General features: G+C 45.1%; 1 long non-coding RNA gene across 1 annotated transcript; it reads left to right on the top strand.

The window, feature by feature from the left end:
• Positions 1-4,499: 4,499 nt before the first annotated feature.
• On the top strand, positions 4,500-13,114 carry LOC109144757. The gene is made up of 3 exons (XR_002045784.2): positions 4,500-4,770; positions 6,451-6,539; positions 12,794-13,114. It is a non-coding gene; the product is annotated as an uncharacterized LOC109144757 (long non-coding RNA).
• Positions 13,115-58,139: the final 45,025 nt, after the last annotated feature.

Below are 58,139 nucleotides of genomic sequence, written 5' to 3'. Positions count from 1 at the left end.
TGGTGAAAGTTTAATTGTAAAGATTGGTGTCATCTGTAAATGAAAAGTACAACTGATTGTTCTCATAAAATATGAGTCTACTATTGTTACAGTGTTTATGACAGAGTGTTAAATTAATTCCCATGAAAAATTCAGATGGGACATAATGTTAAAGGGTATTTTGTCAATGGAAGTAAAATGTGATGCAGATCAAAGTTTGGGATAAATTTTCAGCTTGGCTGAAGATCTCATGCTTTATCAATATACTTAGGTCTACACATTAAGCCCATCACAGACCTGCTCTGAAACCCAGAGATTTCAGGGAGCTCTGTGTCAGGTCACTTAACAACTTAAGAACAGAAACAGAAAGGGACATGTATCAAACATAAATCAAAAGTGGCATCAATGCTGCCACAAACTCCTGGTTTGCAAGTACTGACACCTTGTTTTCCACCCCACTGATTAAAATAAAGTCATGCAGACATGGATAAGAAGCACTGAAACTGAAATATTAAACTTTCCTTTCCTATTAGCTGGCAAGAGGGGATGGAGGAGAATTTGCCTCTGAGATGTCTGCAACTCAAACCCTGTTGAATACGAGGGCTCAGCAGATACCTAAGCAGGGACTTTAGGCTTTAGTTCTATATGAACTTGAACTCAGGCCCACAGCACACATATTCTACATTTTTAACCTTAAATGGCTAAAAACCAGTGAAGTCTAAAGGCAAATCATAAGCATTATGTACAATAAAATGACTGGTTTATACCATTATGTTTTGATTTCCTCAGGAAAACTAGGACAATTAAAGGCAGGAAGGAAGATTATAAATTTGAAAGGAGACATGGAGATCACCACTCACCTGAATAGGAAGCTTTAAATAGTCTATCATTGACTCATCACAATTTGGAAACAGGACAGCTTACACTTTTACTTACAGAACACAGAATAGATATGACACTTACGAATTAAAATATACTTATGGTAATCTGTACCCAAACAGTTAAAATACCTGTATTAGTTTTAATTATTTGTGTTAGCCTTTCATGGCGTAGACATACAGTGAATAATAGCTAGTTCTGGGAACCATAGTGTGAAAATGAAGAGTTAGACTTCAGCCTTTCAACCACAATAAACTCTCCATCACAAGACTTGGTTGCTTACTAAACCACTAAGCCTCTAACACATTGCCCACACCTAGACAGATAAGTATGGCTCTTTAAACCAGAGAGACAGATACATGTAATATCTAGTTAGCTGTGCTCCATAACATCTGTTTTCTGTAATAGTCTTCCTTTGTATGAAAGAATATGTTGGGACTGCTGAAATTAATATAAACATCAACAATGTGTAAGTCCTTAAGATGAAGTACTCCACTGTGCAAGAGGTTGTGCATCTTTATATTAAATCTTCTCTCTGTCTCTCCCCATTATTTAATAGATAAAATAGATGAAGTGTGGAGAAAAGTAATATTATCCTCATCTCCTGACAGGAAACTGTTGTACATAGGAGGGTTGAGTAACTTGGGTTCTGGAAAGCTGGGCTAGGACCAGGAACTGACCCTGGGCTACTTGTCCCATCATCTCAACCAGGAGCCTGCCCTTCCTCTCATTTAATAACACCAAAGTGGAGTGCAATTTGAAGATGAGACAATGAAACATTTCCTTTGAAAAAATTCCTTTGAAAATTTTAATTTCCTTTAAAATTAATTTTGGGTCCTTGATTACTAGTCTCAAATCACATATCTGCATATTCCCATTGTGATTGTTTCTCTGAAACAATACTTAGGCAAGCCCCACATTGCCCAGTCAGAGTAGGAGCATTGGAGACTTGGGATGCCCCTTAAAAACTATTTTCAACAGCTCGTTGCACACGTATGACCTTTGCCTGGCAACCAGGCTCAAAAAGCATGTAATTCAGCCAGCATTTGAGCAAGATGGTGCCTTACTGTGGCTTCTGTGCAGCCAACACATGCTTCTAAAACCGGCGCGGTAACCACAGATGAGCAGATCCCAAATATTTTGATAGACAGAGCACCATAAAACATCAAGTTAGAAACTCGGCAGCCCACAGACGGCCAAGACTTCAGTGGCTGCCTCAACCTGTATCTAAGCAGCAACCCACACGAGTCAGGTGGTGGGAGGGAGATTCTCGTCCCCTTCCTCCAGAGCTTCCGTTGGTGCTGCTCCAGTTGCTGTCATGGGCACTCAAGTGGTGCTGTGTGATTCTAATGCGCTGTCACCCTCCCAAACACGTGGGCGAATTTCACATCGCTTACATGTGGCAAAAGCCTCTTCACTGAGAAGAATTGCCAGGAATTCCTTGGCCTGCTGTGAGCAGCACTGCCAGAGCCTCGAGGTGAAGAGCTGCCAGGTGTGGTGAAGATCAGATGAGAATGAGGAGTGTCTCTGCTGGGTGCAAATTCAAGGATGGAGGGCCTGCTGCAGACACATCCTGGCGTGGGCTCCCAAAAGCCCCTCGTTAATAAGGGCTTGAAGATGATGTGTGTGAAAACAAAGAACTTGCTAGCTGGCCATGCGCATTTTGAGATTTCTGGATCATAATTTGCACTGTGAATCCCTGCTAGAAGTCGGTGGGCAGACAACACAGAGAAATGGGAACATTGGTAGAACAAGTGGTCCAGCAGTTTTTTAAGGAAACCAGTGAAATTCCCGATAAGACCTCTCATATATTGCAGATTGATTGGTGTGGATTCAAGTGTAACATTAATCTCTGGTCTGTGGTAAAAGTCTAGTTGAGGTTGTGAGCTAACAGGAGTTAAGTCCTTGAGGTATGGCAGTGTAGCACATCATTCTCACAGTTCCCACACTGGAGATCCATGATACTACCACATGGATTTCAAAAAGAAGGTGAGATTAATCTCCCCTCTGGCCCACATCAATTAGTCTCCAAAAAAAGGGGAATAAATAGCACCACTGCAAAGGACATCTGCAATCCTTGTGCTGGGACTGGGCTTCTCCATGTGATAATTTATGTCCTTTTCTTTACCTGCCTGATGTTTGCCTTGCCAGTCCCTGTCTGTACACATCAGGAGTATTTAACCCTGTGCCACTGGGATTTTCCACCTCTTCTGCAATGACATTCCTTCCACTATACTTTTCCCACCCTGTATCCAAGCTCTGATGATTTTGCTTTCATTTTCACATCTACTGGCTCAGGGAAAATTGCCAAAAATGTGAGTGTAAACATGCTGTGATCCCAGAGGCATCAAGATGGTGACTCCATGGAGGTGGAGAGCCGAACACAGGACCTGAGTGTATGGTGGTTTTAAACCCTATTCTTCCCTACAATGGAGATCTTTCCAAGCCAGTCCTGCTGGAGATCCAAGTCATCAGACCATTATGCCTTTCCCATTCTGAAAGTGGCCATGTGTGTAGCCCCACCACTGCTCACTGATGAGCCCTGGTTCTCCCTCCCACTCAGCAGCATTCTTTCATGGTAAGGTTTGTTTCTGTATCAGACTATAACCTGCTGCCTTCCTTTTTTCTTTGTTTTTTCCAGACTATGTCTGTGTTTATTTCCTTTGATGTTCCTAGTAAATAGGTCATTCCTTCCACCCTCTTGTCTATACCAGTTAATCTATACCATTACCTGTTTGCCTGCACTTTTCTCAGAAGGCCCTGCCCCAAGTGGTATTCCTATTAGCACTTCAAAAGAGGATTGATCTGGGTGTTCTTAATGAATTATCAGCCGTAGCTTTCCATCAACATTAGCATCCAAGGAGCTCTTCTGGATTACTCTTCTCCACAGCCGCTGGGGTTACTACGTTGACCTCTCCTTAGTGAGCAATGTTACCCTGTGGATGTTTCTGCACTTATATTTGTTCAATTTCTTGCTATTCCCACTATGTCCCACTCTTCATTTATTGAAATCCCTTTAGGATGGTGCTTCTAATAAATGATTCGCAATTCACACTCTGGCTGAGTGTTATCTTTGAATTTGATTGATGTATTTTTCTTCTCCTTCCTCAATGCTACTGCAGATGAATACAATGCCCAACTCAGCAGGAGTCCCTGAGGAGCCCAATATGGCAGTATTTATAAGCATACTCCACTTTCTGTTGTAGGGGCTGATTTTAATCTCTTTCATTGTTATTCTCTGTATCCACCCTACCTCTTTCTTGTAATGCTTTGGGCCCAGTCCAGCCACTGTTAAAGTCAACTGTGTCTGCATGGAATCCTTTAGGGACGGATCAGGTTCTGCAGGAATATTATGTCTGAAGCACTGAAATCAAGGATCTTTCTGTAGAAGAGTTCTGTGTACAACCAGTTGTCTTGTCTTCCAGTGAAACCCTTGAGGGTAAATTTACTGAGTGACTCAAGGGACCACATCCCTTCTTCCTCCCACCAGCATGTCCTACTACGCTGTATACTCATCCCACATGATGGATAAGCAGCTGCTTATCCTTCACTCTCCCCACCCAACACTTCCCACTCCATGTGGTTTTCCTCCTCCCATCAACACTGTGAGTATAATCTGTCTGTAGAGTCTATCACTTGGGTGCAACTGCTCCTCTTGATGTGACCTATGTGTGTGACACACTTCTGTTTTTTTCCTCCTGCAGAACAGCTAATAGTGCTTTCTGATTATTAGAGACCAAGTTTCACCTGGAAAGGATGTCAAGTTAATTGATCTGTAATTCCCCTTTTGGAAAAGAAGCGTGATGTTTTCCCTCTGCCAGTCACCAGGGCTTCCTCAGTTCTCCAGGAGCACTTGAATATAATGGATAATGGGCCTAAGAGTTTTTCAGCTAATTCCTTTAATACCCTTGGGTATGTACCATCTGGCCCTCTGTGCCGATTCGAATGCATTATGTTCTTTGTATTTCTTTGCTGTTTCTTTTTTTTTCCTTTTTCTTCTGCTAACTCCCGGCTCTCAGTTTCTTGGCTGTCCTTTGATTGCTCATTGCACAAGGTGTTTTTAAAGGAATTTTAGAAAACTGGAGTAGGTGACCTTTTCTTCAGCTCACTGTATCCATGGCAGAAATTAACTCGCTTTTTAAATTAACCTTTCATCAAGAAGCATTGTGTCTTAAAAGTTTGAGCTGAGATTATTTTCTTTTAGCCTATCCAGGCAAGACTGCATCTACAGGACATTTCCTGCTATTTGAAAGAGAAAGGCATTGAAGAGAAATTTCTGTAAGACCCTATATCCAGGTCCTGTCTTCTCAATACTGGTAGGGTATTTTTCCTCCTTTCTATTATGTCCTATTTTCTCTCTCTTCAAGTGCATTAATGTGACTCTGGTTACATCCCTCAGTTACTTGTAGACTTAAGTCTGCTATTTTCTTATCTCTTTGCCATCTTATAGCTAAGTATCTCTTCATGAATCAAACCCACACCAAATGATCTGATCATGTCTTTACTCTCCTTTGAGGCCTCTGATTTTACAGGGTTGAGATTCCAAGAAATTAACAGCAACATTCCAGCTGTATCTAAACCAGGCAGATTAGGGTGATGCCCACTGAGGATGGCAGGGAATTTCGCAATGCCAGCTGGCTGCCAGAAGTTACACATAGATTCTGCTCCTACATCACTTCCCAGCTTTCCTTGGCATTATGGATGCTTCCGAGTGTCCTTCGGGAATATTTTTCCCGGAGTGATGGTAGCCCATATTATTCCACTTTCATGATTTCATTTTCTGGCCACATTGCTAATCTCTGTCAGTGCCACAGGCTAAATTCTCTGTTCAACAACACTCAAATCTCCTCCCATCTTAGCATCAACACCATCTTGCTGTACTGTGTATTTTCCCTGCTTACTTGCATGTGACTTGCTTTCATTTTTCTCCAAACTTCTCTTTCTTTTATCCAATATTCTCCCCACAATATTTTCCATTTTAAATGGCTTCTATAGAATTTCCTTTTCCTTTTTTAAAAACAAATGAAAAAGCTTTTTTCTCCTTTCTACAGAGACGTATTAGGCACGACAGGTTTATACCTGTCTACCTCTAATACATAGTGTCCTTGAAATAGGTACAGACAACGATGGGTCTACCCACATGCTGAAAGATGGAGTAAAATTCATTAGTAAGCAAAATTCATTAGATGAAGCAGCACAAGTAGGCAGCACAACAAGCAGGACATGGTCACAGGATGCTTTTGATTTGAATGTGAATCATTCCCTGTACAATCCACTGAGGTTGGAAGGGACAGTCTCCTCCTGTCTTGCATTTAGGTGGCGTCAGATGAAGGTAGTTGTGGTTTCCTTCCCTCCACCCTGACTTTGGAAAGTTGTCATGACATGGACCCCAGCACTCCATTCGTTTGGCACATCCAGCGAGGTGGTGACTGGATATGGACTAGTCCATGCCTGTCAAAATGCTGGATGGGAAGCAGAGCAGGATAGGACACTTGATAACTTCCCCAAGCCTGCAGGCTTCAGAGAAAAATGACCCCCTTTTTCTTTGCGGAGACAATAAACAAAAGGCTGCATTAAAACCTTTGTTTGCAGGAGATCATGAAGATTTCAGTGATACCATACTCCCCTGCAGGAGGAGGGATTAAGTGGGTTACAGAACAGATTTACAAGCCCTGGAGAGAGTAAGTATCCAACGGAAATCTTTGGCAATCTCCTTCCCTTCCTCTTCTGTGTCTCACCCTGGCTTCTGGTAACACTTAGAACAAAACCACCAGCTCTTGCTTATTTTAATGTGTTCTCTATTTTACACTGAACCCAAATGAAACATCAAAGGTCTGGCTCAAGCACTTGCAAGTAAAAATAGCTCTAAGGCCAATATATTTAAGGCCCTTGAATGATATCTCTGAAATAAGTCATCCTAAGCCCATGAGAGGGGAATGGTGTTGTTTGTTGAAGGAATGTGTGTGGTGCTGATAGTGGGCAGTACTGACACTTAAAGAGCAATGAGTGATACTGCAAAACAAAAGGAAGGTGAGAAAACCAACATGAAGACTGCATTGCACTGTATTGTGGAAGAAGAGCAAAATATATTTAAGATAAAAGCCAGTTTCAAGCTGCCTTTATTTTCTTTCCAATCTGATCCATCTCCTCCCTTCTGAGAAATTTAGATTTGAACATGTCTTTCTTGGTACATGAGAGAATGGTAAATCATGGTACATCCTTGGTACATGAGGGTATGACCCTCTCTCTCCCACAAAATACTGCAATTTGTTTATAACCATCCAGGACCCATTTTTTCCCTGTGACGTGCCCGTTTTTGAAGTGATATACATCAAGGCTATGAAGGCATAAGGCATATCCCATGCAGTCCTTTTGAATCAGCCTTTTGTCTGCATTGCTCTGTGTTTGAATAAAACATTATACTTTTATTCTCTGTCACTACCAACCTCTGTCTTAAATTCCTTTGCTTCACAGGTAAACAATATTTTCTTTTTCCATCTTCTAGTAATGAGGTGAATGCACCTTTGCAGTTATTAATCCATACTGCCTTCACTCTCTCACTGAAACTTGGGCAAGGACAGCTTGAGCCACTGTGATATCAATACCAAGTGAGATTTTCTGGAATAGATCAGTGTAAGTCGTGTCTTCCTTTGACCTGATGTTTTTCACCACCATTTTCCAGCCAATGGCTCCCAAACGCAACATTTGTAATTGGTCTTTCTCAGATATGATGGAGGTATATCATCTCAGGATGTAAACACATGGTATTCCACAGATTCCTGCCTGGCCTGGCCAGTCCTGGCCTGTCTTGGCAGACAATTTATGAAATCTCTTGAGTCATGAAGGAGGCTTTATATACTAGGAAGGTACTCGAAAGAAGTTGGAAAGTATACTCGATTTTAAGCACACACATCTTTCAAAGGCTGATGTATAGACAAACCCACTGAAGTGAATCCTTATGGCTCACCAGTGAGGGACATGAATGTGGTCATATGGAGCAGATGCAGGTTTCAAACCACTGTGAGCAGTGCAGTTGAGTGTCCCATTAGCTGAACCAGAGAAAAGGACATTAATGGGTCAAAACTGGCCAGATACACAAGGGACAAGTGCTGGAGGGTGTGAAAAAACCCCAGTCTTATGGCCCTCAAGGCTGCTCTGTTATTTAAGGGCTTGCTGCAGTTATTTAAGCAGGGTGAACAAGATAAAAAGGGCTTGTTGGTGTTGGATGCTGAGGCAGTGTTTAAGACATCCCTGACTCACAGCTCACAAGCTGGGACTCGTTTTGCAAGTTCAGTCCCTGTTCAGATAGGATCAGGGAATGTCTCTGGGCTGGATTGCGAAGGAAGCAGTCTTGCCAAATATGCTCTGCCCACAGCACCGTCCAGACCCGTCAGATGATATTTCTTCTAATTTTACTAATGTATGCTTGGCCCCAATTCCACGCTACCTGAGGCTACAGCCGTAATAAAAACACAGCACACATGCTGTGGGTGGGTGCATGCAGCTGGTGGGAGTTGAGGCACGTGAAAATGAAAAACACAACTCTTTCTTAATTGCAGCAGAGGAATCAAGAAATAATATTCCACGGAGTCCTTTCCTTGTGCCTCTCTCTCTGTGGCACAGCCTCACCCACAGCCCTGTGTGTCGCTGGAGAAGATGACAGCAGGTTTCCTCTGTACAGAGATTGTTCCATACCTGAGCAATGCTGAGATTTTCAGGCAGAAGTGGGCTTGTATTGCCACACACAGCTTGTGTTCAGGTGTGGCTCCTACACCAGGATCATCCCATGTACCCACCTTGTGGGTTATGCTGGTGGATGGGGTGTTGGTGATCTAATCCCTACCTGAGGATGAAACCATCAGGCTGCCCTCTTGCCGTGGTCATGCAGGTCATACACTCCTGGAAAGGAGTGAAAGAACCCTGGGCACACATTTTCTCCCACCCATGAACTGCTTCCATGAACCCTTCTGGTGGAGATGGGTTGGGCTGCAGCTCTGGGCTGGGTGAAAGTCTCACTAAACTTATAAACCACATGAGCTTAGAAAAGTTTGACTTCTTTGAGCCACAAGCCCTCACAAATGTGGGAACTTGTAACAACATCACTGCTGTGTCTATAGAGAAGAAATTGAAACAGACACCTCTGTGAAGGCAAGGGACTGTTGGGGAAAAGAAGGGAAGGGGCAGAGAGGAACTCCTTGGTGCAGCCCTTGTTTCTGCTCTCAGGATGTAAACACAGGCACCAGAGGGATACTCCCTCAGAGGAGCAGAACATGTTGAGATCCTGATACCATCCTCACCTCTGAATCCAGCCAGCCATTGCAGCTCTTGACCTCCCTGCCACATCATCCCACTAACATGTATCCCTGATATCACTTGTTAGGGGCCACCTTGTTCTCTGACAGCTATTCCTACTGGAATCTTTTGAAGAAAGAACCAGCATGGGTTAGAGAAACCCGTGGGTAGTACTGAGAAGGCAGTTTATGTGCTGGGAAATTTGGGATTTTTATGGACTTGCAGAAGTTTCATGGTTCTGACATTAGTCTGAATCCTTTTTTTCTCAGCTTATAGTGAGCATTGCACATATCAGGAGTACTTTCAGTCTGAAAATTTGTATTCACTGCACATAGCACAGTCGATTTGTGTTGATTTTCAACAACAGCATTTTATTTACTGGCAGCATTTTTTGTTGGTTGATATTTAGCAGCTCCACTTGCTGATGCCCAACCCTGCAGGCTGATATGTAAGTAAAGATGATGCAAGAAATAGAAAATGGTCGCTTCCTTCTTCCAGGTCTTCTGATTCATTTCACATACTTGGTATATTAGTGATTGCTTTTTTCACTGGTCTGTGCTGTCTCAAATGCCTTAAAAACACTTGCCCAAGCAATGTACTGTCACATCAGAAGGAGTTTCTTTTCCCCACTCTCTCCAGGGGAACCTCCACCCCTCTCTAGGCAAAACACATGAGATGCTAAGGCTTAAAATTTATGGAGCCTGATTTAAAAGCCAGGATGTCTCCTGGTCTCAAGGGAAGGGAAATGACCATTGGCTTATTTTGCAGTCACTCCTTTTCAGAGAAGGAAGTGCTAATAAGTGCTCACTTGAAGCACAACAGCTTAGTGCAACTGAAGGCCAAAAAGCAGACACATAATTGCTGTGACTGGGAATAGAGGAGCCAAGAAGAACATGTGAGAAGTTATTCCTTGTGAGTGGTGCTCTGTGAGCGATGCACAACATCAGTCATGGTACTGTCTGAGATGTGCTACCCAACATCCAGGACTACCCCAGGGACCCTGCTTCCCCTGCCAAAGCAGCTCACTTGGAGCTGGGGATGGGTCTGTGGCTGCAGCATGGGAGAGGAGATAGAAAGGAGAGACAGCACTGGGAAAAGGAAATGCCTGGAAAACATCATAGGCAGTGGTAGGAATTCCACATGGAGACAGTCCATCGCACACTCTGTAGATACATGAGCTCTTGAGCAGTTTGAGAACAGCTCTGAAAACCCATCATGCTCACCCAGGGGAAATCTCAGATGAGATTTCAAAGCACAGCACTCTCAGGCTCTCAGGAGCCCTCCTGGAAGAATATCACCACGCACAAAAACAACAACAAACACAACACATGATGCAGCTGGAAACCAGAAGGGGCCATTAGTTTGTCTTACCTGCTTAGCAATCACAGACCATCAGATTTCACATGAGTACTGTATCCGGAGACTTGGTCACACAAAATATCCTGATCCTCTCAAGACTATAATGTCTCAGGCAGAATCTAGGAATGGAATGGATTGATCCTCAGCAGTGGCAGAAAAGGGCTTGGGTGAGCTGTGCCCTGGTGGCACTGCCAGGCAACCTGCAACTCACTACTGTAGAGGAAGGCAAAATGAATCAAGATTCTTGTTCTCTGCTCTGAGGAAAAAAACAGTTTTGAACCTCACATTGAGTATTCACATTGATCCTCAGCAAGTTAGAGTCAAGAGTCAAAAGGGGATGTGGAAACACTGCCATGTACAGCTGTTGCACCACTTTTCTTGTTGCACTTCCACTTATTGCTCAAGAACGGTCCACAACCGTTTTGGCCAGGACTTGCCAATGTTTGTGACTAAAAGTTCAGCATGATAGTGGCTAACACCCTTATTAGTAACTTTTAATAGGTCCCAGACTACGTGTAAAATGTACATAAGTAATTTCTTAAAGACTTGATGCACAAAGGCTTCTGCATGCCATTTGAATACTATGAAGAGTTTATAAGAAAATCAGTTATGAGGCAGTAAATCTAGGAGTCCCAGGCAATAAATTCTTTTGTGTTCCTCGTTTCTATGGCCCTTTCTTGCTGTTACAAGGTGTCAGAAGGGCATTTGCTGTCATGGATGTATGCACACACACATTCCCACCAGATCTTTCAGAGATGATGCTCCTGTCTAATGGCCTCATCTTGGAACAGGGAGGGAATGGCAGCACCTCAGCCTCTCCCCAAAAAGAAATTCACTAATCAAGAGAGGGGATTATCCTGCTGCATTTAGCGTTGGTGCAGCCTCACTTTGAGAACCATGTGCTGTTCTGGGCTCCAAAATTTAAGAAAGTTGTTAAGGTACTGGAATGCATCCAGAGGAAGGCAACGAAGCTGGTCAAAGGATTTTGGGCTTTTCTAGTTTGGAGAAAAGGAGGCTGAGGAGTGAACTCATTGCTCTCTGCAGCTCCTTGAGGAGGGGAAGTGGAGAGAGAGGTGCTGATCCCTTCTCCCTGGGATCCAGTGATAGGGTGCATGGTGGTTCAAAGCTGCTCCAGAAGAATTTCACTCTTGACATTATAAAACATTTCTTTACTGGGAGGGTGGTCAAACACTGGAATTCCTTGAGAGGTGGTTGATGCCCCCAGGCTGTCAGTGTTTAAAGAGACATTTGGACAATGCCCTTAACGACATGCTGTAACTTCTGGTCAGCCCTGCGGTGGTCAGGCACTTGGACTGCATGATCATCATAGGTCCATTCCAACTGAAACAGTTCTATTCTATTCTATGCTATTCTATTCCATTTGGCTTAGCATGTAGCTGCTGGCAAAGGCCCCTGCTGGTCTTCCACACAGGCCACAAAGTTTGGCTTTGCTGGGTTGTTTAAACTGAGCCCAAAAGAAAGAACTGCTTGGTGAGTGCGCTTTGGTGACTCCAGCCTGCCAGCTCAGCTGCCTACGCTCGTGCTCTGTCTGGGGAAAATGACACCTGGGTATTTCCAGTAAGCCCAGCATCCTTTCACTGGCTGCTGCTGGGAACTCCCCACTGAATCACCCAACCCTCTGCAGACATACACGCATTTTCTTCTGTTTCCTTCCGGAGAAACCAATCTGTGTGCACCCCCTGAGACCACGTGAGGTCTGACAGCAAGGCCAATCACCCAGGTATCAGACAGGCAGAAGTGTGTTTTCAGGAACACTTCAGTTTTCAGATCTGTTACTTTTTACTGTCATATTGAGAACTGGAAGTATCTGGAACCTTCAGAGGGAAGTGGTAAATGAGCAAAAATACACCCCTAGAATGCACCTACTCCTGCAGGAGCTGTGAGCTTGTATTACTGTCATATTACGAAGACTGAGCCATGTGTGTGATAACCACCTTGAGGAAAATTGCAGCTGGCCTTCCTCTCCATAATGTCCAGGAAGAGGGAGAGCAGGAGCTGGATTCAGAGGGCAGAGTATTCCCCACACCATGCAAGTTTGCCCTGTTGTATATGCTTACTTCACTGAAGAGTATTGCCAGTAGCTGGATTGAAGCACATCATGCAGAAAAACATCCTTCCTACAGCAAAGTGGGAAGGTGAGGTGTCAGTGGACTCCTTACGGCAAGGTTTGGTTTGCTGGGCTTCATGTTGTTTGCTCATGTTGCACCCTCATTGGCAAGACTCAAAAGTGCCTCCAGTTGCCCTCATTCAGTTCTCTTTCCAGGTGGAATCACCCAGCTGCTGTGATTGTCACTTCTCAGCCTGGTGTCTGACAAGCAAAGAGCATCCTGGCCCCCAAAGCTCATTTTCCAGCTGCAGCCTGACTTCACTGATCCTCCTTTACACCCTCTGGTGTCTTCATGTCCTCTTGCTGCCCTAGCACAAGCCACTCAGGTAACAGATGCGAGATTGCTTTCCTGATTGCATATCATTCCACCTTCCACCCCTCTGTGAAAGAGCCAGACATTCCTTGTCACTCCTCTGCACAGAAAGCATCTCTAGACATTGTTGGCACCACTTCCCCAAGCAGTCTTCCATCCTGTGGGCAGACCCGGAGTTTGTTTGAGATGGAGAGCTTGCAGCCATGCCAGGCTTCCCAGGTAGCATGTGCCAGAGCATATGTAGCTTAAGCAAACAGAAATGTAAAGAAGAGCCTGACTCTCCCTCCCCCTCACCAGCCAAGTTCTGCGCCTGTTCCCCAATAAAATTCCCAAATGAGGTCAAGGCGTTTAACTCATTACCATCATAGAGTTCCCCCACCAGACTGAAGGGTTTCCAGGCAGATGACAAACACTCCACCTAAGCAACGTGGATCACCAAAATCCACCACTGCAGCACAGCTGCTTTGGACTGGAGCACAGCATGTCTCTCAAGCCAGGAGTGTTACACAACCATTGCCTATAAAGGAGGAAATCAACAAAATTTCTCTAGTTGAATCGTAGCAGAAAATTAAGTAAATTTAAAGTGGGCTTTGCAAATGACATTCAGGCTCCAACAGCTGGGAATGGAAGGTCCTGGTGGTTCTAGTGGCCACAAGCCACCAGGAAATTAAAAGTAGCTTTCTATTTGGAAGATTGGAGGCCAGCAACACCATGGCCCCTACCAGCACTGAATTAGTCCTAGGCTGACCCCACCTGACAGCACTTCCTGCAACATCTGGATATTCTTTGGATGTCTCTGCCAAGTTGCAGCTTGTTCCAAGCCTGCTGAGTTCATGAGACTTGAAAACACACATCTGCCAGGGAGCTGGCAGTATCAAAGGAAAGAGCTGTACGGAGAGCTTGGTTATCCCTTTGCCAGCAATCAGGTGGGCACAGATCTGCCACAGGCTGCTGGGGATGGTCTGGACTTGGCTGGCAACAGCAGCTCCACTGCTGGCCATGGCAGGGTGGCTCGGAGGTGGCCAGGTCCTGTCCCCATCTCTGACAGCTCTGCCCAGGGGGTTACATACACAGTGCAGCCTGCATCCAATCAAGCTCCAACAGGATCCACTCTCAGGGAGGGATTTGCCCTCCCTTACACAAGCTGACTCTGCAGGATGGTGAGTCATGCGCCTGGGGGGCAGCAGAGTGAGCAGGGCTCCCCGGGACAGATGTGCCTCTGTCTGTCCAACACTTTCCCTACAGTGCCTTGGGCCAAGCCTGCCCACAGGCACTAACTCCAGAATCTTCCCTGTCTCTTGTGCAAGCTCCCACCCAAGCAGAGTGCTTACCTATGGAGTCAGTTAAAATTTTGGTGCTCTCTGCAAACCACAGGGCATCTGCATCATAACAAAACATCAGTTTGGTTTGAAAAAGTATCATCCTGTGTCAGAGAGGCCCTACAGGACACAGGGAGGATAAGGACACGTAATGCAATGGGTCACGATGGCTGGCAGAGCCGATGGGCTGTCCATGTTGGCAGTGGCACAGTGGGTGACAGGCATTGCAGGTTTCCTCAGCAGCACAGCTGCCTGAGCTGAGCTGAATTTTTGAATAAGAAAGCAAAGCCCCGGTTTAGTGTTTTTGTGCATGAGGAGGGTGTGCCGTGGAGCCAGAGTGTCTGGGACAGCCGTGGCCAGAGGAAGCCGCTGCGGCCGCTTGCGGAGGAGGAAGTCGGCGAGTGCTGGGTTTTGCTGGAGAGCAGGGGAGGTGGCGGGGGGAGTTGGAGAAGGGAGTCCAGCCTAAGAAAAGAGCAAGGAAGGAAGAGGCTTGGAAAGTGCACTGCTGGTGCGGACACGGAGGAGAGGGCCGGGAAAGGAGCTTGTCCCTGCAGACAGCTTCGTGCGATGTGGGAGAAAGGGCTGAGGTTTCAAGATGGATGGACTGGAAGGAGCAGGAAGACACAGCTGGGTGAGGTGGAGAACTGCTTCCAAGTGGAAAGTAGTCCAGGAAATGGTGGCTGGAACTGGAGGGTAAACCCAAGCATACTAAGAGATACAGAAAATGTCATTAGTGACCAGAAGTCATCATTCAGAACTGCTGAAATTGTGTGTAAAAAGAGAGACATCCTGGAGCAACCAAGATGAATAAAACCCAAAACTTTGCCCTCAAGTATCTGTAGCAAATATGCACTCAGTCTTACCTTGTAGACTCACGGCTTCATTTCACCATCATTTTTGTTTTGCTTGGTTTAAACCCTTAAGCTTTACCTGACACCATTTAAATCTGATGCAAAGGAGCAGAAAAGCAGGGAATGGGCATATGTGTTTTGCTGGAAAATCCCCAAGTGCCTGGACACAAGCAGAGAGCAGACCAAAGTCATGCAGTCAGGGGCAGGCTGGAAATATCCAGCAGTATGTGAGGCACATCACCAGCATGTGCTGTAGGCATCTCTTCCACTGCATGGAGAAGCCAAGCCAGCAAATATTGGTGTACATAGCCCTAAGGGCAATGGCAACTAGCCATGGGGCAGTGCCAGGGCAGGATTTCGAGGGAGCTAGGGCAGGAGAAAAGATCTGCTATGTCATAGCCACAAGACAGCCCCCCTAAAGGAGTCAAGTAATGGTTCTCTCTGGTATGAGTTTTACCAGCCAGTTCTGCTAAACCAGATCCAAGTGTGAATGTCCAGAGCAGGGCGACAAAGCTGGGGAAGGGTCTGGAGTGCAAGGCCTATGAGGAATAGCTGTGGAAGCTGGGGGAGTTTAGCCTGGAGAAAAGGAGGCTCAGGGGGCACCTTATCGCTCTCTAAAACTCCCTGAGGAGAGTTTGTAGCAAGGTGAGGGTCACCTCTTTTCCAGGGTAAAAAGTGATGGACGAGACGAAACAGCTTTGAGTTGTGCATGGATTGAATGTTAGGAAAAATTTCTGTACTGAAAGGTTGGTAAGGCACAGGAAGACGCTGTCCAGGGAAATCGCTGAGTTACTTTCCCTAGAGGTATTTAAAAGATGTGTGGATGTGGCACTCAGTGACATGGTTTACTGGAGGACTTGGCAGTGTTGGGTGATAATCTTAGAGGTCTTTTGCAATCTTAACGATCCCATGATTCTAAGTGCTTCCTGCCCAGCCCAGCCCAGCCCAGGATTAAAAACTGTGTTTGTTGTTGTGTCCTAACACCTATATCCCTCTGAATGTGCCCTGGAGATGTCCTCCTGATTGAGTAAACTCTTTACCCAAGGGCAGTGCAGGATTTAGCAACAGCCTACGGTGCAGCTGGCAGCACCCAGCAGTGCTCTCCAGTTCATGGCAGTCCTTTGGTTCATGCTGCTTGATCCCTGGCACTCACAGCCATCAAAGGGTTTGCAGAAATGCAGGTGGGAGATGGCTAATGGCAAAGCTCAGCAGTGTCAGGGTGATCTGCAGAAATGCTGTGTTGGGCTTGGACTGGCTGGAGTTCAGAAGAGATGTGTGAGTGAAAGAGGCATGTCTTGCTGATGTGGCTCATAACTCCTGGGCTGTGGGCTGAGTTTCTCCTGTTGGCGTTTGATGTGTACCTAGTGAGGCTTAAAAACAAGTAACTCCAAGAACAAAGAAAGAGGCAGAGCTGAGCTGCCCAGGGTTGCCTGTCTTGTGACTGGAGACTCCAGAGTCCAATAAAACACAAGATGCAGCTGTGGCAGGACCGTTACAACATCTGTAGACACCCTTTGTTTGTGCTGTGGTTGAGGTCCTTTTGCTGCTTTTCCCTGCAAGCTAATGAGGTTTCTCTCTCCTTAAAGCAGAGACAAGAATTCACAGAAAAAATGGGAGTGCAGCATATCTGGGTGTCCTCCCCGTTTGCCAAGTGTTTGTTGCAAGCAGCCAAAATGATCAAAAGTTGACCTGGAGGGGAAAAGAATGATACAGACACATTTGCAGATCCTGACTAAAGAAACTGCATGAAATGAAGATACAAAATTGTACTGACTTTTTAGTTAAGTAGAGTTTTAGTAAGGAGTGGCATGTATTGTGGCTAGCACATACAGAATTTGGATGTATTAAATACTTCTAAAATTACATGGCACTCTGTTGTGTGTTATTATAGGTCTATTTGGGGTTTTTACCTGCAACAGGCCTAAAAATTATGTCTGTATAATTCCTGCTAAACCATCCTGCAAGATCAGAATTGTGGTCTGTGCTTCAGCAAAGAGAAGAGCTGAGGTTCATGAAGAACAACTTGCCAGGCTGGAAAACATGTAGCACCTGCATTCTCCCATCACACATGGGAAAATAGACACTGGTTTTCCCCACTAGCATTTTTCCTGGTCTGCAATGTCTGTACTGAGTACTGTCAGCCTGTGGAAGGAGGTAACAATGTCACAGGCACTGAAGTAATTTCTAATAGCAATGGAAAGTGTCCAAAAATGGCTTCCTGCAAACACAATCTAAGTTCACCATTTCTGCTCCTGATGAGCAACACCTTAGACAGTTCCAGATGTCTTCTTGATTTTCAAATGTGACTTGGAGCATGTTAATGTTAATTACAAATACCAAGAGCTTTGCACGTTCCGCTGATTTGGATGGAAAGGCAAAGTATATCCTGTCTTGTTTCGTGATTCAGCCCTGTAATTGGTAGTTTCAGTTCTGATGGCAAAAATCACCATGGTAGTAGAGATGCAGAAATAGTAAGCTGTTGTTCAGATTCCCAGCCTGATCTTTGCTGTCCAAGTTGTAAATCCGAAACTTGTACAAAATGAAAGCTGTATCATCTTTATTAGCAGACAGGGAATTTATAGAGCACAATATACAATTACCCTACAGCATATATTCCTTTCTTTAGTAAGTCTGTCACTACAACTTTCCATTAAATATGGAAAATTTAGTGTAAACATATTAAACATTTGTCATAGAAAAATATTGACAACTATATATGCATACATGTATATGTACACATACGTGTGTGTGTGTGTATATATATATATATGCCCACATATATACATACCTACCTAAAAGCATATATACATTTTTTCATAGGTTGGTCATTTCTCACTGCAAGAGCCTTCTGGTAGTGCTGGACACAGGTGTGCTAAAAATATATATATGCATGATGTTCAGGTAATGGTTCTTATCAGCCCTGCCTGCCTGTGGCTGCATTCCCCCAAGTATTGCTGAACTTTTACAACCTGCCTGAATAGCTCAAAATAAAGATCTTAATTAAGAAAAGTCAACCTGGCCTGCTTGGCCTGCTTGGTCTTACGCACCTTTCCTCCTGCTTGCAACCTGAAATCAGCTTTCTACAAGGCAAGGAGGAAAACCCAGTGAAAAACTGGCAAAGGATGAGGAATGCACTCAATACAGAGACCCAAAGAGAAATAAAGGTGGGGCTTGTGTTGCATCTTTAGGCATGAAGTAAGAGCATGACCATGAAATACCGCAAATAGAGACATTATCAAAATCTGAACTTTGTTTTCTCTTACAACATCCTTTGTTCCAGGAACCTGACAGAAAGGTCTAGGAATGAAACTGTTGCTGAGTATATCCAAAAAGGGCTTTTTCTATCTATAGACTCAATGCACACGACAGACAGTGAGCACCTACATGCATTGGACAGCTGTAGATATAAAAATGTGGTGAGATTTTGCATGGGTGCAATAGAGAACCACAGGAAGTTGCCCAAAAAGCCCCTTTGGTTTCACTCAAAGGAGACTATGTGGACAATTGGTAAGTAAGCACATTTCCAGGGAAATGGCATATTCCTGCAGTGGTTTGGAGCCAGAAGGGGCTGAGGCACAGGGTGATGTAACCCCACAGCTCAGATCAGGAAACTGCACTGGTTCAGTGCATCCAATTTCTATGTCTGACCCCATTGCAGCACGCTTGGTTTGATCTGCACCCATGCTTACCAGTTGTGTGTTACCAGTGAGAGTGTTTATTCACTGGGACAAACTGGGCAGGGAGCTGCTGGTATCTGCCTCTGGTCTGGCTGGAAGCTTTGCTGCAGCCTCAACATAAAGTTACAGGGCTCAGGTCAGGGCTTACTGGAAGGAACACCATGACCTGCAGCATTCAGGAGGTTGGCCTAGGTGACCTAAGCGTCCCCTTTGGCCTTAAGCTCTATGAATACTCCTGCAAGACCAACTGCCTTAATCCCTTACCAGAGAGGTGGGGGGATACTGATCTTCTCTCGTAAGACTTTCCATCTCTATTATGGCACACAGTCTTAAGCAGCTCACGTTCACCCATATGGCCAAGCACATACTTTGCATTTGTCTTCTGCTCTGGTGTTAATGATCCTACCAGATGCATTCCCAAATTCACCCAGCATGTGCAGTCCTTTTGGAATTGTGCATCGGGTAAGAGATACCAGCTTCCAGGAGCTGAGCGTGGGGAGCTCATATTGACTCATTCCAGCAATTTGTGGAGAACAAAAGAAATAGGTGAATTCCCGTCTTCCTCACAAAGTTTCCTGCCACTGACACAAGTGTTTCTTCAAACAAAGGATTTTCCCCCTCCTCAGATGTCCTCAGACACTGAATTTGTAGTATCTGATAACACACATTTCCATAGCAACAAATAGTGATGACCCAAACACAGGATTATGTGACTTCACTCAGAGTTGAGCAGAATATTAACAAGGATACTGATAGCTAATACTTTCCATTCTGTGGCACCTCCCTGCAGAGGATTTCAGGGAGCTTTATGCACATCGTCCCCAATTTGCAGATGGAGAAATTAAGAGGAGAAGTAAGTGATCTATTCTAAGACCAAGAAAAGAGGCTGGGCTCCAAGTGCCCAGGAGGGAGGGGGGGAGGGAGGACAAGAGTCACAGATACCAGGTCTTCTGGACTCCAAGGAGCAATGGAGCTGCCAAGATCCTTCTCTGCTCCATTCCTGACAGCTGTTTTCTTTGGGATAACACATCCACCTGGCTGCTTCCCATCCCCTCTGTCTGTTCCCTCTGAGGGTTCCCTGCGGTAAAGTGGCATCAGTAGGTCCAGCTGCCTTCTCTTACCACTCAGTGGGCTGGTGTTGCCCCTCCCTAACAATCCCCAAAAGCTTGGAGGTTTCCTTCACTCAAAGCAATTTACTTCAGGTGATGGGAAGGCAGAGGCAGTTTACAAACACAGGGTGCTTCAGACCTGAAATACATGAAATGCAGCTCCAGGAGTTTAAACTTCAGCAAAGGGATATTAAGGAAGCAACTGGATGAGCAAGCACGATGAAATGCTCTACTGGAGTCAAGGGAGCTATCCCACTGTCTGAACTTGCACAACATGTCCTGGAAAACAACCTGTATCTCACTGATGGTGAGTTGAAAAGACTGTTACATCTTCAGAAACTCAGGGAGTCTTTTAATTTCAAAAGAAATTTAATGAAAATGATAAAAGGAAGCACATCCCTATCTCTCCTCCCTCAGATAATTGGGTGTAAATACCAGCTTCTTTTCATGCATCAAACCTTTTATCTGTAATTAGAATTGGCTTCATTCAGATCCACCAGTATCCCATGCTAAGAGAGCTCTGGTGGTGGAATAAAATGCCATGTGATTATTTATTTACTGTTACAATGCGTGTCAGAACAACTTTGAGAGATTTGTCTGGGTTTGGAAATAGAGCTCTGAAAGACTGCTCCAGCTGAAGCCCAAGAAGAGATCCCTTGGCACTTCTCTGTGATATTGTGCTGCCATGGTTGTCTCTCTGTGTTCGGAGAACAGGGGGATTTCATTCAACGAAGCTCTTGGGCATGAGTTTACCTCCAAGTATTGTAGAAAGTACCTTTAGAAACCAGGGAAAGTTAACTACATGCTTGAACCAGGCTAGAAAAAATCAGAGGTTTTCTTTTGGTCTGCTGTGAGTTTCAGAAAACCAATAAAACTATAAAAAATCAGATCAAATAAAACATTCTTTTTAGTCCTAGTTATCTGTTTCACCTGGGACTACTTGAAGACTTATTTTACTGGAAAATACAAGGATAATTAGGAGGGAAAGGGACAGAGTTGAAGAGGATTTTGGATGTGTGGGCAGGTAAGGGAAGCAGGGACTGGATGCTGCCTGTATGCCACAGCCCAGTGAGTAGGATGGCCACCTACTGAATGGGAATCCCCTTTTGCTGCACTGGGAGAACCACATAAACCTTGGTTCTTCCTTCCATCCCTCTGGGTGAGTGCCCAGTCACCTATTTTGTGGAGGACTGTTTGCGTGAAGCCTGTTTTTCACAGTCCCTCTCAGAGGGTTGTAGCTTGCAGGGAAGTTGTCAGATATCCATGTGATGTCACCTTGACCCTGCAGCAAATAAATGGTTTCTTAATATTAGTAATGCTGAGCCAGATAAAATGGGAGAAGGACTTCTCAGACCTGCAGATGTGTTGTACAGTATGAGAGCACAGAAAAAAGTGTCCTGTACTTAGTCTGCATCTTCTCACTGGCAATAAGCCTCCCATCACCTTTTCTACCTCCCATTTGAGAAGAGTTTGGTTTTTTTAAAAAAAAAGTACTTTATGACTCTCAGGGCCTTTTAGAGGGAACTAATAATACTCTGTGACAAAAGACCTGCCTGGGTTTAGGGTGGAATTTCTGAGTGGCAGACCTTGCTGAGGATTTGAGGCAACCCTGTATCCAGTTGCTGTCCTGGTTCATGAAATGCTATGTATAACACAAAAAGGTGCAGAGTAAACCAGCTGAGTGTTAAAGCTCTAAGCAAGCTCATAAATTAACATCCACTATGAAAGAAAATACGTGTGTTACTGCACAGTTATTACACATCTCTGCTGGAGAACAGCTGCAAAATCCCTGAGCAGCTACTGGAGCCGTGGGCTACCCTGCACAACTCAGAGAGATTTTAGCTATGGCTCATGTACCCTCTAGGGAGACAGACTGGGCTTTGGAAAAACATGAAACTAAACCAAACCCACAGAAAGCCAGTCTTACTCTGGGCTTTCTGCATGTGACATGAGCAGTCAGCCCGTAAAAGGAGAATTCCTTTAGCTTATAACTCCAAAACACATTTTCTTGTGGCTCATTCTAAAGAAGAGACATTTTCTATTTTTGAATAACATAGGGTGTTGATGATAGAATTCACAGAACACTATGATACTGAGGGAAAGGAAACTTTTCTATTGCCCCTGTGGTTGGAATAAATCCTTTTCCTGTCAACTTCATGGTACCCATCACCTGACACACTCTTCCTACTAGTGGTAATCTAAAAAAATTAGGGGAAGGGGATTTTTTATTAGTCAAAGAGCTACCTAAAAACTGCAGAGCAAAGCAGAGCATCTTCCAAATAAACTCAGGCCAGCAGTTAGAAGTGACTTGGAAGACAAAGCGCATTAGGTTATGCCAAGAGCAAGCTGCAGTGCATCCTGCTGAAGTCCAGAGGGATCATCACACCCTGAGCTGATTGCAATGGCCTTGCAAACACCCACCACCAGCAGCAGATGTGTTACAAGCAGGAAGCCTGTCTAGAAACTCAAGTGCATCTCTGTGTCCTCTGTTGCATCCAGATAAGTGGACCAAAGAAGCCATCTGAATTCCTGGACAGATGTCACCCACACCCCCCTGAATTCCACTGGGCGTCCACAGCAGTCCCCATGCATTAAGACCCTGCTGGCAGACCTGTGGCTCTTTGTTTTCTTCAAGTAAAAAGCAGGATATGACAGGCTGAATTTTGCCCTGAGTTCTGTGGATAGGGTGACTCAGAGACTGGGGTATTTCAGGGGCAAAAGAGATCAGTGCTTGCTGGGCAGAGGAAGGTGTTTGCAGCAAGGAAGCTGATGCAATTAGCCCTTGCCTTTAGGGAGCTTAAGGAGCCTATGCTCAGCCAGAGACTTCTCCTCACCACGTCACTGCAGGCATTGCTTCAGTTAATTTGGTGAAGAAACACTGCAGAGGAAGTGACTTTGATGTTTCCTGCAGGAAAGTATATATAGACCTGCCAGTGCCTCGTGCTGTACACGCATGGCCCAGTCAGGGTGGATTTTACACTCAAACACGCAAGAGTTGCAGCACAATGGACCTGTGTGGGAGGGAGGGAGGGAGGGAGGGACCAGATGCTCAGATGCTTCCTTCCCCACCCTGCCCCAGTAGTGGCATGCACATATCTTGCTTCTCCTTCCTAAAGAGCATGGCCATTTCCAGCTCCACGCAGCACTTCCCAAGGGCTCAGCTCCAGGCTGACTACCATGCACCAGGCTTCATTTGCACCACTTACATTACATAGAATATTCCTTGTTACTAGTTGTTTTGGGGGATTTTTGTATGTGTGTTCTTTCGGGGTTTTTTTAATGAGATGGAAGAAAAAATAACTTTGGACCACTTAGACCTGCAAAGAAAGTGCTTAATTTCTTTGCAGGTTGCCTAAGCCCTTAAGAAAAACTTAGAAGGAGGGGACTATGAAAAGAAGGTGTTTCCAAATGAAACAAAGAAAATTCAAAATCTTGTTTGACGTTTTCATCATCATCTTCAACCTCCCATATCCATCTTCTACACCGCATCCCTACACAGAATGTGTTTGCGCTGAGCTGGGCAAAAACTCTTGTAAATTCCACCTGTTTGCATGAATAGAACCCATTTCTCCAAAACTCCATTTGTGGGTTTGTTGAACGGACTGGTTTGCACAGAAACCCCATCCAGCTCTAACACTTCAGTCAGCAGGAAGTTACAGGTACATTTTTCTTTCCTGAAGTGATTATTAAAGTCTTTTCCCACCAAGTCCTCCTGGGAGTAGAGACTGAGGAAAGGCTCAAGCATGGGCTGAGCTGTAATATCACTGTTTCTCAGTGGGGAGGCTTGTCCCCAAGGTAACTCGCACTGGAAAAGTTTGTTTGCCATAAAAGTAAACACTGCTATAGTAACCTGCCCTGTGCAGAACGGCCCATGCCAGCAAATCTAATAATTCCTTGCATTCACAGACGTAACTGCAGGGCAGATGCACCCAAACTGCCTTTAAATGACTCACTTTTGAGCAGAACATTGCTCAGTGCACGCTCTTGTTCAAGGCTCATCCCACTGTCTACAGTTCCTGCCTGCACCCTGCCCCAAACAATCCCAGCTGCTTCTCTCCCAGCTCCCCGTCTGGATGGTTTATCTCTTCCTTGTGTTTCCCACTATTTCCTGACCTAGGAGACAATGAATCCCAGTTTCATGCTTTCTGGAGCTCTCACCAAGGCTCTGTATTTTTCTTGCCTTGTGGTCAATGTCTGTCTCACTGGCTTCTGTCTTCTACCTTATACCAGGGCTCTCCCTCTGACTTGCTTTGCCTCTTTGTCTCTTTCTGCCACTTTACTGCCTGTTCCATCTGCCTGAACCAAGCACCCACCATCTCCTCAGCCTCTAGAACGGTCATCTTTGCCCAGTCAGGACAAACACCCTCCAGCCCCCTCTGCCAAGGGCTCCCTGCCTCTCTGCCAGTTCCACATCAGTCCTCTCCTCACACAGTTCTTGGGAGTCCTTGCAGCAGGGTGTTGGAGAGTTCAGACATCTTCAGGAAGTCACCACCAGATCACAACACAAGAAATTATAGAGCGCTATATGGGTACAAGCCCTGGCCCAGGAAGTGAGAATGCCATATAATCCCAGAGGATAGCAATATTCCAGAAACTTGTGCATCTGCCATACTCTTACCTTTTTACAAGCACCACAACCAGTAGGTCAAGGCCAAGAGTCAGATTTCTGAGCAAGATGTGTCTGATGACTGAATTGGTAGACCCTTTCTCATGTTTTGGTGAATTTGTCCTCCACATCTTCCATTCCAGAGTGAGATCTCAACCCCTCGCACTCACATCAGTTTTCCACCATGTCCAGCTGAAAAGAGAAGGAGCAGACTAACACTGGAAAATGTTGAGGCTGCCACAGGTGTGGAGGTCATCAGCTTGCCCAGGCCTCTCCTTGGTGGGCTCATTCTGCTGTCCCAAGCACCAGTGAGAGCACAGGGATTGTCCTGTCCAGGCTGCTGTTCCTGTCCTTGTGTTCTCCTGGTTTAGGAGGTCAGTGGCATTTCCTCTTCCACTGGTCTCTCCATCTGCCACAAATTCCCACAGCATCAGCTCAGAGAGACACAGATCTTTTGGACTCTCTCCTTCTGATTCTAGAACCACCTTTGCTGTATTTTAGGCATCTCTAAGAAGCAGATGAGCTCTGCAGAAAGCTGTAGGGTGTGTGGACATACTCAGCAGTAGACCCTTTACTTTTACTGACTGTCTTACACAGGCCAGGTCTGTATAGCTTTTAAGACATCCCTCCACATGTTTCTACGAACACGGTCTTCAGCCATTCAAATTAGGAGCCATGGAGAGGCAACCAATTCCCTCCCTACCTCATGCACACAAAAAGTATCACTACGTTAGGACACCTCATAAATAAAACATATGTCAGAAGTTTTCCTTGCATCAAGCACAGCAAACAAATGCATTCAGTCCTGTTTGAGTGAGGAGACATTCGTGCCAAGCCATGCTGCCGGAAATCATGTTTATACCTGCACAGAAATTGCTCAAGATCATTATGTCCTTGCGAAACTATTACTTCTGTCCCCTCCCTCTCTCCCCCAACCCCACTACAGCCAAGGCCTGGGATAGCCAAGGCTCTTTGGGCACAGGATTGAAACTACACAAGTGCAGCCTGCCTGGATGCCACTGGTCTGTTTGCTCAGTGACTTAGAGCACTCTTCTCATTCCATCTTCTTCCCAGTTATTCTTTGCCTCCTCTCATTTTTTCCACATGCCCAGATTGCAGTGGGAGCCCCTTCTCTCTCAGAAAGCCTGGACAACACTCCAGGAGCAGAAAATGGCCTCTGGGAGAAGGCAGGGAGCTGCACTCCACTCCCACCTAGTAGCTGTGATCCTGCTGTGAGCAGCCATCATGAGGAGAGTATGGAAAGGGTTGAGGAAAACGCCAAGTTCAGCAGTTGACCATCTTATAAAGTATCAGCACAGAAATCCTGTCCAAGCCATGTATGTTTTGGTGTACTAACCTACAGCAGCTTGAAGCAGGACCACAGCTGGTCCCAGTTCAAAAGCTCAGAATTTCAGTGACTGCTAACAATGTCTGGGAAGAGGTGAAGATGAATGTGACAGAGAGAGAAATCTGACTTCTCTCTCTCATTTAATTTATTAGGAAAGACAGCAGCCTTAATTAGCTTTTTGGTTTGGGTTGGGGGGTTTTTTGTTTGTTTTGGTTTTGGGGTTTTTTTTGTCCTGATCTGAATTTGGCATCCACAGTAGAGTATGAGTGAGACTGAGCATCATCATTTTTCCTCTGTGAGATGCATTGCTGAACAACTGCTTTGCAACAAAACTTTTCAGAGCAGAGACATTGTAAGTCAGGACCTCTTTGTACCAAGAAAACACTTGTCCATATGCACAGGAGAGCTGGAGCCAAACTAAACCTTTGGAAGGTCTAGCAAAGCAGGTGATGTGTCTCTGGGAAGAGGCCACTTTGCTCAAGAGGGGCAGGTGATCAAATAGTGAAGAGTCCATGAAAATGAAGAGGATGCTTTCATTATTATTTGGAAGGGAGCAGTGATGATAATCACTTCCTCTGTTCTCTTCATGGCAGAGAGCAAACGTTCACCACCAATTTATCACTTGCACACAAACAGAGGCCAGTGCAAAGTGAGAGGACATCACCTTTCCCTGGACTGCCTGTGGGAACAGTGTGAGCTGTCACACACCTCTTTAGGCTGAAACCACTTCATATTCCAGCTGCTGAACCCTTGCTGTGTTTAGTAGCCCCACTTGCAATACTTGGGTAAATTAAGTTGATCCATAGAATGTAAGTAATGCAGCTGAATAAACGAAAAATACAGTTCGCAGGCGGCCTGTGCTGAGTCTGTGAGGGAGGCTTCTGAAACAGAGCTGCTTGTCAGATGGGGAACAGGTAAACAGCCCATCAGTGTACATATCCCCTTTTACTGAATTCAGAACTGAATCAAAATCAATGCCTGATAAAGGGCCAGAGAGATCCTTCTGATCATTTACACAGGTCATGCAATTTCACTTCACAGTTCCTGAATCTGCCCTCATAATTTTTAACTGATTTTAAACAAGTCTTTCAAAAATTATATGATCATTATTTACCAAATTCAGGCTTTAGGGAGTCTGTTGCACCTGTTGGCAATGCCCTACAATGCCCTACAATGAGAATCTTCTCTGATCAAGAGAAAAACTGTACCTAACTTAGCGGGATTTGTTTACAGGGAGCTGCTGACCATCGGGTATGTATTTTTATCTCTAATTATTTAATATTTTAAAATTGGGCTAGGCAGAGAAAAGTCAGTGGAAATCAGTGGAAATAAGACTAATTGTTTCTATTAAAATCTGGAAGATTTTTAAAATCAAGCAGAAAAGTTGTTGAAACATCCTATTCCACCTTTTGAGAATAAAGTAATTTTCAATTTCCAGCCTAGAACAGCTTCTCATTTTAATATCCTACTGTAACATGGATCACAATGTAACAAAGTAGTTACAAAATATAGTGCAAAATGGAAACAGTGAAAAATAAAAATTAATTAGATCAAAAGATTGAATTTAAATCAAACAAACTCATGTTTGTTTGTGTTCTTTTCCCCAAAGGTTTCCCTTACAGCAATTTTGGAGTTTCAGGTTTTCAACCCCGCTCTGAATAAACTCTGGAAATCTTCCTGAGGCGGAATATCAACATTCAGTAGGACCTTCCAAGATTTATGTTGCTGACCCAGCTTGCATTACCAGGGGACACAGCATAGCTGTATCAGATACAGAGATCCTGCCTTTAGTGTACACACAGTTACATCTGGGGTCTCTGCCAACACAGCCATTCCAGCACAGCCTCTGAAGGAGAAACTCAGCTTCCATCACTGCTTATCCTGTCTGTTCCTGTTTAGCTTCATATCTCCACACTGGCTCAAAAATGTGCATTTATCTAAAATAAAGGTGGAGCTTGGGATTTCACTTGGCTCGCAAAATTTGATCCTACCCACTTTTACTTTGTTTGATTTTTTATGTATACATATACATGCATATATATACAAGTGCATTCACACATACACAGAAGCATACAATGTTAAAGACAGAATACAGGCTTTTTTTAATGTTTTCCAGGTGGTTTTCAGGCCTAACAGCTGAGACTCTTTTTTTTTTCTAAGTACTAAGAGGATAAATACTGCCATTTAAAAAATAAACTTCCTCAAAATTGTCCTTTCTGTTCTGAAAGACCGTCTTGTTCTTTAGGTGATTTATGATATCAATCTGTAACTCCACGTGTATTGTTCAGAGTGTTCAGCAAACAAGATGTGAGTGTTTGAAATACTTCAGGGCAGGAAGAGAAGACGCACAAAACATTCAAACAGCCTCCCAGTTCTAGTACAGGCACTTGAAATCCAGTGTCTTCTTTCCCGCTAATACATCTCATGCTGTCATTGCCTCTTCATTTCCACATAAATGAGCATTGACAGGCCAGCTAAGCCAGGCATTTGCTGTGCAGAGACCAAAACCAGCTTAAGTTGAGTACATCTCCACTTTTTAAAGTTATAGGCCACTGGCCAGCTGCGCCAAAATTGTCTGATTCTTTTTTTTTGGAGTGAATGCTTACTTGATGCCCAGGCAAAATTTCAGTGTAGGAATGTGGGCCAAGTAAAATGAAGGAGCATGATGAATGTTAGGAAATTGGTGTACCTTGACCATGGAAACCACCATTTGGTGGCAGGGTTGGGCCAGCCCTTTCCCAGGCCAGTTAAATCCCAGAGGTTCCTACCACAGACCTGCTGCCTGAGGAAATCAATTTCTGTTTCAAGGGGCTGGAACAGGAAAGTCTCCACAGAGAAGAGCAAAGAAGTTAGCCTTAAAAGACATGAGCCCTGAGAGTATTATGGGAATCCTGAAGGCCATAGACTGAGGGTTTCTGAGCAAGAGGGGAGCCCAAACTCCTGCAAGACCAGCCATGCTGGGGAGAAAGCAAGACAGGGGGAGGAGAGGGAAGAAAGACAGGAGTAAAAAGAAGAACTGGTAACTTCGTTAGAGGACCAAGGAATAATTTAGTCTGGGAGGCACCTCTGGAACAACTCAGTACAACTTTGAGTTGGACCAAGATCAACTTGCTCAGGGACTTGTTCAGTCCAGCCTCCAACATCTGTGAGGATGGGAAATCCCACAGCCTTTCTGGGTGGCTTGTGCTATATTTGACCACTGTCATGGTAAAACATTTTTTGGCCTTACCTCTAACTGGAATTTTCCATGTTCCAACTTGTGACATTAGAGGGCACATCCCTGCTTGCACCTTTTGTTTATGAATTTGTGTAATCCCTGGCTCTGCTGTCACTCCTTGTCTCCACAGCCTTCTAAAGCAACAAACTCCCCAAGCTGAGTACCAGCTGTGCAAGAAAGGCTAATCCTGGTGGTCTAAGCCAAGAATGACCTTGGGGTGGTGGTGAGATGGAGAACAGAGAGTTCCCTCTTCATACACCTTCTTCCTCTGTTAAGACCCATTTTTCCATCATAAGTTCTTTTCTAGATTGGGGCTCTGGGACCAACAGTTCCACAAGCATTTGATTTGCCTGAAGAATATTGCAAAGGTTATTAATTTCATCAGTGACTGATTTACATAAATTTGTTCAGCCAGCACTACAATAGCTCTTTCTGGCCAAGTCTGAATGAGTTACACATCTAATATTATATATCTCACAAATGTTATATGTGTATCACCTACGTGCCCATGTACTCACACATACATTCATCACCCCGATACATCCTTTCATGTCAGGTATGTGAATTATTTTGTTTATAAGAAACAAAGTTCCCTCCCTGTGCCAGGATTAAGAAGACCTGCGTTCCTTTCCTGCCTCTCCTTGGGATCCCATGTGATCTGGCCACGTCATTTCATGTCTCTGTGCCTCTGCCTCCCGTCTGGAGAGCAGGGGCAGCGCTTGAGAAGAAACCGCGCGCGGTTCGCTCTCCTCGGAGCTGCATCCTGGAGATGCCGAGCAGGAAGAGCAGGGATGTGTCATTCTCTGCAGAACGATGGCAATTCTGACATTCCTAATGCCATGGCAATATGAATATTCAAAATAGCAGGGCCTTTGTTAGAGATCCTGATGAATCGGTGATTAATATCTCTGTCATTTCCTTAGAATAACGTGTGCTATGCTCTTATCTGGAGAAAAGGGAAAGAGAGGGGGGAAAGATAGTGCCTGAGTGTGCTGGTACATGGACTTCAGTCGTGTCAGACAAAGCCTGGAGACTCGATTATGAACAAACACCGGTTCCCAAACTGGCCCTATTCCTGTGACATTTACACTGCTCAGGTTCATGTACTTAACACTCAGCTCCAGGAGCCCTTCCTGATTCCCAAGTGCTGCTGGTGTAAAGTGTCAAACCCACCAAACTCCGGGATGACAATCAGACACTGCAGCTATTTTCATCTTTCTCTTACGGACACTCTGTGCCCCTCGGCTGATCCAGCTTGGCAGAACTCTCTTCTGAGCCACAAAGCACACAGAAGATCCACATTACACCTTGTCATAATATTGGTCTCTAATTAAGTTGTTTCAACAAGAAGGCATCTTTGAAGGACACACATATTTTAGTGGAAAATTAAATTATTAAGCAAAGTATTTGGGACGTTTCTATTTCACTGGAACATCTGAAGATAACTTTACCATCAAAGCGACCATATCATGTAATTGCACTCAAGCTGCTGGCCACAGTACATCTCCAGAACACCTTCTTACCCCATTATCTGGCTCAGACAGAAGAATTCTGCCCTCAAATTCTTGTTATGCACACATATAGTGCATATTTTCCTACTAGACAAAGCTTAACTGTGCACAATTCCTCTGCAATGAATTACTTCTCTAGGATCTAACTACAAAGGCCCATTTGGAAACCATAAATGCAGCATTGACCCCAAAGGACAAATCCTACACTTTAATCAAGGCAAAACATAGAAACTGCATAATTATGTCAAAACATGGGCCAGAGCACTAGCAACATCTCTTCAGAAGGAGTCTACTTTTGACAGACAGAAATGTCTCCTTCGACCAAGGAGCTAAGACCAGAGTCTAGTTCAGTATCTGAAACAATCAAATGGGGTGCAAATTTCATTCATACTTAAGCTCTGTAAATTAAGATGGATATGAAAATGTGTGTTCCTAAGAAGACACTTAAGCAAAGATAAGCGGTTAAGTGCTCACAGCTTTGCTTGTGTCAATGTTATCTGTGGGTAGTCTTTTTCCATAACACTCTGAGTGACTTTTTAATGTATAGATAACATGTTCCTTAAATGCAGACCATATACATGAACTGTGAATGGCTCTCCCATTAATAATATAAATTTTGCCGTTTAATAAAAATAATGTTCCTTTCAGGATTCTTCTTTCTGGTTTTGTTTGATGAAGCCTCTTTAAACATGCTGAATGGAGTATTTCAGCAATGGCTTTTCCATCAGCACTGCACTAGACTGCCCTGTCTGCTGAGAAAGGTGGTGGCTCTGTTTTGGTAGCAGGGAGGGAAGTTTTGTGCCAGAAGTCTCACACTTGCAATTCTTAGAAAGGTCAGAGACGGGGACTAAATTTTAAACAGATGCAGACTTTGCTTTCCTGTTAAAAACAGCCAGATCCTTCTGGGTTCTCTAGGCCAGGAATGTCCTGAGGTCTGAGGGGAATTCTGATGTCCTGCTCGTGTTTTTCTTCATGTGGAATCACTATCAGCAATGGCCAAAGTTAAACTCCCCGTTTTCACTCCCAGTCCACTCTTTTTCCATCTTCCTCCACCACTCTTGGCAAAATCTCCATCTACCCTGCTCTTAGTGCTCTCCTGACCTTGTTTCCTTAAATTTTTGCTGTATGATCCCAACTCTGCCACTCACTTTTCTGTAAACTCATCCTTCATGCCCATTCCTGCTCCAGGTTTCCACATCCTCCATGTTCACCAGCTCGTAGCATTTACTATTTTCTCCTTACCTGATGCTAGTTGAATTGCTCTTGCAAACAGAGGCTAAACAAACATATATTTATATATTTGTATCATGATCAGGTAATCTTAAGTATTGCAGCAACAAAACAAAAAACAAAACTTTTTTTTCTTCATTTAATCACAGTGCTTCTAGCATCTGAAAAGCTGAACTAGATCTGCAGTAAGCCCTGCATAAAGATGAATATAGAGAGAGATATTTACCAGTTCAAGGAATTTACAAAGTACAGACGGAGGAAAATGTGCACGGCTGTGATGGGAAATTGAGAAACGGGAGAAACGCAGGCACTTATCAAGGTCACGCAGGAAGCTCGTGGCAGAGCTTGGTATAGACTGCACAATACTCAGGCACCAGCCCAGGCCTTTGCCAAGCAACTATCCAGCTTTTTAAAAAATTCATGGAAGAAAGACAGGCTTGTGCAATGCTCCACAAATAAGACGGAACAAATGACAAGTCATTACCCTGTAGTAGGGCAGACTGCAGAAACTGAATTTGAGGGGTGATTATCTGCTGGTTGAAAGTTGTAGATATTGCCAAATGCTAATTTAAATTTTTTTCTGTTTACAGTGCTTAGGAAAAGTGAGAAGTTTTATTCTCAGCCTTAAGCACTGCAGCAAGTTCTGTCCAGTGGAGTTAAACTGGCCATGTTAGTAATCCAGAATTTATATGTCACTGTTTTATCAGATTTCCAGAGACATATAATGTCTCTTTCTCCTGCCAGTAAAACCAGATGCAGAAGTATCCTTGTGTGTTTATTTAGCACAGGATTGTTAATGGCTGGGAGTAGCACACACTAGGGTGTGGCTTCCATGTCTTGCACAGAGAAATCAGTGTTAAGAGACCAGAATTAAAACAGACTGAAGCAGAAGTGCAACTGACTGACCTTGGCGCCAGCAGAGTGGGAAAAACATCATGAAAATCTGGACTCAGCAGCCAGGTCAAGGCTGATTTTTACCCCTTGAAATTCAAAGGTACTTGATACAAAGCATTAATATAAGTAAATTCTTTGCTTTCCGTTTCCTTAAGGAAACAAACTTTCAGGCTGCAGGCAGTCCTTTTCATCTCAACTTGAAGGGAAGAAAGAAAATGCTGGGTTGCTCTTTTCAGAGAAGAACTTTTTGCATAACTTCATTAAGACAAAACAAGATGGCATTATAGATTAAAGTAAAGACTTCTGTTAAGCAGGAGGTTAAACAAGTCTTTAAACACAGCTCCTTCTTCATGTGCTGATCCTGATTTCATGACAGTTTGGAGGTACAGTCTTTTCCTTTGGCTCTATTTGGCTCAGCTTGAGTCTGAACATCCCTGGTTGAAAGCAAGTCTGGCACCAGCAGTGTTAACTTTGAGCAAAAAGGGGGTGTTGCTCCAAGATTCCTTTGGTGGGAAAATTACAGTGTCAGTGGAGTTATCTCCTCTCTCACCCTCACAAAGCTCTTGATCAACAAAAGGCAAAGCACCCTGAGCTGTCCTGCAGCACACAATCTGGGGAGCACAGAGGACCAAAACACCTGCAACAGAAGCGGGGTTGTTATCCCAGTCACAGCACTTTGCATTGTGCTCTGCTGCCATGTTAGGAAGGCAGCCACGTGCCCAGCAAAGTCTCTGGATGGGGAAAATGGTGTGGTTGTTCCTAACACAACTGCACAACAGTTACAGCCTTGCTGAGAATTCAGACTGGGGGTAAAGTAAAGGTGAGGGCTGAAAAACCAGTTCCAGAGAAGGGTTAAGGCAGGAGAGCAGCTGGCCCAGCAAGGGCAGCTCTGGGTTAAAAAATCCAAACCCAAAAAGCTCCTTTGCACAGAAAATGCCCATGTCCAACCAAGGCAGCATCCTTACCAGTGTTAAAGTCACATTTGAAGCAATAAACTCCTCACTCTGCCTCTGAAGAAGCAGCAGCAGCAATCTCTGATAAATGGGAAGGGAGGAGAAGAGCATTTTACATTCTCATGGTTTCTTGGCTCACTCCAGCACTGTTTGATTAACTGGGAGCAAGATTTATGTGCTATGAAGTGCTGTGGGGAGGTTGCTGATGCCAAAGATCTGCACCTGGGTTTTGAAAGTCTCTCTAAAGTGATGAGAATATCTGTATATTCTCATCTAGGAAAAGAAAGCCCCCCTGAAACCAAAAGTAACTACTACTTTTTGGCAGAACAGCAGAGTGCAATTTCACCTAGGAGGGAGATTTGCAAAGATACTGACAACCACTAAATGGCCTGGTCCCACAGAAATTGGATGTGAGTGAGTATTTCATGGCCATTTACCCCTGGGGAGAGGTGTCCCCTTACCCCTGATTAGTCTGGATTCTTCCATACAAGGAAGATTAAAGAAATACCCCATTAAATTATTTCAGGATTGTTATTGTTTTTCAATCTTAAATTATTCTACCCAGTATAATCCCATGGAAACTTGCTTCAGAAGACAAAGGAGCTCAGTGTCTCTTAATGGTTAGTGGGGTCACATTCTTGTATGACATCTGCCTCTAATATGATTACTTGGGAATGAGCATGCCAGAAGGACGAGCAGTGCAACCAGGGATGTTATCAGCCTCTCAACAGACTTGGAAATTGATTTTCATCAACTGCTGTTTAAAACTATTGTGCTGAGCATTGAAATTGGCTTGTTTTGCAAATAATTATGCTGTGCTGATGATGTTTTCAACCCCTTTTACAAGTCATCAACAGTCTGCGATATCTGGGTGTTGTGCAGGCTTTGTCTGGAAGTGGCATCCAGCCTTCAGCAGGATCTGACTGGGTGGAAGATGTTCAAGGGGATGTGTTAACACCAATTTCCACCAAGCAAGGTTTCTCTCAGACATGTGCTGCTGTTTTTCACCAGTTGATGCCACATGTGGTCAGAGCCCTCATTTGATTTGATTCTTGTTTCAGGGTTGAGTGTTGTGAACTGGGACAAACTTTACAGCCAGCAAGAGCTGTGGTGGCTTCAGACTATCCAAGAATAGAATGGGAGAAGAGAATAGGTGTCTGCACTTCAACAAAGGTGGAGAAATAGCAGAAGCAAAACAGCCTTGAGAAGGGGAAGCTGAGGCAAACGATGCTCAGAGACCAAGATTTTGACAAATCTTGGAGATCAGTGGCCTTGGGCAGAGAGAGGGAAGGGGGAGATGATACTTTAAATGGAAAAGATGCAGCCCAAAGAATTTCTTTGCTCTCATGCCTCCACACCTGTGTTCAGTGGTGCAACCTTAGAGGCTCATGCCTGGATGGCCATGGAGCACAGCCACCTGCTCCCAGGGAGGACACGGCTCTCAGTGTCATCCTTGTCCGCTCCAGGAGGGAGGGTGACAGCCAAGAAGGTGGTGGTTGAGTGGCAAAATACTGGGAGAGGAAGAGGGTTTGGGGTGTGAAGAGATGCCTTGGAGTTGAAGGTCTTTGAAATTGAGGTGGGAAAAAATTGCTTTTCAAAATCATTTGAAGTCTGACTTCTGGTGCACACTGAGGAATCTGCAGTCCCTGCATCATTACAAGAAAACCTGAATAGCAACTAGCAGGACTTTTATCTTCTAGCCTTTTTGTGGCAAGGTGCTGCCATTACTTGCTGCTGATCCCTCAGACAGTGCCCTCTGCACCTCCCACCTCTGTACTCACGCCAAGCCCTTCAACCACACAAGGTACAAGAACAAAATTTGCATTTAGTCTTTGAAGCAAGAACAGTATCTCCAGGGCTTCACGTGGATTAGGTCATTAGATCTCTCCTGTTGGACAGGAGCAGCCTGAAGGAATGCAAGGAAGTAAGCACTGTTTTGTCTTTGAAAGAAGTCAAGAGCCATGGATTTAGCTCCCACTTGATCCTTCCAATTATGGAACCTGGTTCAAATCTAGAGGACTCGAGGAGAAGAGAAGCTATGGTTCTGCATGCAATTTGAAGACACCCTCAGTTCAAATTAAGTCATATCTGACTCTGACAAAAGGCTGGTCTGCAGGCACCCACACCACCTGGCTTGTTTCTGGGTGTCCAGGCTCCCTTGGGACTTGATGATCATGTGAAAAATAAGTGCATAAATTCTCCAACTGTCGGGCACTTCCTGGCACTTGCACGTACTGGATGCCTTGTACTCACTGCTCACTGCACAGAGCTCCCTGCTAGATGATGCTGATGCCACTGGAAATGCCTGCAGCCATCTCCGGCCTGTTATCTGAGGGCCTTGTGGTCATCTCACATGTCATCTGAAAGCTTTTCCTGGCATGCTGGAGGAAAAAGCCAAACCAGGTTTACCTGCACTGTCTCCAGACCTTTGCAAGTTCTCCTCATTAGGAGCAGAGCTAATTTGGCAGCAGGAGCACAAGTGCTGGTAGACCCCTTGGGAAAAGTCAGTCTTGAAAGCACAGGAATCTGCTTTTTTTTCTTTCCAAAAGGGTGCAGAGCACAGAGTTTGTTCAGCAGCTCTGAAGGCATCAGCTGTCCTCTTTCTGAGGCTGAAGAAAGGCTGGTTTTTTAAATCTCTTTTGGTGCTGTAAGTATACCTCAAGACCAGTTCTACAGATAAGTGGTCCATCTCATTTTGAAATGCAATATAGTTAAATGTACATGCAGAAGGACTTTTCCAGCATAGTAAGTAACCAGCTGATAAGCTGGAGTGAACCAATCCAACACTATCCCATAACCATGAAGTGTGAGGAGTTAAATGAGCTATAAGAGATTGATCTAGAAAAGAGACATTTCAGATGGTGAGCTGATGGAGCCAGCAGTCCAGTCTGGGCCTGTGACAATCCTGTTAACATGCTAGCTATAAAATTGCACCCACATCCATACATACACACATTTATGCATATATAAGTGTATTAACCTCCTAACTGGCCTGTAAATGAGGTGTTGGTACTATCTAAAACTGAGACATAGCACACAGTGAGCAGTGCAAGGACTTTATCTGCGGGCTTATTTGTAAAATGCTGACATTTAAATTCACTTCTAATTTTTTGTAATCTGGATGCCTGGGTGGGGACAAATTGTGGTGCTGCTGCTGATGGAGCAGCAGATCAGCAGAGAACCCAACCCATGCAGAACAGCATGAACATCAGTTCCTCCTGTTTCCTTGTGAAAACTGGTGTGATTCCTCTCGCTGATGAAGTGGCAAACCTGTCTTCCAGAATTCCAGCTGGCATGGTATAAGTCTGTACACTGTTCTCCATTGATGGTAATTTATGAAACTTTAACAAGAAGGGGTTTAACTGGTGCTAGAGAGCTTGATTTCTTCAACCTCGGATTGAATCTCCATGTATGCAGAGAAGTCCGGCTATAAATAATTCCTGTGCTGTTTTATAAACTATTCTAAGTAGAAAACATCATCTGTTAACCCTATTTGCAATTGGTACATGCAGCTAAAGGAAACAAATGAACTGCTGCTGAATTAATTCACAGCCCATCCAGAAACTTTTTGCACTTTGTCTGGAAAGTTTCCAGGCAGCAGAGCAGCTGGCATGCAAAAAGTGGGTGGCTTCCTAGGAAAGGGGATTGGCATTTTTTTTTAAATACAATTTGTTTACAAAAATATCCACCTTTGGCCAGATTTAATTCTGCCAACCTGCCTGGAGTAGTCCATTTTGAAGGGAGTGTGTTGGTTCAGACAGGCCTTTGTTTGTCATTGTTGGGATAAGCTATAAGCCAGTGAGAAGACACAGCCCCTTCTCTCAATAATCCCTTTAGGGTGAGAAAACCTCCTGGTGGTGTCCACCTCTCTGCCACAGATGGGACTAAAGCAACTCCTCTAAACAAAGCATTGAAATTTTTCATGATCCCTGGGAGGACAGGAAGACAGTGTGATGGTTTTGGGGGTTGCTGGTGCCTGAAGGTGAAGGAGCTCTCAGTGTGTGCCTCTCCCTTGGGTTACCAGGCAGATCTCTGCTAGGCTGCAGACAGTTCCTGTCTAGGGGAGAGCTTTATAAATAGTCTCTCTTTTCTAGGAATGTGCCCAATTTCTTATGTCAGTTGCCCCACTGTGTTTGCAGTGAGAGAAAAACAACAAAAAGAATTTTCTAAAACGCTCCTTCTCAAGAAAATCACTTCTCCCAGAAATGCAGCTACAAAAATTCTCCTTCATCTCTTCTGTACAAGTTTTGGTTTTTTTGCTGTTGCATGTCTAGGTCAGGCCTCCCATGGTGTGTGCTGCAGGATGTGCAGGATGTGGCCCGGAGCCCTTCTGCTTCCATGGCCCTGAGCTCACGCTTGTTCCGGCAGTAATAACAACACTGCTAATAAGGATAATGACTGCAGAGCTGGAAGAGTATATCTGATGTTTTCATAGGTGATGTAACTTTTCTTGATATGGAGATGCCTCTCAAACCCCTTCAGCTATGCTTTTTATAACACTCCATTTTCTTTTATCTTTTTTTTTTTTTCTCTAAATACACTTTTGATTCAGGTATAAAACAGCTGACGCACTCATGGACAGACAAGTTTCCACAAGCAATTAAATTCTGGGTGCAGACATTGGTGTCCTATAAATGGCATTTCTTTTGAGGAAGGGAGGAAACACAGCGGAAAAGAAATTATTTTAACTTTAAAAACAACAACAATAAAAACTTGAAGTAATTTCCTAGAAGAGAAAATAATTAGGAGCCAAATCACTGCTTTAAGTACAATATGAACCCTTCATCAGTAATGAAAAATCTAACAAAATGCCTTGAAAACCCTGCGAGGCTAGAGACCCTCAGCTGTGTGGGGACGAAGGTGGCACCAGAGGGAAGATGACCCACTTGCCATGCCGGGCCCTCCCCCAGTGCCGAAGGATACAGTGGTGTTACTACTGGGGCTGTTTGGAAAAGTTTTAAGCCAAAGGGTGATGTCAGTTACAGTGTCTGGAGCAGCTCCACTAACTTCATCTCAAAATGCTACTCCAAACTTTGTCATGCTTGTGGATGGCGGGAGTTTGGTCTGTTTTCCCTGGAGTCACCCTGCAGGCGTGCCTTTCCCTTCCCTGCAGGAGCACGTCCTGCACCGCTGTAACACATCGCCTGCTGCCGCTATGGAAGCGAGGAATATTGCACTCGTGATTAATGCCTGAAGTTTTTATGGATGCTCATAAGACATCACTTTCTGTGACCACAGGAATTCAAAGCTTAGTCAAGCTATTAGATCTAAAATGTTTTCACTGAGGTATTTTGCTCTCGAAAACAGAAACAAAGCAAAATCCTTATTCTTTCATCTGCAGAAAGAAATATGCTCCTGACGAGCTACTGGAGGGTGTAACAGAGCGCAGGATCCCTTCCCATTGCAACCCAGGGGCAATGCTGAAGTCACTGCTCTGGGGTGGCTCCATTTCGTCCTGGGAGGAAGGAGGGCCAGTTTGGAGCTGCAGCCTGCCAAGATGTCCACTGGGAAGGCTGCCCTTGGGTACACACCTCTGAGCCTCCTCGGGGACATAGAGCTCCTCCAGAGCTCCCAGGGGATGGCACCCTGGCTTGGCTCCATTGTCAGTGTTTGCAGGAAGCACTCAAGACAGCGTGGGCAGCATGGGCTGGCATGGGAGGGAAGGCACGGCCACCATGAACGAGGCTGGAAGGTTCCCCAGCACCCTGGGCCTGGGCATGCTGCAGGGCTGGGGCTCACTGGGGGCCGTGGGCCTGGCTGGGAAAACCCATGGGAAGTGCTACAACATCACACCAGGATGGACCAAAGCAGCCCCACATTCAGCCCCCACCTCTCCTTGGAGGGGAACACCCAACAGCTTCATGTGGTGCTGTGCCCACCTACCAAAGCCTGACTTTTCACCCAGCTCAGTCGGGCCAGGGCAGCAATTACAAGCCGAGAAGAGGAAGCCCACATCCCTCCCTTGTGGGGGGACCCTGTGGCCTTCCCTTGGCCATCATGCCACCCCTCAGCCACGTGGGTGAGCATTGCTTGGATTTCACCCAGAGCAGCCAAATCTGTGCCCTGAGGGAGCCCATTCCTCCTGCCCCATGCACTCCAGCCAGCTGAGTAGCTGCAGGAACCAGGCACCAGGATGTCGGCAGAGCTGTCAGGCACGCACCAGTGCCCCACCAGCACCGTGGTGTGCAGGGCCCCTCCCCATCACCCAGAAGCCATGGAGAGTGTATTCCTGCCAGAGCCAAGAGTGAATACCAGAGGCATGAATCCTGCCCTAACAGCTCATGGTTTGCAGAGCTAAATTAAAATGATAAAGCGGCTGCAAGGCTGGGCAGGCTCTCTGGCACAGGGCTGGCAGCAGCAGCGGGGCCGTCAGCTCCGCTGGGTTCTCACCACCGAGGCGATCGAGCCAGGGAAGGGCTGCTCATGCCCACTCCTCTGCTGCTCCCGGTGTCTTGGGAAGGAGCTCACCTCCCAGGACAGAGAGGGATTCACCTGGTGCTCAAGTCCCACCCTTGCCCGAAGATTGGCTGAGTAGCTGTGGTGGGTTTAGCCCTGTTTCTGTACAGACACTCAAACACACCCATTTGGAAGACCCACTGTGGTCTGCACCAAGGGACACCATTGCCATTTTTCTCTTCACCTTGCCTTTCTCTTCAACCTTTGATGTTGAAGGTTCAGGCTGCTGTTGTGAAGGGCAAAGCATTTGAGGGATTTGCCCTTTTCCAACCCCCACAACTGCACTTATTGGAGGGATTCAGTTCATCCTCCATTGGTTTAGGAAAGCTTCAAGATTCATCTCTTCCCTTTAACCTAACTCAACTTCTACCCATGTGGAGGTCCCACCCTTACACACTGTGTCTCTGGTCCACCAGGAAAGACCCTTTCCCTTCCCTTGGCTTTCACAGCCAGAGGCTGTGAAATTTGATGGTTTTCCTACACCCCAGCTTAAACTGATAAGTTTCTGCATGGACAGATACTTTTGTCCACACAAAATTTCCTCAAAGTGGTCCCAAGGATATGAAACCTTTCACAGATGTGGTTGTACCTCACTACCGGTGCTCCTCTTCCATCTTTCCCACAAGAGCTCCCCTCCCCTCTTGCCATCCACTCCAATTTGTGGGTTTAGGTAATCAGGAATAAATGCCATAGGAAGCATGTTTATGTGGTTGGAATATCCCCATGATCCCTGAGCAGCTTCTCTCTTTGCTGCCTCTCTGTAGGAATAAATGCTATTAAAATGCAAGTGGTTTTCAAAGGGCCTGAATTCTTACTCATTTTGTATCAGGATCCTTTCCTGTTCGTAGAAATTTTCTGCCATTCCAACAGCCAGTGAGATGTCACAGAAACCACAAAAGCCTAAGATACACACATTTATGTTTCCTGGAGCTCACTGGCTCTTACAGTGCCCTGAGACATTCTCCCTGCTCTTCCTTCTCAGGGGCATAGCTGAGCTGCTTCAAGAACAAATATTCTAATTATAGACAAAGCAGGGAGCTCTCAGAGGCAGGTGTTAACATTCAGCTTACTGCTCCAGCTTTTCCAGTGCCTCTTTCAAGGTTTCCAGGCGGTAAATTTAATCCCCTCTGCTTCCCTTTCTGTCCACAGTTCTCGCTCCTGGTAAAATGGGACACATCTGAATGACACCTCTGCAAAAGGAGAGCAGGGATAGAGACATGATGGGTGTGTGGAGCACCCCGAGTTCATGGGAGAGCATAAGTGGTCACCCCAAAACCTGCCACCAGATGAACTAAGGGTAGGGTTGCAAAGCTGATGGCTGAGGAGAGCAGCCAAGGGACTTGCTCTTCTTCCCCACTCAGCTGTTGGAGGACATCCCTGCATCACCCACCTCTGCTCTGCCACAGATGAGTTGGAATACCATGGACATATCACTTGTACCCACGGGACAGCAATAGGATCTGTATCAAGCACTCTTGCAATGAATGTCCCATCCTATCCTGTCCTATCCTAAACCACCTTTTCTCGGTGGAAGAAGAGATAAAATAAAAATGGTGTCAAAGACAACCAACCTTTTTTTCATGGGTCATGGAACCCTGAGGATTAGTTCCTCTGTAACAACTAATCCTGTAAATAGGTACCAGGTAAAAGCCCCTATCATCCATTGGTAATATTCTGTTCTGCCATATTTTTCAGTTGACTTTTTCCATCTCCAGGGATAGCAGTGTCAGAACTGAATGGACAAAATACCTGATGGGGAATGGGGCATCAGGAGAAACAAGTCCCAGTTTTAATGCTGTGACCTCAGGCAAATCACTTATCTGCCCTACTGTTTATGCTTCCACACTTTGTGTGTCTTGCCTGTCCAGACTACAGGTGCTTTGGGACAGACACCATCTCCCAAAATTTGTTTGCAACAGTTCCCCTGGGAGGGCAAAGAAGAGCATAATACGTGCTTAGCGTACCATAAAATTATTTAGTAAATAACAGGCAGTTGTGAGTCACTGCCCTGTAACTCCATCTCTGGTTCTTGGTTAGTGTTTTTATACACAACTAAGAGACACAAGGACCTACACCCCATCTTCAAAAGGAGGAACCTAAGGGTCTTGACTCACATGGCGTTAAAAATGCAATGGCTGAGGCAGGCAGATGTCCTGACTCTCTGGATGGGGAGCATGAAGAGGACAGCTGGGAGCAGTCCCTGACTTCAGCTGTCCCACTGTGTAGTGGCAACCACAAGTCCCTGAGCTCCCATTACCTCAATCTTTTTAGCCCCTTCTGAGAACAGCTTCATTTCTTGACACTTAAGAACCTACTGGTCTTTTGGCACTAAAATATCTGTTTATTTTGCTGTGTTTGTTTTGCCTTGGTTATTTTTTCTGGCTTCTGAGCAGCATTTTATCTTCTTTATGGTATTGTTTCATGATATAAAAAGGTTTGCTGAGGAACAGCTATGAATGAACTTTGGTCTGCAGAGCACTTGAGAAGCACCCAGCTGTGGGGACAGCTTAATCTGTGGTCACCTTGTGAGTGGTGTGTCCCACTGCCCCTTCCTTTCTTCACTTGTTCAACTTCATTCAGACTTTGTGATAGCTTGGTAAAAAATATTGGGTAACCCTGGCAAATGCACATCACAGGATGTGAGTTTTTTGCACCCAAGAGGAATTCCATACGCGATAATGTTGGTGGGTGTCAGGCTCATGCTCTCAGGTCTCTTCCACTGGCTGTTTCAGCAGTGCAATAAAACTGCTGCCAGGTGAGATAGTAGCAGGAGGTGGGGTAAAGTGGGTTTGTCTGGGTGAACATGAAGATCTGGTAATCAGCTGGATCAGCCAGATGTTTCACCAGGTTCAGAGGATTGTTTGAAGAGGTGAGATGTGGAACCAGCATGTTCTTTCTCTCATCAAAGAGCTTTGCATGTATCCCTGCAGATAAGGGAGCAATCTTAAGCGTTTTCATGTGATAATCTTGTCTGACCAATTAAACCAACCTCCAGATATTGTGTCCTGTATTGAAAAGAGAATGTCTGTGCAATGGTGCCAGCAGGAGGAGAAATTAGAAATTAAAAATGCACAGAAACATATGTTACAGTGAAAAAATGGGGGATATTTAGAAGTGGGCTGTGTTCAAGAGAAAGCAAGCACTTCCTAGATCAGACCCATTCCTTATCCTCCACATACCCATGCCATCAAAGCAGCATCACAACCTGACTGGCAGGGCTCTGCTTCTATGTGGTCCCCCTGCAATAACCCTTTGCAGACAAACTAGAGGTCCCAGGCCATCAAGTGCATTTTATTCCAGCAAAAACTACAGGGCTCTTCATCCTGGGTCCCAGTGCATTCCTCCTGCCACTTCTCCTTAAAAGGCATCACCCACCTGGCCCGATTACGAACATGAACTCAGCAGTCTTACACTCACCCTTGCGTAGCAACTGCTGGATAGTGACAGATTTTCAGGGAATTGGTGGTTATCTGATACATAGTTGAGCAGCCATGTCCAAGGCTATAATTGATCCTTGCTCTCTTTTCTTTGCCACAAGCCCACCTGCTAACTGCAGCTCTTTCCATCAGGTTGTCCTCTAAAAAAACCAAGGGATTAATCTTGTGGCATAGCTCAAATTACGCAGGAGTTATTTGGCAGAATAATATCTGTGCACTGAGCTAAAGAAACAACCTGGGAGTAAAAAAATCAAGCAGGGCTGTTCTCTTAATGTTTAAAACCTAGAAAGATGGTGTAACAGGCAACACAGAGGGCAGATTTGCATTTTTATTTTCATTTTGAGGGGGTTCTCTTGTGCTGTGACTTGTGCTCCAGGCTAATGCTGCTTTACCTTAAACTGCTCCCCTCGGGTGAATTCTAACAGCTAACAGCTCTCGTGTTATTCCAGCTGTAGGCAAAATGTGTGGCACTGTGCTTTTTATTCAAAAAAGAAAGTCACACTGGTGCAAATAAATGAGACTGAAATCATTGATGCTGTGGATTATTTGCAGCTTGGGAAGGACATGAGGTTGAAAAAACATCTCATTTATGGGCAGGTCACTATGGAGGTTAAGACCTGAAATGGAGTCATTAGCCACGTTATATAGCTATGTTTGGTAATGTTTCTTAAATTATTCTTTCTACAGAGATAAAATCACTGCTTTCTTTTCTCCCTTTTCTGGTTTTATGATCACAGAATACATTAACATATATTCATTTTTTTTCACTTTTGTAGTTGCCTTCACATATTTATGAACACAAATGAATTTAGCACAGAGGCACTTGGACACAGACAATGATTCACCATCTTAAAGGTGAGGAAAAAGGTAAATAGCAGGAAAGGAGAAAGTGGCTGGAGGCAGCTGAGAATGCCAAGGAGAATCCAACATGCTTCACAAAACTGCCACCTGTATCTGCTGGTCACCAGCATGTGACCCTAAACTCGGACACTGGCACAAGGGAAATTCCTTAGGGAAGAAAGGATCATGGAAGCATGGCCTGGGAGTTGTAATTACTGCTCAACAGCCAGTTCTGCCAAATGCTGGTGTCAGGGCAACACAATGAAGGGGAAAATTGCCACCGGCCATGCTGCCACCTCGTGCCTCTCTCTCCCCATATGTAGAATCCTTCTTTTCACAGGTCTCTCTGAGCATCTCAGGGAATTCTCACAAGGTGAACAAGCCTGCAACAACAGTGACCCATCTACGTCACAAGGATAATGCTTTTAGAAGAAGAAAGTGCTTCTTTCTGACAGCCCTATCAACAAATTCAGTGACCAAAGAGCTGTTTGTTGGACAGGGGGTTGCAAACATTAAAGCCTGACCTCAGCCATGATTACATGGGACATTGCTGCACTGATATCACCTCAGTTCACAGAAACTGGGAGGTAAATTAAACCTCTGTTTGCAGAAGGGGCTGTGCATTCATATGCCTCTATAAGCCATGAACATATTGATTTTACAGCTGGGGTAATTTCCAATTTAATGAATTACTACTAAAATGAGAAAAAAAGAAGGTTTCTCCCACTCATTGCAATTGCACACGAATGCTGGAGCTCAGCTGGCCAGCCAGAATCTGTGAGATGCTGTTAAATGGAGCAGTTACACAGGGACAGTTCTCCCAGATTTTGAGAATTATTGCAGGTCAGATCTTCTCAGGACAAAGCAGAAATGTGCATGGCCTGATACCCCAGACTGAGCACCTTATCAAACCACCCACAGTTCACACCTCTCTGCAAAGGCACATGAAAAGGGCTGTGCACAGAAGCCCTTGGAAGGTGCAGAGTGGCTGGACAGGCTTTAGGCAGCATGGCATCCCCATGGCATCCCCATGGCTTCAAAATCCACATGGCGTTAATAGCATTTACTCCTTAGCCATCATTTGTGAATGATTTGGGGTTTTATTTAATGTGCCCTTGTTCTTCCCTTCCCCCCACCCCCAAGTTTATGAAGTAATTTATGCGTGTGTGGAGAGATTGACATTTAATAGGATGTTGGAAAAATGGAATTAAAAAATTCAGGAAGGAAAATCAGCTGGAAAATTACATTTGATATTTTAAATGAGTCAAATAGGGAGAAATGAAGAGATGTCAAGGGATATGTGGGGCTGACAGGGAAGTGGAGATAGAGGCACCTACATATCACACAAAGTTCTACAGATTTGTTCTACTTTGAAAAAAAGAATACTGGAACTTTCTTCAAGTTTTAGATAATTTTCTGATAAATGTAGCACCTGGTTTGGCTTTATTGTTTTTTTGTAGGCAATGCACCAGGGCTCCAGATAAAATGTGTTTCTGATCCATGTGTTGGGTTCCCCTGTTGTCATTGCAACATCTGTCACATCACAAAACACATCTGCTCCCTGGTCAATGACAAATCAGCTCATAGCTGCTAGAAGATTGTTCTTGCTTAAAACATTCTCTCACCTTTCATAAAGTATTCAACTACACGCTGGGGAGGTTTAGAGAAATAATGTCTATAATTTCACTAAATCTGGTTTGTACTTTTCTGCTTAAAATGCCCTTTTTGCCCTAAATTTTGAATACACGTGAAAATTTTGGATTTTCCTAAATATAACATTTCTAAAAAAACCCAAACCAACTCATTTTCTGACGAGTGGAGAAACTTGATTTTCTGCTTTTTTTCCTTTCAAGTTATAGCACACCTTTGTTTTACTCCTCCTTTTGTCCTTGTAAGCTCAGCATTATGCAGTTATTGGAAAGTCACAGATGACAGGGCTTGTCACCCTCTTTCTCTGTCTCAGATTTAGATGTCCAGTGAAAGCTAAGCTCAGCCTTTTGCCCCTTCCTAGAGAGCGTGGGATAAACTGCCAGCTGGGTCTCCCTCTGCCCACTGTAAAATGAGCCCAGAAGATCAGCCTGAGTGAGTACCTGACTCCCAAACGGCTGAAATTGTGTCAGATGATTCGCACCCAGAGTGACTGGGAGAGAAATGAGACACGGGCAAACAGATGATTGCAAGAAAGCTGAAAAGAAAATGCAGATTATCACAAAATCTATGTCACATTGAGTGACAAGTGAGGAACAAAGGGACTTGGAATGAAGAGTAAAAGGGGAAAGATAAGGAAGAGAATTGCAATTTCAAGCATTTTAATAGATTAATATCAATAGCTTAAATTATTGATATTTTTCAGTAAAAAAATCATGATTTCTCACAAGTCTACCTTCATCATTTTAGGATTTGTTTCTAATTTTTCCCAACCTCTGATATATGTTGCAAAATAAATGAAACCCCTGCATCTACCAAAATAGATTCTGGCATCACTAACAGCTTCCTCTGTCTTTCTTTGCTTCTCCTTTCCAGCTTCAGCTGTTGTCATCTCCCTTCACACATGCTTTGTGCTAGTTTCCCTGGTTCCAGATGGCCAGAGAGAAAACAGCCAGCCAACACAGTGCAGGCACTATGGGGCAGCCCCAGCAGCCTGTAGCAGAGACAATCCATTTTTCCCTTTCTGGGAGCACCCTGTTGCATGTGTCCTGACTATGCAGGATGTGGTGTAGCTGATATACTGGCCCTTATACAAGTGATTATACGGGCAAGCCTGTCCAGCTGCTTGTTCCTGCCACATGGAGCATGGCCCTGCATGCTTCCATCTTCCCAGAGCTTCTCTCCAGGGCACACAGTGCACAATCTCCATTTTAACCATTCTGACTGGTGACAGGATGGCCTCAGTGTTACTTTCAGCTGGAATAAGAGGTAAAAAATATTCATGTTGGAGGATCATCCCATGGGGCCCAATGGAGACCTGATGCCAAGTACTGTGGAGCATGGATACAGTCAATTTGTGTTGTTTGCTGCCCATGCCTCATCATTCTCACAGCCAAGAATTTCTTCCTGATGTCCAATCTAAACCTGCCCTCTGTCAACTTGAAGCCATTATCCCTTGTCCTATCACCACACACCCTTGTAAGAAGTCCCTCTCCAGCCTTCTTGGAGCCCCCTTTAGGCACTGGAAGGTTGCTGTCATTGTAACCTCTGCTTCACTGGTTCCCATTCTTGGTTTTCCCAAGGTTGTAGCAGATTTTCAGGAAGTTGCATCATTTGAAAGGGTCACTGGACAAAAGGCTCAACTTGTAGATGCATATTCAAGTCTGGGAGACTAAATACAAAGCAGACCCCTAGACTTGTAGGGGAAATGTGAACAAGATGGACATGAATTCAGACTGTGCCAACAACAACAACAAAAAATCCCTATCAGCATTATGACTTGTCATCCTTCGTAGTACTATGAATTTGGAAGCTGAAAGAAAAATAGGGAACTTTGGAAGTCACTAGTAGCTATTACGGGAAGTGGTATAGCTGTAGTCAAATAAATGTGTCCCACTTCCAACATTCTAATATATTTTGTCATTTTTCTGGAAGAGGTGAGAGAATATAATGGAAATTAGGTTTCATTTTCCATTGTTCATTTCTAGCAGTTCTAGTAATATCTGCAGAAAACCTGCTAATCCCAGCTACACACCCACAGAGAGACTCATATTTGAAGCACGTCTAAAAATATTTTGAGGCAACCCACAGGTTATATTAGCATTATGATACCTCCTACAGATGCTAAGATTGGGCACATTGGGGTAGTCCTTGAATAAGCATATGCTGAGAAATGGTGCTTGTGCCACACCACTGACACCCCAATGCCCACGAGAGTGTAAAGGTGGGCAAGGACTAAGAAGCAGTGTCCAAACTGGAGTCAGACTCCTTAGAATGGAAAATAAAATCCAGTTCTAAATGCACTTTTCCTGTGGCATACTGGGCCAAGTTGCCTACTCTCTTACATTCATAAATGCTTTATGTCAGTCAGCCATAAAGTGCTTTGCCCATATCTTCTTCCCTTTGAAATGGATATAAACCCAAATACCAGTGGATCCCTGCTCAGGATCTTTGGCCTTTTCTGCTGGCTTTGTAACTTCTGATGTCCCGATGAGATCAGCCATGACTGATTTGATTTGGTGCTAACACGCAGTGTTGCCATGACTCTTCCTTTTGCAAACTCTTTTCTTCTTTTCCCAAAGTCAAATATGGAAAAGCTGTGACAGCAGCATGAGCAAAAGGATATTGGAAATAATCCTCTTCATTCAGCCTGCATGCAAGATTTAGTGGTGCAGTAGCATTGCAAGGATGATTTCCATGCATCTGATAACACTGTGACACCCTATAATAAAACATATACCTTCTGTTTCATTTTATCCATTTAAGCCCTTTGAGCAACCAGCAGTTGTTGAGTTCCCCACTCCTGCTATTAATAGTTGGGGCAGACCACTCTGCCTACTTAGATTTATTACATTTTAACTAATCTTGATTGAAGTCTTTGTATGTAAGGGCTCCAGGGCAGTCACTCACCAGGGTTACACATGACATACACACACATGGTTTGCCCTGAAATTAGCGCATTTGATGTCACATAATAACCATTTAATGTGAAAAAAACAGGTTTTGGTTTCCCCTTTTCCTTAGAAAACCTGGACAACTAAACACGAGAATCCCTTCTTTCACCATGATGGATGTATTCTGGAATTTTACTCATTTGAAAATCCCTCTGAAGTCTGTGGGGAGATTTCCCTAAGTAGGGAAACTCCACAAGTTTTGCCTATACTGGGTAGCCATGATTCAAAAGACATCACACACAAGAAAGCAGAGAAATTCCTCCCCAGTACTGCATTTTTTTTTGCTGAATATTTTCTATGACCGGTTTTGTGTTGTGGGATTTGTTAGCGACATGTGAAAACCCACTCAGGGGTAAATTTGTGGTGCAGTTTCTCAGTTGCAAGATGAGATCTAACAAGCCCCATGTACATATTGCACAGGGATGATGAAAAGGGTGATGTTTTACCCACGGCAAAGAGGGTTTGGATGCTGCCATGTCCCTCTGTCCCTCCTTCCTCCCCCAGGACAGCACAAGTAAGCTGGGTACCTGGCTGAGAAAGGACTTCTGAAGACACTCTGAACACTTTGCTTTAAATGCAACCTTGCAGTTCCTGTAGACAAAATGTTTTGTTGACTGTTCATGTTTCAGTTTCTATTACTCCAGCAAAGAGTCATTTGTTCTCACTTTCTAAGAGATATAGCAATGTTAAATGTTTCTCTGAGAAGCATCTGAAACCTAAAAATAAAATAAAATAAAATAATAAAAAATAAAGTAAAATAAAATAAAATAAAATACTTCCCATTCAGGAAGGAACATCACCATTCTTAGATTCAACCCATAACAAGTGTTTCCAGGAACTGAATTTGCTGGTGAACGAGCTACACACCAGCAATGCACCCTGACTGCCCACAGCCCTCTTTGGGTGAGCTAGGCAACCCTGGGGGCTCCAGCTCCAGGACAATAGGCTGCCAGCCTTCAAAAATCCTCAAGAGGCAGCTTATGTTGCCTGAAACTGATTTTCTCTGGTTGCCTGCTGCAACCGGGGCTGGGGGCAGGCATAGATGCAGTGGCATCAAGGCTGGGTTAGCAAATGCTCCCATTGCAAGAATAGGATACATCTCTTGGGTTTTTAAAGATTGCCTTTGAAGTGCCAGCAGCTGGTGACCTGCAGCTTGGGAGGGGCAGTGGGTTTGTCCCAGCTGAGAACATGCAGGAGTCTGGGCAGGATGCATTGGGTATGGATGGAGAAACTGCACAGTTCAGGGAAGGCACAGCAGCAGTGCTGGGTGCAGTCAGCTCCTGGAAAAGGCACTATAAAGGAAATCTGATGGGTTCAGAACACATGGAGCTTCCTAACCACATACAGACCTCTTCCACCGCTTGTGCACAGCAGGTCCAAGGTGTCCAGGGTGCATTCAGTGCATTCACCATGTGCTGCATGTACAGCTTGAAGGTGGCCAAGGCTGGACTGTGGGATTTGGGGATGCTGTCAGCAATCTGCAGGCCCCTGTGAGAGAGTGCACATGAACTGCAGAGACCTTCCCATGTGTTTCTGTGAAACTGTGAAGAAACTTGGCTATTGCCAAAACTGCATTTTGGGGAGGGGTGGCAAGAGGCTGATAAGAAATTCTTTTCTTGACAGTTCAGCAAAAATCCCAGCCAGAATGATAACCAGGGAGGGGCTTGTTCTATCTGAGGTTTGGCACTGGGTTATGGCTCGAACAGGGACTTTCAACCTATTAAATCCCTCCTACTCTGTAGGCCCAGGACAGAGGTGACAACTTGTTTCCTCTTGCTTTCTTCCTCTGGCACATTGGAGTTTCTGGCCTTTCACTGGAAATTTGAGGTGTTGGGCACAGCCCTGATCCTTCACTGCATGGTGGGGACATGCAGAGGCAACACTGGAGAGCTGACTGATGTTCACAGGGTTGATGAGGCTGGACTGGATGGCCCCAAAGATCTTCCCATCCCACTTTGGGTGTTATCTTCTGCTTTGAACCAGTGCTTTGACCCACAAGCTGGAGAATGATCATTTGTGCTGCTCTGATGTGGGAAACGGGTAGAAAATTCACCATTTTACTGATCTTTCCGTCCCTGGTTGTGCAATGTGCCTCTGCCTGCCTGGTCAGAGAAGAAGCCTTGCATGGAGAGCTGGTGACTGGTGGCATCTGTTGTCAAGAGCAAGTTGAAGGGAGATGTGGGAGTCAGTGTTAGGTGTGGAAAGGTGATGTGGACACTGTTTCAATGTTTGCATGGATGCTTTAAAGAGGGCAAACTGTGTGTTCCAGTGATGCCTGTTGGGAATAGCACACAGTGTTTGGCTTGTGACACTGGCACACACCACACATAGCTAAAGGGACCTCCACATACCCACTTGAATCATAAAAACATCAGCTGCAGGGGATTTGCATCTAATATCTTTCTTGGCACAAACAGGGCCTCCCCACCCCCAGCAGCCAAATAATCCATCCCCTATCAGCTTTTGCCATAACATGTAATGCAGATCAGCATTCCCATCAGGGAAAGCTAAACACTTTTATAAGCAATTTCCTATAGAGATGCTTCTCTGAGCCCACATAAACAGATTCTGGTACAAGAGATACAACACAGTGACGAATCCATCCATCACCAGCAACGTATTTGGGAAATTTTATGTCCTTTTCTGTCTCACCTATTGCAAAACTCTGTATCTTATCAGTTGTTCCAAACAGTGTCCAGATTTCCTCTGTAAATAATTTTTAATTCACAGCCATCACTTTGTGGCTGTTAATGACACTATTCACAAGACATTTTTACAGTTACCAGCAGCTTGATATATGTATATATTCCAGTGAAAAAAAATAATTGAGCAGCCAAGCAAAGCATGAAGATTAAAATGCTGTTTTAAGACTATTGAGGCACAACAGGGATGGAAGAAAGTTTTGGTGGGAGAAAGAGAGAAATCTTGGTCGACACTTTGGAGCAAAGACTCGGGGCCATGACTGTGGTTTCTGCTGGGTATGCCAGGCTGTGAAACAGGCTTTGCTGTTTTTTGCCAGCTGGGAAACCCTCTCCTTTTCCCTGGGTGCAGATTTTCCTTAAACATTGTGACTGCAGTGTGTTTTCCTAGGGGTTTGCATGGAAGGCAGGAGCCCCTGGAGCAGCGCTGGGGAGGCAGCCACTGTTTCTGCACCCCTTCCCCAGCTGATGGAGCTGGGGAAGGGGTCTGGAATGGAGCACTCAACCTCATCCCAGCTTGCAGGGACTTGCCAGCAGTGCTGAATCCACAGGAAACCCAGACCTTGCCAAGGGTTGAGCACAGCAATAGCCCTCCCTGAGGTTCATTCCTGGGCTGACCTCAGCATAAAGCTGGCCCATAGCAAGGAAATGTGTGTGGGAGAGCAGGCAGGGAAGGGAAGCATAGCTGTGAGGAAGGGGAGAGGCTGGGATGGAATATCCATGATCATCAAAAGCCCGAAGGAAAAGCTCCAGAGGTAAGCAGTGGGTACTGAGGTGTGGAGGCTGGACTGAATCCGCCAAATACTGGGGAAGGCTTTTGCAATCCTGGAGAAATTGCAGTCAAGACCTGGCAGAAATGTTTGTTCAAGCTGTGCTTCTTTGATGCTGCTGTGGCCAAAGTACATTGAGAAGAAAAACCCTGTTTAAAAGAAAATAAAGGGCTTAACAGAGCATATCAATTATATAATGACAATACTTATAAAACCATCTGCTAGTCTCCAATGCCTCACTTAGTCACAAGCAATTACTTGGTGCATTTTACTTTCTAAAGAGCAAGAAGTTCCCTGCAGAAAGCAAACTCAGAGTTGCTTCCTGGGAGAAGCTGTAAAGTGAATCAACATCTCAGTTGCTGAAATCCCTGCTGTAAGCCAGCATATCAAGGAAAAAGAACATTGCACTCAGCTTTTCCTCCTGGGAACCATTTTGGAGGAAGCCTCCACCATGAAGCCAGAGCATGCCCCCAGCTCTGGCGCACTCTTTTTAAACGTCACCCCAGGCTTTGCAGCGGGCTTGGATGGGCTCAGCCAAGCCTGGCATGACAGGAATGCCTTAAAAAATGATCTGCATGCCCCCCTTGAGCCTCCTCATGCTTGTGCTCCCCCTGCCCCGGGGAGGCAGGAGGACTTTGTGAGGCTGCTGTGGTCCAGACAGACTTGAAGCAGCCCCACAGGAGTGATTGATGGGCACTGTGGTGGTGGGAGCACTGAAAATAATCCCAACACATGTTTCCCAGTAGCACCTGGCAGCCAACCAGAAGACAGCACTAGCATTTCCTAAATACTGGAAAAATGACTGTCACCGCAGATGCCTCGCTAAATATAACCCCGGTGATGTGGCAGCCTGTGAAAGGCTGGAGAGGGGCAGCCACCCAGGACATACATACAGCTCTGGTCCCATCTGAGCCCTGGCTGCCATCCCTGCACTACAAGATCTCCAGTGCTGCTTGTGGAACAGGCTTTGAAGCCACGGACCTGATGAGGAAGTGTCACTCAAGGCATAGGTGCCAACAAGATACTGGAAATTAGGAATACAGAGCTATCTGAGCAAAGCAGGCTCTTACTGTCCATGGGGGAGGTATGATTAGGGTGTGTCTCCCTGTTTTGGTCTCTCTGGGAGGGGTTTTTCCCCCTGTGAGGCCAGGCACATGGGAGCATGGGGTCCTCCATGGTGCCTGCATGGCACCCAGGCAAGGCCCTACATGTAGCACCCAGCTGACAGCTGGGCAGCTTGGACCCCTAAAATATCCCGGCTCTTGTGAGTGTTTTCACAGAGCAAAGTACTACCCAGTGCTGGAGCGGTGGAACACAGTGTTTGATTTTTAAAGGAGGTGGGAATTATCCTCCTCAGTGTGCCCCCTCCCCTCTGCCCCCTGGCCTTGCCACAAGGATCAGTTTACCAGCAGAGTCCAGTGGTTCCTCGGGTGACAGCACTGCCAAGCATCAGTCCTGGGAGCTGCTCTGTATTGTGTTACAGGACAAGCCAAGGGGTAGCACTGCTAGTGCTTGCTTTAGCTGCTTGCTGGGCCACCAGATGCATCCAAATACGTGGTTCTGACTCTGATAGCGGAGTCTCATTTTCCCAAGCTGGCTTTTGGAGGAGGGAGTAGAGTTGAAGGGACCTCTTGGGTCATTTGTGAAATCTGGGCTCTGGGACAAGGCCTGGTCAAGGTGTTTCATGCTTCTGAGACTCAGAGGTATCACTTTAATGGACAAAATGTTAAATAGCTTGTCTAGGTTTGTGCTTCTAAGACAGAAGAGTTTGTTTGCAGAGGTTTCATTTGCTCTCCAGTCTGCTGTAACCCCCAGCATGAAGTGTCAGCCCTGGGCTGCTCAGCTGCAGACACAGCCCTAAGGAGCTGTGTCATGACCCCTACCAGGTGACAGCCAAGGGGCAGAAATCAGAATTTTAAATGAATGGTGTTTTTCTTTGCTGCTTACTCCCTCCGTGGGACTCAGGAGGCATGAAGAGTGACAAAAAAGGTGGTGGAGGAGAGCCTTCCAGTCTGGGAGCACAGAAAGCCCCAGTAAGGAGGAGTTTCTAGCCAAGAGATGAAAGCCTTGGTGAGGCTGCAGAGCAAGGTGATCACTGTAAAATGTCCAACCTACTCAGGTCCCCAGCAGGGTTGTTCTCCTGTTAGCTGTGCTTGATAAAGCTCATGTCAGGCACCCTTGCTAGATATGTGCCAGCAGTGTTCTAACATGTGGAAAACCCCACAGACAAGGCACCCCTCCTGGAAAAAAAACAGTTTAAAAAGTCTTTTCCTGGCTTTGTACTCTAGGAAATTACGGGAATGTCTTTTGGCCTCAGTTTAATTTCAGCAATGCAGAAGGAGCATCTGAGTGGGAGATTTGCTTTTCTGGATTTGGCCTTGCCACAGAATCACAGAATCTGAGCTGTGTGAAGCTGCAAGTCACCTTTTTACAGCTCTTATTAATGAGCAGAATTAAAAAACAAACCAAAAAGACCAGAACAGAATGAAAATGTAAACTCTGGGCTATGTCCTTTCTATATGTTTGCAGGGTGCCTGCTAGAGCAAGCTCAGGGATCCTGAAAACATATCATCAGTTAGTTAACAAAGGAAGGCAACTGCAGAATACCGTCTCAAACCCATCACCTGGCAAAGGGGAATTTTGGAAAACATTATCTGAAGCTGCCATCTTCTAGACGCACCTCCCCTGTGCTCAGTTACAGCCACTCATTGGAAATTCTCACTTGTCCCCTTTTTAAATGCTTCAGGCTTCAGCCCATCAAGATGATCAATTAATTTCCAACCCCAAGGAGCACAGGGTTTCAGACTTGCAGGTGTTCTCTCTAATAGGAGCTGTCATAGGAACGGTTCCTACAGCAGAGTAGGTAAACAAACGGATATAGAACACAGTCCTCCAAAGGACAGCTGGTGAGAAAAGCTGTAAGGGCAGAAGTGTCATTTAAACAAAAATAGCTAATTTGGGATCTCCTGCACAGGATCCTTATGAGTTGCCAGTGTTTGACCATATCTGAGCATATGGTTATGGCCGATCCATTTTTGTCTCCAGGGTTATCTGTACAACCCAGAATGCAGCACGTGAATTTTTTGATGCAATGAAATGGGCAAAAGCAATCTCAGTATGGGGATGTGCAGCTTCATCAGCACCTCCTGAATTTCTGGGTTTCCTTTTTTGCCACGTGCTTCCCTCCAGCCTGGCTGTCTGTGCCCACCTGTTGCCTCTGCTCTTATGTTTCGATTGTAAGCGCTTTGGGATGGGAAGAGTTATCTTCATATGGGGCACTTGTGCAGGGTCTTAAAGCTCTGACATTATATGTAATGGTCTCCTATAGCACTGTGGGAAAATGTAGGAGCTTTCTGGATTGATAAACCTATAAAACTGTCTGTAGGTATGTAGAAAAGCCTGTGCTCACACACGTGTGCAGACTGCCTGGTGTGGCATTTTGTGACCCCTGGAAGATGGGAAGTGTTGGGGTGCGACCAGCAGGCACGGAGCTGGATGCAGGTGCTGCTGAGCCACCCATCCCAGCTGGGGGAAGGGACCCATCCTGTCCACAGTAACATCTCCTGCCTGTCCCAGGGCTCGGCTGTGTGTCCATCCCTGGAGCTTGATATGGTGCTCCCGGGCAGGGTCTTGCACTGTGGGGCAGCAAGGGGCTGTGGCATATGGAGTCAGCAACTCCTGACCCAGAGGGAAGAGTAGGGCTTTTGGGAGTGAAGCTGAAGTGTGAGTGATAAAATTCTGTCCCCTTTTCAGCATGCCATAGGGTAAATCACCCTCTCAGGAAGAGGAGTGCTCCCACACTCATGTTTGCCCTGCCATCCTCCACCTCATCTCCTGCCAGTCTATACCCTGCAGAGCTATTTGTGTTTCACACCCATGTTTGTGGCATGTGGTGGAGTTGGACTCACTCCTTGCAGGTCCCTTTCAACTCAGGAGGTTCTGTGGTGGAGCAGTGAGCACAGGATTGGGTCCTTCAGCTCACCTTTCTGGTTCCTCCCTGCCTCCTGCACAGCTGTCCTGCAGGCAATGGGAGGAAAAGTCTCCTGGCAAATCAGCTGATCTGGGCTCTTTGAGACTTCATCATTGCAAATCTCATATCCTATAAGGAGATTTCCCAGGATTCCCCCTCCCTCACTTCAGCATGCTTGAGGATGCTCTCAGGTGGTTTTTGTGAGCAACCCTCCATGGCTGAGACTCAGAGCTCTGGGTGTCTCTGCTTCAGCTCCCCTCCAGTGGGATTCTGGCTCCCGAGAGCCATTACAGGGCATGAAGCAAAATCAGCTGATCAAGAAACACCCTTTACCCTCACACTCATCTTCTTTAGGAAGGCCCATTTTGTGCCTTCCCTTGCATTCAGGTTTTAGCAAAGTTAATGGGCACCTCAGGAGCCATTAGGATTTTAATATTCATACACTTTCCTAATTGTTTGCTTCCCAGTGCCTTCTCTTCCTGCCAGGAGATGAAAATGTTCCTCACCTAGAGCCAGACTCCTCCAGCTCCCTGACTGGTTTTCCTACACATTTTGCAGCCAAAGCAGTTGGCTGATGGACCTGTTCAACACTTAAATTGTACCTAGGGTGAAATTCATCTCCCTAGCTCCAGGTGCCCATCTATCTGGTTACCATCTAGCCTGCTGTTGTCTTTTTAGAATCAATGCCTTCAAGAAGGATCTATCTCATGCTGAAATAGGTGCCCAAAATCAATTACAGCCATCCTTTTGTCCATGTTACAGGGCTGTGGAGGGAGATCTGATAAGACAGTAGTGGTGTGAACATCTAAAATGCTGTGAGGTGAATCCTACTCTTGTGGCATGAATGTTGTTCTCTAGTAATTAAAGCTGCTTAAAAAGAACATAAGGAATTATGAAAAATCCCCAGCTGCAGTGAGAAAAGTCATCAAAAGACCTGACTCCTTTCTCATTGCTTTGATTGAAGAGTTCCTATTTTTTCCTAATTCCAAATGCCCTCTTGAACCTCCCAATCCCAATCATGGTCCCAAGAAATTTATATGGGTTTCTGTATCCATTTTCAAGGGGTATGCACACAGATTGTTGTCTTATCTGTAATGAAGTGTCCCTTTCTGTAGCAGAACTGCAGGTTTGGATGCCTGAAACAGCAGCTTTTGAGGTCTGTAGCTCTAAATTCGGGGCAGGCTGATGAGCTGTACCTGTGCTTTACACACCCATGTGCACACCAGGGCAAACACAGGCAAAAAGAGAATCAAAGAATCACAGAATGGTTTGGGTAGAAAGGAACCTTAATGTTCATCCAGCTCCAGCCCCCCTGCCATAAACCTTCCAGTGCATCAGGTTGTTCAAAGCCCCATCCTCCTGGCCTTGAACAGTTCCATGGATGGGACTTCTCTGGGCACCCTGTGCCAGTGCCTCACCACCCTCACAGAGAAGAATTTCTTTCTAATATCTAATCTAGACCTGCCCTCTCTCATCTTAAAGCCCTTCCCTCTTGTCCCCCTTGTCCTATCACTCCATATCCTAATTTCTCCTGAAAGCCTCCAAGTGGGGAGAAGAGAAAGCTTCACTTTGGTTGTGAATCCAGCATTTTCGGTCTTCTCAGTGTCTATAAAACCTGGTAGAGTCTTTAATTTAGTGGGACTTTGGCACATGTTAAAAGATAGCCACCTAGTGAACCTACCTCCTGAATGAGACACTAAA

Source organism: Corvus cornix, chromosome 5, assembly GCF_000738735.6.
Source record: "Corvus cornix cornix isolate S_Up_H32 chromosome 5, ASM73873v5, whole genome shotgun sequence".
In the NCBI taxonomy this organism is placed as follows: domain Eukaryota; kingdom Metazoa; phylum Chordata; class Aves; order Passeriformes; family Corvidae; genus Corvus; species Corvus cornix.
This window is presented reverse-complemented; position numbering and strand designations above follow the sequence as displayed.